A 71,797-nucleotide genomic window follows, 5' to 3' on the forward strand; every position below is an offset into this window, starting at 1 on the left:
GTAGGATTGAGAGAAAGAGAGGAGTGCAGAATTATTCACGTTTGAACTTTTTCCAGTGTAAGAGGCATGTTTTCTTTCACAAATATTCATAGGGAAGTTAGGAGACGGGGCTGGTGTGGGAGAGATGATTCACTTTTGAACTGAAGCATGATGGTGCAATCACGCCCCTAGAGCCAGACATCCTGGAAAGTGAAGTCAAGTGGCCTTAGGAAGCATCCCTATGAACAAAGCTAGTGGAGGTGATGGAATTCCAGTTGAGCCATTTCAAATCCTAAAAGATGATGCTGTGAAAGTGCTCAGTATGCCAGCAAATTTGGAAAACTCAGCAGTGGCCAGGACTCTGCTGGACTCAGGACTGGAAAAGGTCAGTTTTAATTCCAATCCCAAAGAAAGGCAATGCTAAAGAATGCTCAAACTACCACACAATTGTACTCATCGTACACGCTAGCAAAGTAATGCTCAAAATTCTCCAAGCCAGGCTTCAACAGTACATGAACCATGAACTTCCCAATGTTCAAGCTGGATTTAGAAAAGGCAGAGGAACCAGAGATCAAATTGCCAACATCTGTTGGATCATCGAAAAAGCAGAGAGTTTCAGAAAAACATCTACTTCGGCTTTATTGACTATGCCAAAGCCTTTGTGTGGATCACAACAAACCATGGAAAATTCTTCAAGTGATGGAATACCAGACCACCTGACCTGCCTCCTGAGAAATCTGTATGCAGGTCAAGAAGCAACAGTTAGAACTGGACAAGGAACAACAGACTGGTTCTAAATCGGGAAAGGAGTCCATCAAGGCTGTATATTGTCACCCTGCTTATTTAGCTTATATGCAGAGTACATCATGAGAAAAGCTGAGCTGGATAAAGCACAAGCTGGAATCAAGATTGCCGGGAGAAACATCAATAACCTCAGATATGCAGATAACATGACCCTTACGGCAGAAAGTGAAGAACTAAAAAGCCTCTTGATGAAAGTGAAAGAGGAGAGTGAAAACGTTGACTTTAAACTCAACATTCAGAAAACTAAGATCATGGCATCTGGTCCCATCACTTCATGGCAAATAGATGGGGAAGCAATGGAAACGTGAAAAACTTTATTTCTGGGGCTCCAAAATCACTGCAGATGGTGACTGCAGCCATGAAATTAAAAGATGCTTGCTCCTTGGAAGAAAAGCTATGACCAAGCTAGACGGTATGCTAAAAAGCAGAGACATTAATTTGCTGACAAAGGTCCGTCTAGTCAAAGCTATGGTTTTTCCAGTAGTCATGTATGGTAGTAAGAATAGGTCTATACAGAAAGCTGAGCACTGAAGAATTGATGTTTTTCAAATGTGTTGGAGAAGACTCTTGAGAGTCCCTTGGACTGCAAGGAGATGTAACCAGTCCATCCTAAAGGAAATCAGTCCTGAATATTCATTGGAAGGACTGACATTGAAGCCAAAACTCCAATACTTTGACCATCTGCTGTGAAGAACTGACTCATTTGAAAAGACCCTGATGATGGGAAGGATTGAAGGCAGGAGGAGAAAGGGACAACAGAGGATGAGATGGTTGGATGGCATCACTGACTCAATGGACATGAGTCTGAGTAAACTCTGGGAGTTGGTGATGGACAGGGAGGTCTGGCATGCTGCAGTCCATGGGGTCGCAAGGAGTCGGACATGACTGAGTGACTGAACTGAACTGAACTGAACCAATAGATTTGAAAGACTAGGAGAATTATCTACATGATGCGACTCAGAAGATGGTTGAAAATATGAAGATAGAACTCTGCAGGTAAGATGGACTAGGGGTAAAGATCTGGGACTATCTGCATAGAGATGTTAATTGAAACACTAGGATAATTTGAGGCCACCAGAAAGGAAGAATAGAAAATGAAGAGAAACTGAATTGAGGAGAAAATTTGGAACATACTTGTGTTTTAAATGAGACAAAAGAGGAGCCAACTGAGGAGACAGAAGTAAGTTAGAGTTGGGAGGCAAAGTATTCCAGTCACTCCAAAGGGAAGGGAAGAACATTTTCAAGAAAGTAGTGCATAGCTGGATCAAATTCATTAGGAAGATAAGTGAGGCTAGAATCCAAGGGAAGCTATTACTGGGTTCACCAATGAGTTCCTTCTTATTAAGTAAAAATAAAAGGTGCATTTTTAAAATTTTCACCAAGAACTGTATTGAACAGTGTATTCATCATTTTGTTCTACTACCTTCTGCAATTTTTAAGGCAACCTCATAATTTATTCCTGAAACTTTTTATCTTTTTGAGCAAAGGTCTGTTTCAGGTATTTCTTATAGTCTTCCAGGGAATTGAAATGTTTTCCATTAAGAGAATTTTGTAAAGACCCAAGTAAATGGAAATCTGAAGCTGCAATGTCTGGTAAATATGGGGGATGAATCAGAACTTCCCAGCCAAGCTGTGACAATTTTTGCCTAGTCATCAAAGAAACATGCAGTCTTGCATTATCCTGATGGAAGATTTTTCTGTTGACTGATTTTTCTGTTTTCCATTGACTGTTTCTGGATGCTTTTTGTTGAGTGGTACTTTTAGTTGGTCTAAATGAAAGCAATACTATTGGAATTAATCATTTGGTTTTCTGAAAGGACCTCATAATAGAGGACTCCCTTCCAATCCCACCATTTACACAATCTCACCTTCTTTGGATGAAGACCGGCCTTTGGTGTGGTTGGTGGTGGTTCATTTCATTTGCCCAATGATCTCTTCCATTCCACATTACTCTACAGTATCCAGTTTCCATCGTCTGTCACAATTTGTTTTAAAAACAGAATGTTTTTGTATGTGTAAGTAGAGAATCACATGCAGAAATACAGTCAAGCAGGTTTTTTTTTTTTCACTTATGTGGAACCCAAATGTCAAAGTGATTAATATAACCAAGGTGGTGCAAATGATTTTCATTGCTTGATTTGGATATTCTGAGTATGTTGGTTATCTCCCGTGTGGTATAACATTGGTCGTTCTCTATTCATGTCTTGATTTGATTGCTGTCAACTTCAACAAGTCTACCCAACTGTAGAGTATTGTCCATTTAGAAACCTTCAGCCTGAAACTTCACAAACCACTTTTGACACATTCGATCAGTCATAGCACCTTCTCCATACACTGCACAAAACACTTTTTGCATTTCAGTTGCATTACCTCTCCTGAAATAATAAAACATAATATGCCAAAAAGTTTGCTTTTTTCTTCCATCGTCAACATTCAAATGGCCACACAAAAATTCACCCCTTTTGAGTTTTTAAAAAATGCATGATATGAAAACTGTCACAATATGTCTAAGAAAATTGTTTCAAATGAAGTTAAAGACAATAAAGTGCTACTAGAGCTATCTTACGAAAAAAAAACTGATCAAACTTATTGGCCAACCCAACGCATCTGGCAGTTAGAGTGAGCACTTCAGAGTTTGCATATGTGTGGAGGGAGTGTAGGAAGGGAAGTCAGATTTGAATGGACAAGGTATGAGATAAAGGAAATAAAGGTTATTCTCTCAAGAAATTCAGTGGGAAAGGGAGGGAGAACCAAGCTAGACAGCATATTAAGAAGCAGAGACATTACTTTGCCAACAAAGGTCCGTCTAGTCAAAGCTATAGTTTTTCCAGTAGTCATGTATGGATGTGAGAGTTGGACTATAAAGAAAGCTGAGCGCTGAAGAATTGATGCTTTTAAACTGTGGTGTTGGAAAAGACTCTTGAGAGTCCCTTGGATAGCAAGGAGATCCAACCAGTCAATCTTAAAGGAAATCAGTCCTGAATATTCCTTGGAAGGACTGATGCTGAAGCGGAAACTCCAATAGTTTGGCCACCTGATGCGAAGAACTGACTCCTTGAAAAAGACCCTGATGTTGGGAAAGATTGAAGGCAGGAGGAGAAGGGGACGATAGAGGATGAGATGGTTGGATGGCATCACCGACTTGATGACATGAGTTTGAGCAAGCTCCGGGAGTTGGTGATGGACAGGGAAGCCTGGTGTGCTGCAGTCCATGGGGTCACAAAGAGTCGGACATGACTGAGTGACTGAACTGAACTGAACTGAACTGGGAGGAAGGAAAGAGAAAAGACAGAGGTGTCTGACTAGTTTCTTTGTAGATGTCTCACCATTAAGTGGATAACTTGCCCAAATTTTCCAATTACATACCAGTGCTATTTAGGATCTGTTTATAAAGACTTGTGATGTATTGCATTGCCAACAAATAGTTCCTGCTGACCCTGTGGATCAGCAGCATGGACTGGGTTCTGTGGAAGAATATGCAGAAGTGTAAATATAACGACAGCAAGAGACAGTAGGTTGAAAGAAACTACTGTGAAGCAGCAAAGAGCCACACAAAGCACAGAGCCAGAAGTAATCAGCTTGGTTCCGTGACATCATTGACCCCCTGTTCTGTGCTAGCCACTGGGATCTGGTAGAGGGATGACTGTGGAGGGTGAGTATGGCCTCTGCTTCATGGTGGGATGTCTATTAGTAGCTTCCAGCCTGGAATATTGTGGGGTTGGAACAGCAGGGGAGATGTCCCCAACTGGCTGGCTTTTATGAGTCAGAGGGGGAAGAGAAGGCAACCTTCAACCTGTGTGGCACCAGCACAAGGATTGCCTGCCTGTGTGTGCGTGCCCAGTTGGTTCATTCGTGTCCGACTCTTTGCGATTATGGGCTGTAGCCTTCCAGGCTCTTCTGTCCATGGGATTCTCCAGGCAAGAAGACTGGAGTGGGCTGCCATGCCCTCCTCCAGGGGATCTTCCCCACCCAGGGATTGAGCCTGTGTCTCTTATGTCTCCCGCATTAGCAGGCAGCTTCCTTACCACTAGCACCACCTGGGGAGCCTCCCTGTGAGCCAGCGTAATTCCCTCCAACTACAGTGGATGTGGAGGGTTTAAGGGCGAGTAAGATCACAAATGTGATCCTGAGAGCTATTCATCAATCATGGAGGTAGCTACCCCTCCTTAAAGCCTGAAGAAAAAAAAATTTTTTTTTCTGCTTGATTTTTGGTCATTCCACCACTATTTCTCTGAGTTGAAAGCAGAACTATTCTTCTGTGTCATGATCACACCACTGATTAGGAAAAACATTTTCTGCCAAAATTGAAAATAAATACATGTTCCCGATCTCTGATTTTCACATGAAAGTCCCTCTCAAGACCAGACAATGATTGGCTACTCACCTTTCTGTAATAGGAAGGAGGAAGAACTCACCATAGTCATCAGAACCAACCCACTCTTTACCTACAGACTGCAAGGAGGACACAGCAGCCTCCCCAGATGCCCTGTCATCTCGTCATCTTTGTCATGAGACCAAGACTGTGCTTCTGGAAGAATCCATGTGATTCAGAAAAGCTGGTTGAACTTCACCCTTCTTAATACCACTTGATATCTGGCCTTTCTCTTAAAAGCCATTTCATTTTTCATGCTGCTGCTAAGTCGCTTCAGTCGTGTCCGACTCTGTGGGACCCCAGATGGCAGCCCACCAGGCTCGCCCATCCCTGGGATTCTCCAGGCAAGAACACTGGAGTGGGTTGCCATTTCCTTCTCCAATGCATGAAAGTGAAAAGTGAAAGTGAAGTCACTCAATCGTGTCCGACTTCTAGCGACCCCACGGACTGCAGCCCACCAGGCTCCTCTGTCCCTGGGATTTTCCAGGCAAGAGTACTGGAGTGGGGTGCCATTGCCTTCTCCTTAATTAAGCAAAGTAACCTCTAAGATCCCTTCTAAGTTTAAAAGACATTGCAGGGTGGGAGTTAGCCGGTGAACTCTCTTGGGGGAAGGGACACTATTAGCTCACTTATTTCACTAAGGAAAGTCTCAAATACAGGGACATGGGGCTTCCAAAATTCAGGAGAACGTGGTCGTAAGGAAGTGACTGTATAATGTTCGACCACAGGCCCCTGTTTCCTCAGGATAAATGGGAAACAGAGATGCCCACTGAAGGCTGAAGACTGCGGGTCTAGGCAGTAACTGAGTGGACTCACGGGAGTTCTTCCATCTCTGGTATTCCAGAATGACATCCTTGAGCTTAATGCAATATTTTACACATCTTCTTTGGTTAAAAGTTTACCAATAAACCCAAATTTTCTGGAAAGTTCTGAAGGCTTGGAAACTGTGGAATTAGTATGAGATACTCAGTGAAGAGTAGCAAAGAATCCTGTCATCCAATGAGTCTTTAATATCATGGCTGTACTAACTGCTGTTGTCAAGAAAATCACAGGCATCCCTACAAAGGTACTGGGTTAATGAATTTGGAAGAATCCACGGTATGACATTTCTATTCAATATGGATCAGATAACTAACTTTTAGAATTTCTCCGGGGTCACCTGGGGCTTTTAGTGTATAAACTCAAGGGGGTGAATTTAGGAAAAGACCTACTGCCCAGGAGCAAAAACAACACAATCTTCTTAGGCATCTGAGCTTAGTCATCTCAATTCTGGAAAAGGGACCAGCTAGGTAAGCGTGTGTTTCTGGTCTTCAAGTTTTACCTAAAAATTTGTATCAAGTTTTACCTAAAAATTTGTATCAAAAGCAAATGGTGCCATTGTGCTATGGTGATGAGCACCCCAGGGACAGACACAGAAAGGGATTTCTTTTGGCATTGCTGTTTCTGGCAGCTCTGGGCTCATGGCTCAGGGATTCAGGTTGTTGTCAACGAGATTAATCAAAACCATACACTTTGTGAAAAGCAGTCTCTGTTTCTGAGTAGCATCTAGATTCCCTTAGCAGAGGCTGAAGCCAGGAAGAATTCTCACTTTCATTTACAGTGGGGCGTTTCCTGATTCCTTTACTTTTTTTTCTTTCTTCTTTTATGTCCTTTGGCCACCTGATGCGAAGAGCCAAATCCCTGGAAAAAAACCCTGATGCTGGGAAAGACTAGGGGCAGGGAGAGAAGGAGGTGATAGCTGATGAGATGGTTGGATGGCATCATCGACTCAATGCACATGAGTTTGAGCAAACTCCGGGCGATGGTGCAGGACAGGGAAGCCAGGTGCACTGCAGTCCACGGGGTCGCAAAGAGTCGGACACGACTTCGAGACTGAACAACAGCAAAGCCATAGCGTAGAGACTCAGAGCTCTCCCTCACCATATGTTACAGGTTTCTCACGGGCTCTCTCTCCATGCTTTACAGAGAAAGCAGTCACCGCTTCAGACATTACCCCTCCCGTTCCAGACTACCTGCTGACCTTTGTGTTGTTTATTTTCTCCTCCAAATTGGTGCGTGAAGCTTATTTTAATTCAGTTTCACCTGGATACAAATATCAATGGGACTAAAGCCCTATTTCTGGACTTGAGGATGTGGGTCTTTCCCTCCATCCAGATCTAGAACATGAGGGCCAGTGGAGACGAAGCAGGGGACGCTTTGCTCTGATTGAGCTTTCCCTAGCAACTCTCGGGTTTGCTCCGGCCACCTGATCAAGTCTGGAGTTCCAGGGTTTCACCTTGCCACCTATTTCAGCGTGAGCTTGATAAATCCGCATGAATTCTGAGAGATGACCATGTGTCTCAGGTATTCAGTTACTACTAGGGTAAGAGGGGGGAATAATGTTCTTCTTCTCTCAGGGTTGTTAGGAGAATCTCAAGCTAAGATATTGGAAAGTGCCTGACACAGTGCTTCTTAAGAGTTTGGCTTTTGTCAGCTTTGCTTTGAGCTGCTGAAAGCACTCTTTCTCCTGAAAAGTGCCCGAGGATACAAGTTAGAGTGACACATTCTCTTAGTATCATGAGGAACACGATTAATGGGAAATGACTTCAGTTTACTGCATCTTTAGTAATGCTGTGATGCCATCACAAAACAAAAAGCACATGACTACTCGTAAGCCCGTGGTACCTGAAAAAGAAATTGGATTTGACTCAGAAAATCAGGCCGTACAGCTAATCGCTCTGATCCAATAATGCTCCCCTGCAGAATGGCATCATCAGCCCTGGGGCACGGGGATAGGGGAGGAGGACGAGCAGGGAGAGTGAGCCCTCAGGGAGGCAGCTGCCCAGACACTCAAGCCAATGAAAAATTCATGAGGAGATGTTTTATAGCCAATGTCTGATCCCACTGCTGGGTCACAAGCTGGTCGGAGCCAATCAATAGTGTCAATCCTCCCGAAAGGAACTAGCAATTGTACGTTTATGAGAACTGGGAGGTTTCCCAAGCCAAGACCAGTTTCTGGTTACTTGGTATGTGTCACCCTTAAAAATATAGAACTTATTTTGAAAATGGAACCCTAGACCTTTAAGAAATTATACAGAGAGAAGGTGGAGAGGTACTTCTCAAATCTGCGTGGGGGAAATGCTTGAATTTTCTTGTAAGTCAAACTAAGGATTGGTTTTTAAGTTGAAGCTACTTTTTTGGGTTACCATTCTTTGTATACAGTTTCTTTATACTTAGATCTAGAATTCTGAAAATAATACTTTCCCATATGTGTTAAACTCCTTCAAATACAAATGGAAATGTATGAAAATGAAATCATAAAAAGAAAAATAAGTGGAGTCAACTTTATCCTTACACATCAATAAGTTCAAGGTTGTTTTTATTTTAAAACAATTTTAAGGATCATAGAAACTTAACTTCAGTTTGAGGGTTTGCTTTTTACACAGGCAATGGTGTAAAGGCAGAAGTGTAAGTGTGTAGAGACCGCAAGAAGAGTCTTAAAGGTTATATGCTCACAAGTCTACTGAGGATTTCAGGGGAACCACACCACAGTCTGGTTAGATGAGAAACGCTCTAAGAAAAGCAGGGCTTCCAGGTGTGGCTAGATTAGAGCCAGATGCCATGATCTTTTCTGAATGTTGAGCTTTAAGCCAACTTTTTCACTCTCCTCTTTCACTTTCATCAAGAGGCTTTTTAGTTCCTCTTCACTTTCTGCCATAAGGGTGGTGTCATATGCATATCTGAGGTGATTGATATTTCTCCTGGCAATCTTGATTCCAGCTTGTGCTTCTTCCAGCCCAGCATTTCTCATGATGTACTCTGCATATAAGTTAAATAAGCAGGGTGACAATATACAGCCTTGACGTACTCCTTTTCCTATGTGGAACCAGTCTGTTGCTATCACTTCATGGGAAATAGATGGAGAAACAGTGGAAACAGTGTCAGACTTTATTTTTGGGGGCTCCACAATCACTGCAGATGGTGATTGCAGCCATGAAATTAAAAACCGCTTACTCCTTGGAAGGAAAGTTATGACCAACCTAGATAGCATATTAAAAAGCAGAGACATTACTTTGCCAACAAAGGTCCATCTAGTCAAGGCTATGGTTTTTCCAGTAGTCATGTATGGATGTGAGAGTTGGACTGTGAAGAAAGCTGAGTGCTGAAGAATTGATGTTTTGAACTGTGGTGTTGGAGAAGACTCTTGAGAGTCCCTTGGACTGCAATGAGATCCAACCAGTCCATTCTAAAGGAGATCAGTCCTGGGTGTTCTTTGGAAGGACTGATACTAAAGCTGAAACTCCAGTACTTTGGCCACCTCATGCGAAGAGTTGACTCATTGGAAAAGACTCTGATGCTGGGAGGGATTGGGGGCAGGAGGAGAAGGGGACAACAGAGGATGAGATGGTTAGATGGCATCACTGACTCGATGGACGTGAGTCTCAGTGAACTCCGGGAGTTGGTGATGGACAGGGAGGCCTGGCGTGCTGCGATTCATGGGGTCGCAAAGAGTCGGACATGACTGAGTGACTGAACTGAAGTGAACTGAACTGACGTCTTCAAAGCAGATCCCATTGAATACCATCTCGCCTACTCTCACTCACAGGAGCATGAGACATCAAGCGCTCACAAAGGGAAAGTCTTGGAACATCAACCTGTGAAGCAGGAAGGGAGGAGAGGAAGAGGATCAGAATGGGATAAGGAGTTTCCTCTGCTCCCTGGTGATGGTGTCAGGAAAGAAGCTGCGCCCTTGCATCTGTGTAAAGAAAAAATATTTATTTCAATGGCTGTGAAAGTAGCACCACATCATTAGCAATGATGCTAAAGCACACAAAGTAAAAAATAAGAAAATAAAGATCATCCATAATCCTGCCATCCTAAAGTGTCTATTTAACAAGATGGAGTATTTTCCTCTGGGGTGTTATATCTCTCTAGATATAGACATAAAGATATCAGATCAGATCAGTCACTCAGTCGTGTCCCACTCTTGGCAACTCCATGAATTGCAGCACGCCAGGCCTCCCTGTCCATCACCAACTCCCGGAGTTCACTCAGACTCACATCCATCGAGTCAGTGATGCCATCCAGCCATCTCATCCTCTGTCGTTCCCTTCTCCTCTTGCCTCCAAACCCTCCCAGCATCAGAGTCTTTTCCAATGAGTCAACTCTTCGCATGAGGTGGCCAAAGTACTGGAGTTTCAGCTTGTTGGAATTTTACTGTAAAGCGTTTCATATCCTAAGTTTTCAGTGTATGTTTATTTTGTAATCATTTTCACATGTCAGAATTTTCAAATGTGGTATTTTATTGTTCTGTTGTTTAGTTGCTCAGTCATATCTGACTCTTTGCGACTCCATGGACTGTAGCCCGCCAGTCTCCCCTGTCCATGGGATTCTCCAGGCAATAACACTGGAGTGGGTTGTCATTTCCTTTTCTAATTGTTCTGTTAGAAAGTATGTGCCATTCTTCTATTTTTTAATTTGATTTTTTTCTAAATTGGAGTGTAATTGCTTTACAATGTTGTATTAGTTTCTGCTGTGCAACAATGTGACTTAGCTATATGTATACAAAGGAATGATGCTAAAGCTGAAACTCCAGTATTTTGGCCACCTCATGCGAAGAGTTGACTCATTGGAAAAGACTCTGATGCTGGGAGGGATTGGGGGCAGGAGGAGAAGGGGACGACAGAGGATGAGATGGCTGGATGGCATCACTGACTCGACGGACGTGAGTCTGAGTGAACTCCAGGAGTTGGTGATGGACAGAGAGGCCTGGCGTGCTGTGATTCATGGGGTCGCAAAGAGTCGGACACAACTGAGTGACTGAACTGAACTGAACTGAACTGATACATATACCCGCTCCCTGTTGAGCTTCCATTCCACCTACCCCACCCCACCCCTCAGTCATTCTCTATTGACAGATGGGTCATGTACTCTCAAGTCTTAGGAGTTAGTTCCTGCAGGTGTATACAGCCTCCCATCCATGTGCCCTGAGCCCTTACGTTACTGTTTAGTTCCAATACCACCTATGATGAAGCCGGCCCCTTTCCCCACTTACCCTTAATCCCTCCCAGGGAGGCAGAGTGGCAGAGTGGGAAGAGTTTAGGCTTTGGGGACTGCCAACCTGGGCTCCATACCTGGGCTATGACTCAATATTGCTTACCAGTTGTGTGACCTTGGGAAGCTTGTTAACCAAGTTTCAGTCTCCTCCCCTATAAAATGAGAATAACTTTATAGAGTGTTAAGATAATGATCGAATATAAGAGTGTATGTGTCAGTTTCCTCCCCTCTGCCCTTTTTCAGTTATCAAGCTTCTCCCAGAAGCAGCTATAGAGCAGTGTTAAGAGCTTGAGCAAGTAATCTTGGCTCTCTGTGCCTCTACTCCTTCATACGTGTTTTGGGAATAGTGGTACGATCGCTGCAGTTGTAGGTTTTTAGGGAGGATTCAGTCAGGTGATCCACAGGAGGCCCTTGCTGCCTGCACAAGTAGCAGCATAATACATGTTGGTTCTTCTTCTGTTATAATCTCGTAGGACCTGCCAAGAACGTCACTTCATTGTTTTCACCAGAGCATGAGCTAACCTGTGGCGTCAGAGCAGATGTAAGTTGGCCCTGTTAGCTGCCTCTTGGAGTCACTGTCTGGTGAGCCTCCCAACAACCCAGCACCAGGCCTGGGCCCCGCCTCAGTGCAGCCACACCCTGCAGCAGGCTCTGGCCCCAGACACCCCCAGCAATCTCGGCCTGACCAGTACCAGAACCGGGGAGCCTTTGGAGTGAGTGGCCTGAGAGGGAGAGAATACCTTAGCCACAGCTTGGCATGCAGGTATCAGTCAGAGGGAAGAAAGTTGGGCTGTGAGAGAACTTCCTCAGAATTGAGTCAATTTTCAGAAAAAAGGCCCTGAGGGGGAGAGAGCCCCAGGGACAGGCCAACACAACCTTGTCCACATCTTGGGCCTTTCTTGGGGAGGCCTCTCCTTTTTACAGGAAGAAGTGGTAACATTCTTGCCCTGGCACCACCATGCAGGATTATAATGAGAGGAGAGAATTCACCCAGAAACCAGGGTGTGGTAGCCATCTTGGAGGGTGTCTGCCCTGCCCCCACCCGCCCGTTGTACTCCAGCAGAGGGTCTCAAAGCGTGGTCCCTGGATCAGCATCACCTGGGAACACAGGAGGAATGCAAGCTCTTGGTCCCACCCCAGATCTACTCAGTCAGAATCTGCGGGATGGGCTTCCCAGCCATCAGCCTTCTCATACGTGGTTTGTCCCTCAGAATTCAGACCAGTGAAAAGATCAAGTATGGGCACAAATATTTATATATTATTTCAAAGATGTTCATCTCAGTATTATTTATATAGGACAAAACAGAAGAGTGGAACAACCCAAATAGCCAGGAGTATAGGTTGAGCAAATTATGGTATATCCATAAAATGGAATATTATACAGCCACAGAAAATGACATTTTAATAAAACACTTGGTGTCAAGGGGGAAATGGTACCAAATAATGTTAAGTGATAAAAGATGAATATAAAACAGTATGTACCCATATGTGTACAGATTTAAAACAGAATAAACCCATATGTGTGCATAGAAAAAAAATCTAGACGGAAACACAAAATGTTAGCAGTGGTTATCATCTCTGGGTAATAGTACTGGAGAGTGTTTTTATTTTTTATTTTTCTTTTTACTATTCGGTATTTTCAAATATTCCACAATGAACATGTATTACTTTTACAAAAAGGAAAAAAAAAACATAATGACAGTATGTGGACTTGGTTGGTCATTTTACTTCTCCAAGTCTCCGTTTCTTGTACCTCCAACGGCACCTGCGTAGGCTCCCTTCCTCCAAGCCCAGTGGAGAGTGCGATCGTTGGCAGCTTCTCCCCAACAAAATATATTCTCCTGTGATCTCCACTTTCACCATATTGTTTATCACGAATCAAAAGGATCTAAGGGCTGTTTCATTTCTTTCCCATCCTCTGAGAGCCTGACTTTGGGCACAGCAGTGACTAAGATGCCATAACTGGAACAGGCTCGGAGGTGACCAGGCCAGTCTCAAACTGCAAACAGATCTGGCAGAAGAGGACAAGAAGCAGGCCATGAGGGGCCATTAATGTGCAGGGGAAATGGAGAGGGGTTCAGCTGTGCACTAGGGCTGGTCTGAGTTGGCCGCAGGTAGCTCTGCCATGGTGCCCTGAGGACAGAGCGGGCTCTGGCGGCCAGTGATCCTTGGAGGTCTGGCTGTGGGCTGTGGGCAAATTCAGGAAACCAGAAAATAATACCGCAACCCAGCGCAATGCCTGACAGATACGGGATACTCAGTAAACATCTGTTGGGTGGAGGAATAAATGAAACTTCATCATGGTCTCTGGAGAGCAAGACCTTTCATCAGAGGATGCCTTCAGGGCCTGGGGTGGTCTTCAGGGCACAGAAGAGCTTGCAGGGAAAGGGGCTCGGGGAGAGAGCTCAGCTACGTGCAGAGAAATGGGGTCAGTGGGGAAGGCAGGAGCCTTGGAGTCCAACCCAGGTTTGAATCCCACCTCCATCACTAAGTGACGAGGTGATCCAGGGGAGTTTGCCTAACCTTCCTGGCCTCACTTCATCCCTGGCTCCCTGGGGAGGACTCCCACACCTTGAAGGGCTGTTTTCAGATGTTTCCATGAGATGATGGAAAGCCTGTGAAAGACTGTTACAGGTCTGCTCCCGTGGCTGGTGGTAGCCGGAACACAGATTAAAGCGGGAGCTGGGACCGAGGCTAGCGCCGGGCGGGTGGGGCATGCTGCCACTCGCCCAGGAACCAAGGCAGGTCTCCGGCACCGGCATCAGCTCTGGTTGGCAGCGGAGGCCGCAGCCTCTGCACCGCCTGGCTCAGAGGCTGGTCAGTGCAGTCTGGAGAAGGATCCAGCGATGGGCTGGGGGAGACAGAAGCTGGGGAGACAGAAGCTGGCCCAGAGGGGTAACAAGCTGGAGTAAGGTGAGGGTGTGGCCACCCAACAGGATCCTCAAGGCAGAGGGAATAAATTTGGGTTTCTCCCTCTCAAGGGTGCGTTTGGGATCTCATTTACTTGAGGTGACCTGTCTCCGTGAGGAGTTGGTGCAGCTCTTTGCTGGGTGCGCTCAAAGGCTCCTCAGACCTCCCCCGTCGCACACACTGTTTTCAGAATGGCTTCCTAATGGCGTCACAATGACCTGAGGCAACTCATCTTCAGAGATGAGAAGCCCTTACTACACAGGCATGCCTGCTTCTCATACCTTCTGGCTCTTCTTCCTGGAGCTTTCTCGTGGCCAAGCCCTGCCCTCACGCCTCTGGGTTTACCTTCACTTGGAAAGGACACTGTACTCATTGTTACGTAGATAACCCACCACCTGTCATTCCCACCAGCGTCTTGGGCAAGATTTGCTGGCAAAGCACTCTCCGCCCTCTCCTAACTGCCTCTGACATAATCACCTCTGTGTCGGGTCAGCCCGGGGCCACCCCGTGAGCTTACCTGGCGTGGGGATTGCGTCTCACCCTCCATCTGCCCTCTGCAGACCCTAGCACAGGTGTTTGATAGCTGCTGGGTGAAAATAAGGAGGGAGGGGGCATAGCAAACACTGTGGATTGGCTGGCCACATGCCTTTTGTGATCTTCTCCCTTTGTGTTCTTCTACTGAAGAGTTGGAAATAAAATACATACTCAATTTTCCCAGCTACTCTGACAGCTAGGGGTGGCCAAGTGAAACAGTTCAATGAGGTGTAAAGGCAAGTCTTCAAGGAAGACTTTCCCGGCTAAGAGGCACACCTCTCTAAGAGAAAGCCTTTGATCCTTTTGCCCTTCCGTTTTCTTCCTACCTGGAATGAAGACATGATGCCTGGAGGCTCACTAGCCATCTTGCAACCGTGATGCAGCAAGCAACAGTCAGAATGGCCAAGTGACAAAGAATAACGTACCGTGTGGTTCTTGATGGTATTGTTACGGTAAACACGTTGACTGAAACCACCCACCCTGGCCAGGCACCATTGTAACCATTTGCGTGAGTTATTTTACAACAGGAGGTCCTGAGAAGGAACATGGAACTAACAAGCCACCACCAACTGGGAGAGTTCAGGAAACATCAAAAGGAGATGCCAGATGTCCTTCCACCTCCCAGAATCCTCCTCTCTGGCATCCATCTTGGCTAAGCAATGCATGCACCACCACCAGGAAGGACCCTGAGTCAGAAGGATTGGCCAAAGACAACCCAGAAACTAATCCCCTCACCATAAAACCTGAGACTGCGAGCCACGTGGCAGAGCAGTTCTCCTGGGTTCCCTCACCCTCCTGCTCTCCCCTTGGGTGCCCCTTCCCAATTAAGTCTCTTGCTTTGTCAGCACATGTGTCTCCTTGGACAATTCATTTCCACGTGTTCGACAAAAGCCCACTCTTGGGCCCTAAAAGGGGTCCCCCTTCCTGCAATAACAGCATCACTGATGACCATTATTCCCGGGGGGACCAATCTCATGGCTTGTTTGGGACTGAGAAGTATCTAGAAATGCAAGACTTTAGATGCTGAAACAGAAATGGTTCTGGATAAATATGGACTTTGGACACCTATCCTAGTCTATCCGAGCCCTTGTTAGGTAGATGGAATAGGGAAAGGGAGTCTAAAATGGCGATGGCTAAAAGACAAGGAAGGGAAAAGCCTGCAAAAATAGAACAGAGGAAGGTCAAAGGAAGGTCTGAGGACCAGAGTGAGGACTTCTGGTAGAACTGCACTCCTGACTAAGCCCAATTTGCATAGGGCAGGCCCAGGGGGAAGGAAAAAAACAAATAAAAAGAGGAGCCAACAGTCTCTCTCTCTCTCTCCTACGCTCCGGGGCACTCTTCTCTTAGCCTCTGTGGATCAACGTGCCCTCACGCCTCAAAGATGGATTTTCCTGCTAGCTTCTAAATAAAATAGAGCTGTAACACTGATTTGTCTAAGAGCTATAACCGGTCCATTCGAGACCTAAGAGCTATAACACGGACTGTCCAAGACCCGAGAGCTGTGACACGCCGAGGGGGCTTTAACGTCCATCACTCCAAATCTTCGTTGTGACGAGACAAAGGACCGAGGAGCATACACTGGCCTGACACCCTGAACTGCTTATTTCCAGAGATTTCTTATTATACAGTGAGAAAAGTAAGTCCTATTTACCACAGACATTGTAGTCAAGTTTTTCTGTCATTTGAGCGTGTTAGTCACTTGGTCGTGTCCGACTCTGTGACCCCACGGACTGTAGCCCTCCAGGCTCCTCCGTCCGTGAGATTTTCCAGGCAAGCATACTGGAGCGGGTTGCCATTTCCTTCTCCAGGGGATCTTCCTGACCCAGGGATTGAACCTGGGTCTCACAAATTGTGGGCAGACTTTACTGTAGCCACCATTTGTAGTTGAAAGCGTTCCTGTGGATGCACGTAGAAGTTGGTATTTCTAAGATTCAGCAAGCAGAGGTACAGAGCAGCAGGTCATTGAGTGCTCGTGTTACAGCAGGCAGGTAGCTAGGCATGAGCAGAGAAATGGGGCAAGGACCAGATGGCAGGAAGTCAGGCATCTTGTAAACAGCAGGGGTCCGTGGCAGACAAAGGAAAGCAGGCACCTTCAGACCAGCAGGAAACTACACATTCTGGGTGATAAGGGTCTGAGTAGCAGACAAAGAAAGTTGGGGGAAGGAGGCAATCTCCTGTGTCCAAAGTAACCTTTTGTGCACTGTGCTCTCCGTAGATAAGATTAGTCTTACAGATAAGAAATACTCCACCATGCTGGATGCCAGACACTTCTAATCTAAACTAAATGGGGACAAAAATCCCTCCTCCCCTTGGGAAAATGGAGCTGGGATGAAAATCAGGAAAGTCGACCCCCAAACTCCTCCTTCCCCAGTGAATATTCCAGCCCTTCATTTGTTGTTCAGTCGCTCAGTCATGTCCCAGTCTTTGTGACCCTGTGGACTGCAGCACACGAGGCTTCCCTGTCCTTCACCATCTCTCATAGTTTGCTCAAACTCATGTCCATTGAATCAGCGATGCATATCCCTCATACCCGGCTAGCCAAAGAAGCTCAGCAGGGCAGTTCTTCACCTGCCTGCCGCCTGCTCTCCCTCCCTCTGAGAGTGTGCCCTTGCTTAAATAAACTTTCACTTTATTTCCTTAACCTCTCTGCTTTGTCTCCGAATTCTTTTGCATCAAAGGAAAAAACCTCAAATTCAGTGGCAACACTACCTGCCTTCACAGAGCTTATCTCAGTTGAGTTTTACAATGATCTTTCATGGTAGGTTTTGTTATACCCATTTTACAGATGAAAAAATGGAGGCACCTGGTAGCTCAGCTCCCCTGGAGAAGGAACTGGCAACCCACTCCAGTATTCTGGCCTGGAAAATCCCATGGACAGAGAAGCCTGGCAGGCTAGAGTCAATGGGGTTGCAAAGAGTTGGACACGACTGAGCAACTAACACCACCAACAGCAAGAAGTTTAGCCCAACTGGAATCCACGTCCTGTACATTAATGTCATATTCCCTTTTCCCCCATAGCCACTCTAGCTCATTTCCTTTTAACTCAATTTGTGATCACTTGATGTTATTCAGGAGTGGGCAACATTCTTTTTGAATGAATGAAGTCGCTGTGAGATGCAGCATTGCCTTCTCTTTACGGTTTCTGGACAAGTCAAAAAATCCTGGCGATTTGACTTATTTCTCCATCACTACTGTTAGTGGATAAGAGAGAATTGGTTTACATAGATTAAAAGATGTTGTTTAAATTATTATTGAATGATTCAAAAGGTACAAAGGGGAATGTCGTAAAAAGTCTCCTTTCCACCCCTGTTGCTTTATAGATGAATGTTAGACAAGCTTCCGTCAGTTTTAAATTGATGGTTTTCAATGTGGACCATAATGAATAGCCCCTTAAATTTGTATTCAGCTTTAGAAATTACAAAATACTTTCAAAGGCACAGTCTCTCTCTCTCTTTTTTTTTTCTTTCCAGCTGCTTGGGGGAGTTTTCTTTAGATTCCATTCATAGTCACAGCTTTTGGCAGATCTTACTCCCCCCTCATCCCCCCAACCTTACCCACGCCCTTCCCCTTTCCCAGAGACCAAGACTTCCTTCTGGGTCCCTCATACCCTGGCTGGTACTGAGTCTCCTGAGTCCTCTTGGGTACAACCATAGGCTCTTCATATATTCTTTGTATCACTCACTGCACCAGGAACAAGTCTCTCCCAGAAAGATGCTCTGAAGATGCTGTTGATGGGCCCACTGGCTGGCCAACCTACTCTTGCACGTGTGTGGCCTATGAAATACCCTCTTCGATCAGAATATCTGACTCATTTTCTCTGATGGTTTGCATATCTATTTATAGTTTGTCCCTTACTAAAAGTTTTGCCTATGAAGAGTCTATAATATAACGGGAAGATATTATCATATTCATTGAACAATCATAATATATCTATATCTATGTATACCTACATCTATGTGTACCATATAATTAAGACTCTCATTACAAAATCTATGTATAGAGTAATTTCTGGAAATAACTCATTATTTCCTTTCTCTCTTAGCTCAGTTGTACCTCTCCCTCAAGGTTTCTTCATCTCAGTTCAGATGCGCCAGTTTCCCAAGCCAGGTTCCTCAGCGTCCTCGTCCTCCACTCTTTTTGCACCAGCCTCACCACCAGCATAGCTGGCTGCCTGTCAATCCCAGCTCTCAGTGCGTCCTGTCTTCCTCTTTAGCTCTCTCACATCTCCTTGCTTTTCTCCATCCCCTCAGCCACCTCCCTAGTTTAGCCCCCACTGGCTCATACCCAGGTGGCGCTAGTGGTAAAGAACCCACCTGCCAGTGCAGGAGACATAGGAGACCTGGATTCGACCCCTGGATCTGGAAGAGCTCCTGGAGGAGGGCATGTGCGCCTGTCTTTGATCCCTGGCAGGGCAGTGCTTCCTCTTCATGGCCCTGGCAATGTGACATGATGATGTGTTTGTGAGTCTATGTTCTCCACCCCATACGACCCTTGAGGACAGGGTCCAGAATACTCACTCCAGTATCCTTGCCTGGAGAACAAGGATAGAGGACAGAGGAGCCTGGTGGGCTACCGTCCATAGAGTCGCACAGAGTCAGACACGACTAAAGTGACTTACCGCGTTCCACCACACATCTCATGCCCCAATTTTGGTAACATCCTTACAAACAGGCTCCCGCCTTCTCGGTCTCGCTCTACCTTGATCCATTCTCTACATTTCAGTCAGGGTCCTTTTGCTTTAAAAAAGGAAAAAAAAAAAAAACAGTCTTGCAACAACACCCCACTTACAGGTCCACTTGTGTTCCATTATCCTCAGGAAGTTGTTGAATCCCCTTCTCAGCCTGGCTCCGGCTGCTCTGCAGCCCCTCGCTCACCTTTGCAGACACTGCCCATCACCCATGAGCTGTTCCTGAGCCCCTCACCTCCCACACCCACCCTCCCTTACCTCCAGGCCTCACGGGGCTCTTCTGGACGCCAGGCGCCCTCCCCTGCACTGACTCCTGTGGGTCCTTCAGATCTCAGCCTCACCAGCGTTCAATAAATAAGGTTAAGGTGTAAAAAGTCAACCTAGTTAGCTATATAATGATCCTGAGTTTTCCTCATCATGTACATAGTGACCTGGTCACTCCATCAACCATTCATCCATCGAAGAATCATTCATTCTGCTCAGATTTATGAGACATAGTACATCTAGAGGCCCAGGGCAGCCCTGGTTCTAGGTGCCAGCGCACATTTCTCTTTCTGCAGATTGGTTCGTGCAGTCAGTCTGCACTTCCATCTCTCATTTGTCTTTACTCAACGGATGGCCATGAAACAATGAACAGAAGGGAGGCCCTGTCCTCAAGGGTCGTGATGGGGTGGAGAACAGAGACTGACGAACACATCGTCATGTCACATGGCCAGTGCCATGAGGAGGAAAGACTGCCCTGCCGGGAATCAAAGAGGCTCACAGCAGAAGTGAAGCTGAACGGACAGGTGTTGACAGGTAGGGCACCAGAGATCAAGGGACATGGAAGCAGGAAAGGGAGGTTCTTTCCGGAAGAGGAAATAGTTCATACAAGTCTTCAAGATTCACTAAAACCTGGCTATACCAGGACTCAGGGAATGTGCCCAGAATGACCAGGGTGCTGGGAAACATGCACCCCCACATCCTGCCTGCTGCTCGTACCTCCTCCTCCACCAGAAGTAAACTCTTTCCCCTTCCTCCTTCTCCGAGTCCTACCCATTCTCAACCCACTCAAGATCTGCTTCCTTCACAAAGCCTTCCAGGATTATACACTGAACACACAGGTACTTAATTCCATTCTGTTTTTGTACATTGTCATTCAAAGAGTCCATAACAGGTCTCAGCTTCCTACCAAATTGTAAAGTCCTAGAAGACAGGGACTATGATTTATACTTACTTTGAAATTTCTCTGTGTATCTGGGCAAGAAACCTGGGGCTGCTCCACAAATGCTGGTTGAAGCCACCCTGGAGGCCTGGAAAGGCAGTTCCCGTATCCCTAACTTCAAATCATCCCCAGTGAGTCTTTTAATATATCTCTTCCGTCTTCATTCATCATCTGCTATGATATCGGCTTACAGTCTTGTGCTGAGAACAGATTAGATGCCGTTAGCCTGGGTTTATGATTCTCGGAGAAGAGGTAAATAATGATGCTACCAGGAATGTAAGGGGATTCCCACTAGAAGTCTCTAGTTCTAATCAACCTTTGAATTTACTGTTAATTAACATCTCACCCGTGGAAAGTAAAAAATGTCATCTGTGAAGCCCCCTGAACTTGCAGATAGAAGAAGCAGGTCTTTGTTCCATCTCCACCATGTATCAGCCTTATGACGTTGGACAAATCGCCTACACATTTTTTAAACCTCAGTTTCCCCGTCTTTAAAATGGGAATGATAATACCTCACAGGATTACAACTGCTCTCACAGGGCTATTGTAAGGATTAAAGAGGGTCATGAATGTGAACTTGATTGGTACTATGTGAAGTGTCATTTAAAACTCAGGGAGCACTTTTAACTTTATTACAAATGAAAGTTCTCGCCCCTCTGTTTCATTCTCAGCATTCACAATCCAGACACAAGCTCTCCACAGGGAAGTGAACTGTACTGATATTAAGGAGAGAGAGTGTCCTTCGTCTCCCATCTAGGAGATCTACTGCAACCACATTCTTAGACCCCCGTAGATGCTGGGATAGTCGTGTCTGCCTCCCACAGGACTGCAGGTCCTCAGGCAGGCATGCCGCACGCCATGGGAGCTGCCCCACCATGCTCAGACTCCTGAAACACTAGCTCTTTCCAGGGAGAATTCCCTATTGCCAGCTGTCCTCTTCAGAGAGCTCTGCTTACATTTGTCAGCGAAGGTGGTTACAAAATGCAAACAACAAAAGCCGGCCCCAAACCTAAGATCCTAAAAGAGAAAGGGTGAAGGGGACTCTGGAAGGAGAGACAGTCACGTCTACACAACCGGCAAGAATCCAACCAGTTATCAGACTTCATGAGTGCTCAGTTTAGTTCAGTTTAGTTGCTCAGTCGTGTCCGCCTCTTTGCGACCCCATGGACTGCAGCACGCCAGGCCTCCCTGTCCATCACCAACTCCTGGAGTTTACTCAAAAACTCATGTCCACTGAGTGGGTGATGCCATCTAATCATCTCCTCCTCTGTCATCCCCTTCTCCTCCTGTCCTCAATCTTTCCCAGCATCATGGTCTTTTCAAATGAGTCAGCTCTTCGCATCAGGTGGCCAAAGTATTGGAGTTTCAGCTTAAGCATCAGTCCTTCCAATGAACACCTTAGGATGGACTGGTTGGATCTCCTTGCAGTCCAAGGGACTCTCAAAAGTCTTTTCTCCAACACCACAGTTCAAAAGCATCAATTCTTCGGCACAGGGCTTTCTTCAGAGTCCAACTCTCACATCCATACATGACTACTGAAAAAATCATAGCCTTGACTAGACAGACCTTTGTTGGCAAAGTAATGTCTCTGCTTTTGAATATGCTATCTAGGTTGGTCATAACTTTCCTTCCAAGGAGTAAGTGTCTTTTAATTTCATGGCTGCTGTCACCATCTGCAGTGATTTTGGAGCCCCCCAAAAATAAAGTCAGCCACTGTTTCCCCATCTATTTGCCATGAAGTGATGGGACCAGATGCAATGATCTTAGTCTTCTGAATGTTGAGCTTTAAGCCAGCTTTTTCACTCTCCTCCTTCACCTTCATCAAGAGGCTCTTTAGTTCTTCCTCACTTTCTGCCATAAGGGTGGTATCATCTGCATATCTGAGGTGATTGATATTTCTCCCGGCAATCTTGATTCCAGCTTGTGCTTCCTCCAGCCCAGCGTTTCTCATGATGTATTCTGCATATAAGTTACATAAGCAGGGTGACAATATACAGCCTTGACGTACTCCTTTTCCTATTTGGAACAAGTCTGTTGTTCCATGTCCAGTTCTAACTGTTGCTTCCTGACCTGCATATAGGTTTCTCAAGAAGCAGGTCAGGTGGTCTGGTATTCCATCTCTTGAAGAATTTTCCATGGTTTGTTGTGAGCCACACAGTCAAAGGCTTTGGCATAGTCAATAAAGCAGAAATAGATGTTTTTCTGGAAATCTCTTGCTTTTTCCATGATCCAGTGAATGTTGGCAACTTGATCTCTAGTTCCTCTGCCTTTTCTAAAATGAGCATGGACATCTGGAAGTTCATGGTTCACGTATTGCTGAAGCCTGGCTTGGAGAATTTTGAGCATTACTTTACTAGCGTGTAAGATGAGTGCAATTGTGCGGTAGTTTGAGCATTCTTTGGCATTGCCTTTCTTTGGGACTGGAATGAAAACTGACCTTTTCTAGTCCTGTGGCCACTGCTGAGTTTTCCAAATTTGCTGGCATATTGAGTGCAGCACTTTCACAGCATCGTCTTTCAGGATTTCAAATAGCTCAACTGGAATTCCATCACCTCCACTAGCTTTGTTTGTAGTGATGCTTCCTAAGGCCCACTTGCCTTCACATTCCAGGATGTCTGGCTCTACGTGAGTGATCACACCATCGTGATTATCTGGGTGGTGAAGATCTTTTTTGTACAGTTCTTCTGTGTATTGTTGTCACCTCTTCTTAATATCTTCTGCTTCTGTTAGGTCCATACCATTTCTGTCCTTTATTGAGCCCATCTCTGCATGAAATGTTCCCTTGATATCTCTAATTTTCTTGAAGAGATCTCTAGTCTTTCCCATTCTAATATTTTCCTCTATTTCTTTTTGCACTGATCACTGAGGAAGGCTTTCTTATCTCTCTTTGCTATTCTTTGGAACTCTGCATTCAAATGGGTATATCTTTCCTTTTCTCCTGTCCTTTTCACTTCTCTTCTTTTCACAGCTATTTGTAAGGCCTCCTCAGACAGCCATTTTGCTTTTTTGCACTTCTTTTTCTTGGGGATGGTCTTGCTCCCTGTCTGTTGCACAATGTCACGAACCTCCGTCCATAGTTCATCAGATCTATCAAATTTAGTCTATCAGATCTAGTCCCTTAAATCTATTTCTCACTTCCACTGTATAATCATAAAGGATTTGATTTTGGTCATACCTGAATGATCTAGTGGTTTTCCCCACTGTCTTCTTTCTTCATTTTAAGTCTGAATTTTGCAATAAGGAGTTCATGATCTGAGCCACAGTCAGCTCCCAGTCTTGTTTTTGCTGACTGTATAGAGGTTCTCCATCTTTGGCTGCAAAAAATATAATCAATCTGATTTTGGTGTTGGCCATCTGGTGATGTCCATGTGTAGAGTCTTCTCTTGTGTTGTTGGAACAGGGTGTTTGTTATGACCAGTGCGTTTTCTTGGCAAAGCTCTATTAGCCTTTGCCCTGCCTCATTCTGTATACCAAGGCCAAATTTGCCTGTTACTCCAGGTGTTTCTTGACTTCCTACTTTTGCATTCCAGTCCCCTATAATGAAAAGGACATCTTTTTTGGGTGTTAGTTCTATGCTAAGTCACTTGAGTTGTGTCCAACTCTGCGACTCTGTGGACCGTAGCCTGGCAGGCTCCTCTGACCATGGGATTCTCCAGGCAAGAATACTGAAGTGCGTTGCCGTGCCATCCTCCAGAGGATCTTCCCAACCCCCGTGTCTCTTACGTTTCCTGCATTAGCAGGCAGGTTCTTTACCATTGGTGCCACCTGGGAAGCCCGGAAATCAGAGCCCTTGATTCAAAGCCTGTCTCTGCTACAAACGGGCTGCGTGACCTGGAGAAACTCACCCAACCTCTCTGAGTCTCTAAAATTACATCCTGTAAAATGAGTATATTAACGTCTATCTTTTGGTGTTATTTAAGGATTAAGTTTATATGAACTTTACCAAAGGGAGAGTCCCATGTGACTATGAGCCAACCATAAATTTATCTGCCTAAAGGAATTGTTCATAATAGCCCAGATGAATTGTACATCTCTAGACCTCCATGGGGTTGTCCATTAAGAGACTTAAAAAGCGATTCCAAGAATCACCTCAAGGTGTGAGAAGGCATCTCCCGCAGGTGAGGGGTGTGCCATACGAACAGCAGTTGGTTTCCACAGGTACCCGAAGGCCACCCGCCCCCCCCCCCCGCCGCCTTGGTTCCCTACGCACCCCCGTCCCTGAGACGGCCCGGTGGCATCCCCCAAAGCCTAGATGCACTCCAGGCTTTATGGTTCCCAAGGCCCTTCTACTCATTTATTCTCCCAGTAAACCTATTAGGTTAGCAGAACAGGTAAACCTTCCTTCACCCACACATGCTTTTTATGGATGACTTGCCTGAGGCCTGGTCAAGGCTGTGGTGTTTCCAGTGCTCATGTATGGATGTGAGAGTTGGACTGTGAAGAAAGCTGAGCGCCGAAGAATTGATGCTTTTGAACTGTGGTGTTGGAGAAGACTCTTGAGAGTCCCTTGAACTGCAAGGAGATCCAACCAGTCCATTCCAAAGGAGATCAGCCCTGGGTATTCATTGGAAGGACTGATGCTGAAGCTGAAACTCCAGTACTTTGGCCACCTCATGCGAAGAGTTGACTCATTGGAAAAGACCCTGATGCTGGGAGGGATTGGAGGCAGGAGGAGAAGGGGACGACAGAGGATGAGATGGCTGGATGGCATCACCAACTTGATGCACATGACTTTGAGTGAACTCCAGGAGTTGGTGATGGACAGGGAGGCCTGGTGTGCTGTGATTCATGGGGTCGCAAAGAGTCGGACATGACTGAGCGACTGAATTGAACTGAACTGAACTGAACTGCCTGAGGCCACAAAGCTCAGAAAAACTGTTCCTCTGTAGCCTGGAACTACCAGCCTGAAGGGTCAGCTGGGATTTGAACCCAGATTTTTAACATCCTTGCTGCCCACAGCCTGGGCCATGAGCCCAAGCTTAACAAAAGCCCTCTGGGCTGCAGCCTTGTGAGTACACAGACCCTCCTCCCCGACATTGACACAAAACTCCTTGGCAACCCCGGCTAGACCTGGGCACCTGTTTCGACCCACGGGTTTTTATGTTCTTACATTTGTTTCCAAGGGGACCAGTAGGCACTTGCGCTCCCCTCTTTGGTCCCCTCACCCCATGAAATTGGGAGTGCCCTGTTGGCCTCACGCCATGATGAATGGGCTTCCTCGGGCAAGTGGGCAGTGACTGAAGCCTTGCCAGCCTGTGGGCCCTCGTATGCAACAGCACACTCAGATGAGATTAGCCCAACTGTCATAATGCTTGGCAACGGTTCCGGGAGGCAGCAAGGGCCTTTGTTCATGCCACCGTCATGTCATCGGGCTACAGTTCATTTGGCTGCCAGCCTGCTTGGCTTTTTGCATCATCCCCACTCCCTCCTCCCTCAGCTAGTGGTTAGTCCATCATCCCAGATTTTTCAGGGAAGATTCGGGGTGTGTGGGTCAAGTTGCTGTGTCTTTTCCTAAATCAGCCTGGCACTGTCTCGACAATGGACAGATGCTGCGTGGTTTAGGTGGGCGGCTCCTGGGGAACCTCTCCTATTGGTCGGTGCAGAGGAGAAGGACCATGTGTGGCAGAATTTGGCCTGGCACCCAGGCACTTGGGTCTGTCCCAGAAAGTGTTGTATTTGGGGTGGGGGGGAGGTTTCAGCAGTTGTTGCTTCAACCCATTTTAATGAAACACATATTACATGTCTGCACTGTTCTCAGTTCAATTCAGTCACTCAGTCATGCCCGACTCTTTGCGACCCCATGGACTGCAGCACGCCAGGCTTCCCTGTCCATCACCAACTCCCAGAGCTTGCTCAAACTCATGTCCATTGAGCTGGTGATGCCATCCAACCATCTCATCCTCTGTCATCTCCCCCTCCTCCTGCCTTCAATCTTTCCCAGCATCAGGGTCTTTTCCATGAGTCAGTTCTTCGCATCAGGTAGATAAAGTACTGGAGTTTGAGCTTCAGCATCAGTCCTTCCAATGAATATTCAGGACTGATTTCCTTTAGGATTGACTGGTTTGATTTCCTTGCGGTCCAAGGGACTCTCAAGAGTCTTCTCCATCAATTCTAGCACTGTTCTAGACCCTGGGAATAAAGCAGTGAACAATACAGATGAAAGTCCCTGCCTTACGGGGCCAACATTCTGGGGTGGGAAGGGGAGTGAACAGCAGAGCCAGGCAAACAAACCTTAAAATATCTGTTAAAGGATGCTAGAAGAAAATTAAAACAGGCAAGAAGAACCTGGCCACAGGGGATGCTCTTCTCAGCTCCCATATGTGTTCAGCACGCAGTGTGTCCCTTACTGATCCGCCCAGCTCTGCTGGGCTGTGTCTGACTCCCACACCCCGTAGCTGCAGTCGATGGGGGCTGCTAGGATGGAAGAACCTCCTAGAATGGCCTCCTGCTGGCAGGAGTATCCCCCAGGAGCCAGACTCCACCCAGTGCTGCCCTCTCCAACCACCCCAGCCAGGATGTCTTCTTCTCCTGGATTTTTTTTTCTTCCCTCCCCCAAATGTAACCTGGTGAGCAGAGCAAGCTTCGACTTGGTAACACAGATACTGGCTATCTGAACTCAGCCATTCAGACATGCATAATCTAGAGGAGATATAGTGTAGGGACTAGTGGAGAGACTATTGATAACAAACAGATCACAGCCATCTAGAGAGCTGGAGATCCAGCCTATGCAGGGCCAGGGCAGAGCTTTCTGTAAGGGGCAGTCTTGTGTGTTATAGCATGGCCAGCAGCATCCCAGGCCTCAAAAATAGCTACAGAAAAGGAAAGAAATGTTCCCTCTCACCAATCACCCTTCACCTGAGAACCACTAGCTTAACTCAACGTCACTCAACTTAGTGGACCTAGAAGCACCTTTTATCTGGGGAGGACTCTGAACACTGCACAAAATTGGGTTATTCCGAACACTCCGGAAAGCAGTGCATCCAGCTGAAGCCCATGTTCCCTACCACAGGGTTAGGGTCTTGGGATCTGGGCCCCGTATGGCCCTCCGGCCATACCCCACACCACCGCGGTCTCTACAGTTTGCACCAGCCTATATCCACTCTGCATTGAATATCTGGGCCTTTGCTTGGGCAACTCCAACTGTCTGGAACGCCCTCCCCATTGTCCTCGCTGTTGCTGAGTCTAAGCTCGCTCTGCTTGCCACAAGACAAGTCAGTGAATCCGAGGTGCTGGGATCAGGAAGGGACTGTATTCAGGAGCTGGCAGATGGAGAAGATGGCAGACTAGTGCCTCAAAATAACTACCTTGTCAGGGCCTGGTTGCCAGGTTCTTGCATGGATCCGAGATGGGGCTGGGTACAGGGGAAGGTGAGGAAATCAAGTACAAAGACTATTCAGTCCTTGCAAGAGTCGCTTAGAAGGCCAAGCCTCAGGCAGGGGGATGTATCAGCTTCCCCTCCTTACAGTCCTTCACACGTGGGCGGCTCAGGTTATCTCCCTGAGGCGGGCTGTTAGGTATGTTTATAAAAACAAAAAAGGGTGAAGGGCACAGAAGCAGATCCAGTGTAAATTGAAAAGGAACCCTTCCCGGTTTCAGCGCCTGGCTCACTGAGTCCTTCTTCAAGGTGCACTTGGAGGGGCTTCCCTGGTGGCTCAGATGGTAAAGACTGCACTTGGGGGTCACCCCCTGCAGGAAGCCTTCCCTGATATCCAGACAGGACTGAGGACCCATTTTGATCACGAGCTCCCTTTGCACCTGACACTTGGGCCTTCCCTCCTCTGAGAGCAGAGACGGGACCTGAAGCCCTCTAGCCCAACCAGTCCTATAGTGTCGGTAGTTTGGGGTTATGGGCCCACTTCTCCCACTTGACATTCAAGGCAGAGACTCTGTGTTTTCATCTCCAGAAGCTAGCAAAGTGTCTGATAGAGAGTCGATGCTCCATAGACACAAAGCGAATGGACAAGTGAACAGAGCACAGAGATGCATGAGATTCAGAGCTAGCACAAGAGAACACGGGCTTGGAGGAGGGACAGAATCAAGGGGGAATCGTGTTTCTACAACAGAGGAGGGAATGATTAAGCGGCCTGCCCTTCATTCCTCTTCCCTTCAGGCTAAATACTTCAACTGCCTTAACCTTTCATCCCACATCCATCTCATTTCCCAGCCCTCTAATCATCTTTGTCCTTCACATTCCTCGGGGCCTTCCCCATGATTTCCAGGGGCCGCTTTTGCGTTTGATGTGCTATGTTCAGAGCGGCAGGAACGCGAGCCTGGGAGTATCACTTCCACTTAATTAGCGCGGGATTCCACAATTCCCAAACCTCACCACCGCTGGGCCTGTTGGCTGCGGGAGAAGCCCTGCCTCGGGCACCAGCAAATGGTTTTCACAGGGAAGTGAGGAGAGAGAATTGAACTGGTGATTATGCTAACGATTTCCTTTTCTGTGTCAGGACTGCTCCACGGGGAGGCCGGGCTTCTAGGACAGGAGGGTGGGCCACGCCAGGTGCAGGATGCAGAGGAGTGGGTACCAGGCCTGGAGAGGCTCGGTGCTCTGGGCTGGGATGTGGACAGTTCACGCTAGAGGAGGCACCCGAGGGACGTGGTGCCTTGGCGGGGTAACTGCCTTCAGCTGTGACAGACAGGGGCAAAGCGGGGTCCAGGGCCTTCTCAGACTAAAGCCTCTTGGATCCACCACCGTCCTGGGGATCTACGATGGACAGATGGAGGGATAGGCCCAGTGTCACCGGGAGCGGCTAGCAGAGAGATTGCAAACCCAGATCTTGTAACTCCCAGTCCGGAGGGCTTCCGGGACCCCACAGCCCCTTCTTCTGGGTCAGAGACAGAGGAGGCAGTGCTGGGGACAGGAGTCCTTTAGCAGCCTGATGTCTCATGACACAGGCCCAGTGCGTGGCCAGGCATCCCTCAACTCCCAGACCGCCGCCCCCAAGCCAGGCTGTCGACACCTCCCGTTGACAGCGGCCTCGGCCGGTTTGAAGCCGTGCTTTCTGGAGTCCCCCTCATGCTCCTTCCATCCAGCCTGCCTCAGCTCTCCACGCTGCCGCTGCCCAGGGAGCCCTGTGAACCCCGTCAGCTTTCAGTGGCCCAGCAAGTCCCTGCCACGCTGGCTCCTGTTTATCCCAGGGCTGGCTGGTTTTCGTCCATCAGATCATCATCAATCAGTCCATCACTGGTCAGCCGTCAAAGGCCTGTCGAGGGCTGGGCACTGTTCCGGGTGATGGAGATGCAGAGGTGAAGGAGGCAGGGCTCCGCTCTCAGAGGGCTCGCTCCCATCCTCATGGGAAGGCCTGGTCAGTTTACTGCAGAAAGAGGCAGAGGACCTGTGGGCTCCATGACTGCCTTGTTGTTTAATCAAGTCCAGCTCCACCGCAGACACTCCACCGCAGTCCAGCTTCAAGGGGGCAGTCCTGAGGAGGCTGCCTAGCCAATGCCCCCTCTGATGCCCCCCGGGAAGCATGAAAACAGCAGGAGTTGTCCCTCATTCACACTCACATATCCATCCACACACATATCCATCCACACTCCATCCAACCACACATATACACACTCACACATCCATCCACACACACACATCCATACACACTCATGCACACACATCCACATATATACTCACACATCCATACATATCCACACACACATCCACACACACTCATGCACACACATCCACACACACATCCATACACACCCATGCACACACATCCACACACATATCCATACACACTCATGCACACACATCCACACACTCACATCCACACGTACACATCCTTAGATACACATACACACACACACACATACATCCATACACACACATAGACACACACATTCACATACACACACATCCATACACACACAGATCCATACACACACATATTCAAGGATGCTTAGTAAGAGGCCTGGGGGCCCCTGAAGGAACACAAGGCCCACCATTTCTGCCCCTGGTTGCGGGTAGAGGTCATTGAGCCTGATGTGGTTTCCAAAATGGACTGCTCTGGCCGAACTCGGTGCCACACTGATGGGAGGCCCCGGGTGGAGAGATGAGCAGCACAGCAGGACACCCAGGTGCAGGCTGTGGAGTGGGGACTGCACCGGACCTGGCTCACAGGAGCGGGTGCGGGTCAAAGATGCACCCTCAGCGCGGAGGGCACACGGCAAGGGCTCGGTAAACGGCAGCTCCGTTGCCCCCTGCCGCCTCCGCAGGAAGTCTTCCTTCTGCCCTCTCGCGCACACCTCCTTGGCGACTGTCCAGAGCCCCAAGAGTGAGCTGCCTGGGAAGAATGCAGTGACAGAAATACTCGGCCGCGTCCGAGCGTCCCTGCTGGCAGCTGCTCTCGGGTCCTGGGCTGCCCTCCCCCATGAGCTGCTGTGCCCTGTGTTGCCCGCTCTGCCGCGCCCCTAGTGGTGGGCTTGGGGAAGTCACCTGCACTCGCCCAGCCTCAGTTTCCAACCTCTGTTCACTGCGGATAAGAAGACCTCCCTCGAATACCAGTTGCGAGTATTAAGGGAGGAGTGGCCACCTTTCTTCATTCTAAAGAAAGAATGAGGGACTTCCCTGGTGGTCCAGAGGCTAAGACCCTGCACTCCCAACACAGGGGGGCCCCCAGGCTCGATCCCTGGTCAGGGAACAAGATCCCTCATGCTGCGACTAAAGAGTCCGCAGGTCACAGTGAAGATGGAACATCCCGTGAGCGGCAACTAAAGCCGGCACGGTCAGATAAATAAATATAAATACGGGGTGGGGGGTAGAAATTTAAAAAGAAAAAAATGAGAGAACGGAGTGCCAAAGGAGAGAACGGCAGTAAGACAGACGGAGGTGTGGGCTGAGGAAGGCACGTGGCACCTGGCCGGGGTCAGCACAGAACCCTAATCTCCGCAGCCCTTACTGCCTGCTGGCTGTTCTTAAAGCTCTGAACCCAACATGCCTCACCATACCTTCACAAAAGCCTCTTGAGTCAAGTAGTATCCCATTTCACAGATGAGGAAAAGAGAGACCAGAGAGATTAAGGAAGCTGCCTGAGGTCATTGCCCAGCTTGGAACAGACAGAGGGGAGATTCACGCCCCCTCCACTGTGATCCTTCACCTGCAGGGCCTCCCCAGTGCTGCCTGAGGGCCGAGTCACTCCAGCCCTCATCTGTGAAGTAGGTGTGAGCATTCCAGCTCTAAATGGAATGTGTGACATTGACTGGAGGGTCCTCGCCCCTCTCCAGCCCTGAGAGGGAAACACTTTATAAACAGGGGATTACCTATTGGCCCCACTGCCCTGAGCCAGATCTCCGGTCCTGCCAAATTGTTGGAATGGTTCAGTGACAAGTGTGTTCTTAGGAAGAAATTTATGGTGCCTTATTCAGAGTGAGTCACTGAATCCCTGTGGTGAGAGGCACGGGGGAAGGGCCGTCTGCAGACACAGGCTAACTCACCCTGGTCTCAGCTGCCCTGGGGTTGGTGGCCTCCCCAGGCCCCAGCCAGAGGCTGAGTGCTGTCCTGTGAGCTTGTGAGCAGGGGGCAGAGGGAGACAGCCTTCAGCTGGGCAAAGTCAATGCCCCGTGGTGAATCTGTACACGACCCAAAGGGCTCCAGAATTCACTTTCTGCTTGCCACCGAATTTCCTAGGGTATTGTCAAGTCAGGCTCTGGGTCACTCCCTGAGTTCTTTCCAAGGGTCTTGCATAACCCTCCTAGAACTGGATCAGCCAGGGAATATTTCACAGTTTGGGTGAATCCTCTTCTCTGCCTTTGAATTCTAAGAGAGGAGGGTGATTAAAAAATTAAACTTGAGAGCAAGATTTAGCTTAGTGATTGCAGTTCTGTTGGGATTTTTTTTTTTTTTCTTTTAAAGACTACACACAGCCATGTTCATGAGGAAAGTCCCACCCTTAAACGTCAATGTTTTTGGTCGTACATGTGACTGTTAGAAGGACCAGCATGAGAAAACGTCTGTCGAGGAAGAGCTGGTGATCTCCTTAGGCAGATGTCACTGGAGGTCACCAGACAAGGCTGACCTTCCCCTGTCTGCTCCTGGGTGCAGCGTGAGAACTTCTTCGATGCACCCAAACCCACAGCTTAGGATAGAGCACACACGCGGGGCCCAGGATCCATGGTCTGTAGACCCAGCATGGACCTGGTGAAAACCAGCTCACTTCACGGGTGGCCACTAGAGTAGTCATCCACATTTTGCAAACAGCTAAAGGCCAGAATGCAAAAGCAGACCACTGGGCAGCAAAAAGTGGAGTCCATAGGGTTGTTCATCATGAAGCTCACCCCCTCTGCAGAAGGAGAGCCCAGCAGGCCTTTTCAGGTACTGTTGACTCCTACTTTAATCATAATGCTAACATAGTAAACATCTTTCTCTCTCAGTCCAAACCTCACGAGGAGGAGATAAACTGGAAAGACAGAAGAGCCTCTACAGTGAGATGTTCAGTATTTTGAGGGTGAGTGACCCCTCTGAGGATCTAACCTGTGAACGCTCACCCCAGAAAGAGGCTTTCACACCCCGTGCATTCTGTACCAGCCCCTGAGGCTCAATCACAACACCCAGATTAAGAACCCCTGCCAGAGAGACTGGGCAGATCTGTGAACTGACCGCTCGGACCCTGGAGAGCAGACGCAGTGACTTTAACCTGCTGCCAGCAGGTTAAACCTGATGGAACAAACACCCCCGTCCCTGACAGGTGGGGATGGTCCTCCCAGTGGCTGTGTCAGAGCCCAGGTATGCTTGACATGCCCACCTAGGCAGGCAGGGACACACATAAACACTGGCTGAGCACGATGACCGCTATCAAAGGGTTTAGAAATCACGTGTCAGGCGCTCTTCTGGTGCTTTAATACATTGAATCCTCGCAAAAGCCCTGGAAGGTGTTTCTCTAAGAAACACCTTGAACTTAAACTTAACTCAAACTTAAACTTAGACTTAAACTCTTTTCTCAAATTCCATCTCCAGTGGTTAAATAACTAGAAAGGTAATATCTTCCCAGAAAAAAACTGACTCACTGGTACTACTGAACACTTGCTTTGTGTCAAACATTGTGCTAAGAATGGGTTTCCCATGTATTCATTTATTTTACACAAACCACACTTTACAGATGAGGGAATTCGGGTTCAGAAAGACTAAGTGATGTGCCCGAGGTAACAGGGCTGTAAGCAGTGGAACTGGGATCTGATCCAAGTTTCTCCATTGCTAAACCCTTTGAAACTTCACGGCAAATAGATGGGGAAACAGTGTCAGACTTTATTTTTCTGGGCTCCAAAATCACTGCAGATGGTGACTGCAGCCATGAAATTAAAAGACGCTTACTCCTTGGAAGGAAAGTTATGACCAACCTAGACAGCATATTCAAAAGCAGAGACATTACTTTGCCAACAAAGGTCTGTCTAGTCAAGGCTATGGTTTTTCCAGTGGTCATGTATGGATGTGAGAGTTGGACTGTGAAGAAAGCTGAGCACCGAAGAATTGATGCTTTTGAACTGTGGTGTTGGAGAAGACTCTTGAGAGTCCCTTGGACTGCAAGGAGATCCAACCAGTCCATCCTAAAGGAGATCAGTCTTGGGTGTTCACTGGAAGGACTGATGCTTAAGCTGAAACTCCAATACTTGGACCACCTGATGCAAAGAACTGGCTCACTGGAAAAGACCCTGATGCTGGGAAAGATTGAGGGCAGGAGGAGAAGGGGATGACAGAGGATGAGATGGTTGGATGGCATCACCAACTCAATGAATGTGGGTTTGGGTGGACTCCAGGAGTTGGTGATGGACAGGGAGGCCTGGCATGGTGTGGTTCATGGGGTCGCAAAGAGTTGGACACGACTGAGCGACTGAACTGAACTGAAAACCCTTTGATAGCAGTTATTGTGCTCTATGGGGCTCCCAGGAGGACCCCATGACCAAAGGGCAGTGGCCAAGAGGAGTTACCCCACGTCCGAGGTCAGGGGCAGCGGCTGAGAGTGCCAGACTGTGACGGCGCAGGAACGGCTGAGAGGAGAAACCCCAGGTCCTCCCGGCTTCTGCCCCTGACCCCGAACATGAGGTAGCTCCTCTCCGCCGGCTTAGCGCACCTGTCGCAGCTGCCTGCGCTTTAGTGCTCCCGTTGCAGCCGCCGTGAAGAGATACCCCACGCCCAAGGTAAGAGAAATCCAAGTAAGATGGTAGGTGTTGCAAGAGGGCATCAGAGGGCAGACACACTGAAACCATACTCACAGAAAACTAGTCAATCTAATCACACTAGGACCACAGCCTTGACTAACTCAATGAAACTAAGCTATGCCCGTGGGGCAACCCAAGGTGGGCGGGTCATGGTGGAGAGGTCTGACAGAATGTGGTCCACTGGAGAAGGGAATGGCAAACCACTTCAGTATTCTTGCCTTGAGAACCCCATGAACAGTATGAAAAGGCAAAATGATAAGATACTGAAAGAGAAACTCCCCAGGTCAATGGGTGCCCAATATGCTACTGGAGATCAGTGGAGAAATAACTCCAGACAGAATGAAGGGATGGAGCCAAAGCAAAAAGAATACCCAGCTGTGGATGTGACTGGTGATAGAAGCAAGGTCCCATGCTGTAAAGAGCAGTATTGCATAGGAACCTGGAATGTCAGGTCCATGAATCAAGGCAAATTGGAAATAGTCAAACAAGAGATGGCAAGAGTGAATGTCGACATTCTAGGAATCAGTGAACTGAAGTGGACTGGAATGAAGTGGGTGAATTTAACTCAGATGACCATTATATCTACTACTGCGGGCAGGAATCCCTTAGAAGAAATGGAGTGGCCATCATGGTCAACAAAAGAGTCTGAAATGCAGTACTTGGATGCAATCTCAAAAACGACAGAATGATCTCTGTTCGTTTCCAAGGCAAACCATTCAATATCACAGTAAACCAAGTCTATGCCCCAACCAGTAATGCTGAAGAAGCTGAAGTTGAACGGTTCTATGAAGACCTACAAGACCTTTTAGAACTAACACCCAAAAAAGATGTCCTTTTCATTACAGAGGACTGGAATGCAAAAGTAGGAAGTCAAGAAACACCTGGAGTAACAGGCAAATTTGGCCTTGGAATACGGAATGAAGCAGGACAAAGACTAATAGAGTTTTGCCAGGAAAATGCACTGGTCATAACAAACACCCTCTTCCAACAACACAAGAGAAGACTCTATACATGGACATCACCAGATGGTCAACACCGAAATCAGATTGATTATATTCTTTGCAGCCAAAGATGGAGAAGCTCTATACAGTCAGCAAAAACAAGACCAGGAGCTGACTGTGGCTCAGACCATGAACTCCTTATTGCCAAATTCAAACTTAAATTGAAGAAAGTAGGGAAAACCAGTAGACCATTCAGGTATGACCTAAATCAAATCCCTTATGATTATACAGTGGAAGTGAGAAATAGATTTAAGGGCCTAGATCTGATAGATAGAGTGCCTGATGAGCTATGGAATGAGGTTCGTGACATTTTACAGGAGACAGGGATCAAGACCATCCCGATGGAAAAGAAATGCAAAAAAGCAAAACGGCTGTCTGAGGAGGCCTTACAAATAGCTGTGAAAAGAAGAGAAGCGAAAAGGACAGGAGAAAAGGAAAGATATAAACATCTGAATGCAGAGTTCCAAAGAATAGCAAGAAGAAGAGATAAGAAAGCCTTCTTCAGCGATCAATGCGAAGAAATAGAGGAAAACAACAGAATGGGAAAGACTAGAGATCTCTTCAAGAAAATCAGAGATACCAAAGGAACATTTCATGCAAAGATGGGCTTGATAAAGGACAGAAATGGTATGGACCTAACAGAAGCAGAAGATATTAAGAAGAGATGGCAAGAATACACAGAAGAACTGTACAAAAAAGATCTTCACGACCCAGATAATCACAATGGTGTGATCACTGACCTAGAGCCAGACATCCTGGAATGTGAAGTCAAGTGGGCCTTAGAAAGCATCACTATGAACAAAGCTAGTGGAGGTGATAGAATTCCAGTTGAGCTATTTCAAATCCTGAAAGATGATGCTGTGAAAGTGCTGCACTCAATATGCCAGCAAATTTGGAAAACTCAGCAGTGGCCACAGGACTGGAAAAGGTCAGTTTTCATTCCAATCCCAAAGAAAGGCAATGCCAAAGAATGCTCAAACTACCGCACAATTGCACTCATCTCACACGCTAGTAAAGTAATGCTCAAAATTCTCCAAGCCAGGCTTCAGCAATATGTGAACCGTGAACTTCCTGATGTTCAAGCTGGTTTTAGAAAAGGCAGAGGAACCAGAGATCAAATTCCCAACATCCGCTGGATCATGGAAAAAGCAAGAGAGTTCCAGAAAAACATCTATTTCTGCTTTATTGACTATGCCAAAGCCTTTGACTGTGTGGATCACAATAAACTGTGGAAAATTCTGAAAGAGGTGGGAATACCAGACCACCTGATCTGCCTCTTGAGAAATCTGTATGCAGGTCAGGAAGCAACAGTTAGAACTGGACATGGAACAACAGACTGGTTCCAAATAGGAAAAGGAGTACGTCAAGGCTGTATATTGTCACCCTGTTTATTTAACCTATATGCAGAGTACATCATGAGAAACACTGGACTGGAAGAAACACGAGCTAATATCAAGATTGCCGGGAGAAATATCAATAACCTCAGATATGCAGATGATACCACCCTTATGGCAGAAAGTGAAGAGGAATTAAAAAGCCTCTTGATGAAGGTGAAAGTGGAGAGTGAAAAAGTTGGCTTAAAGCTCAACATTCAGAAAACGAAGATCATGGCATCCGGTCCCATCACTTCATGGGAAATAGATGGGAAACAGTGGAAACAGTGTCAGACTTTATTTTTCTGGGCTCCAAAATCACTGCAGATGGTGACTGCAGCCATGAAATTAAAAGACGCTTGCTCCTTGGAAGGAAAGTTACGACCAACCTAGATAGCATATTCAAAAGCAGAGACATTACTTTGCCAACAAAGGTTCGTCTAGTCAAGGCTATGGTTTTTCCTGTGGTCATGTATGGATGTGAGAGTTGGACTGTGAAGAAACCTGAGTGCCGAAGAATTGATGGTTTTGAACTGTGGTGTTGGAGAAGACTCTTGAGAGTCCCTTGGACTGCAAGGAGATCCAACCAGTCCGTTCTAAAGGAGATCAGCCCTAGGATTTCTTTGGAAAGAATGATGCTAAAGCTGAAACTCCAGTACTTTGGCCACCTCCTGTGAAGAGTCGACTCACTGGAAAAGACTCTGATGCTGGGAGGGATTGGGGGCAAGAGGAGAAGGGGACGACAGAGGATGAGATGGCTGGATGGTATCACTGACTCGATGGACGTGAGTCTGAGTGAACTCCAGGAGTTGTTGATGGACAGGGAGGCCTGGCGTGCTGGGATTCATGGGGTCGCAAAGAGTCAGACACGACTGAGCGACTGATCTGATCTGATCTGATGGGGCTCCCAGGTGGAGCTAGTGGTAAAGAATCTGCCTGCCAATGCAGGAGACGTGGGTTCAATCCCTGGGTCGGGAAGATTCCCTGAAGGAGGAAAACAGCAACCCAATCCAGTATTCTGGCCTGGAGAACCCCCATGGACAGAGGAGCCTGGCGGCTACAGTGTGCTGCTGCTGCTGCTAAGTCGCTTCGGTCCTGTCCGACTCTGTGCGATCCCATAGATGGAAGCCAACCAGGCTCCCCCATCCCTGGGATTCTCCAGGCAAGAACACTGGAGTGGGTTGCCATTTCCTTCTCCAATGCATGAAAGTGAAAAGTGAAAGTGAAGTCACTCAGTCGTGTCCCACTCGTAGCGACCCCATGGACTGCAGCCTACCAGACTCCTCCGCCCATGGGATTTTCCAGACGAGAGTACTGGAGTGGGGTGCCATTGCCTTCTCCCGGCTACAGTCTACAGAGTCACAAAGAAGTGAACACGACTGAGCGCATTGCGCCCTACTCCCCTCTCCAGTTTGGGGTTACAGTGCGCATGCTCACACATACCTAGAACGATGGAGGTTTGGTTAGCGAAGTTCCGAAAAGATCTTATGTTTATGTCCAGGACACAGACCCTGGTGGTGTGGGTGATACTTGTATCACTTCCAGTTAAACACAGAAGCTTGATCTCCTGCATTTATTTTTCTCTCCCTCAATCATAGGTTTTTTTCCTCTTGAAAGATGGCTACAACAATTCTTCTTATTCCTGAATACATGTCCCTTTACAATGCAACTTCACCACTCTTCTCATCAAGAGAAAAGGTCTTGAATTTGGGTTGACTTGTTTTGACCAGTAGAATTCGGTGGAATTCTGCCTGACTTCTAAAACGTGGCCTTAGGAGACCTTGCAGCTTCTGCCTTGAATCTTTTGGAACACTGCCCTGAGATCAAGAGGAAGGGGTATGTGTATACATACAGCTGATGCACTTTGTTGTATAGAAAATAACACACCACTGTAAAGCAACCATACGTCAATAATTTTTTTTTAATGAAACTAAAAGAAAGCTCCAGAAAGAGAAAAACCCCTAACAGACAAAGGAGTGGTAATTAGAAGGGTATCAAAATTCTCTCCAGATACACTGAATAGAACATAATAGAAAAATACCTTTAAAACTCTGAAGGAAAATGATTTTCCACCCAGAATTTTATAATCACCCCAATGATCAAACAAATGTGAGGAAAATAAAGATGTTTTTAGACAAGCAACTCTCAAAACCTGGGCTCATCATAAAAGAGGGAGCCATGGCTCCCAGGAACAGGCATGCATCGTGCTCAGTCATGGCTGACTCTTCCCGACCCCATGGACTGCAGCCCACCAGGCTCCTCTGTCCATGCGATTCTCCAGGCAAGAATACTGGAGTGGGTTGTCATTCCCTTCTCCAGGGGATCTTCCCAACCCAGGAATCAAACCTATGTCTCCTGCATCGGTAGGGGGGTTCTTTACTGCTAAGCCACCAGTGAAGCCCAAGGCTCCAGCAAAGGAAAAAACAGAGGGAAGTCTCCGCACCAAGAGCAAGGAGCCAGCCCAGACTGAGCAGTGGAAACTGCACAGGGAAAGGAAGTTTCCAGAGTGAGGTACACAGGGCAAGGACTGGCTATACAGCACTGTTGGGCAGCAGGCAAATTACTGCTAGGGACTGATAGAGCCATTGAAGGAACTGGGGGAAGTTGGTATAAGTAGAAGAAACTGAGAAATGGGAAAGGGGGGGTTATTTATCCTTTCTTTTAAAAATATTTTTATTTACGTATCTGGCTGCGTTGGATCTTAGTTGAGGCATGTGGGACCTAGGTCCCTGACCAGGAAAGGAACCTGGGCCCCCTGCTTTAGGAGCATGGAGTCTTAGCCACTGGGCCACCAGGGAAGTCCTAGATTATTTGTTCTTGAAAAAAAAATGTATTATAAAAGGCATTTAGGTGAACATTTTAATCTAGAGTGAAGAGAAGGAAAAAAGCAGCTACTGAGTTGGGGGGAGGGCGCTTCCCAGGTGGCTCAGCGATAAAGAATCCACTTGGCAATGCAGGAGATGCCAGAGACACAGGTTCAATCCCTGGGTCGGGACGATCCCCTGGAGAAGGAAATGGCTACCCACTCCAGTATTCTTGCCTGGAGAATTCCACGGACAGAGAAGCCTACAGTCCATGGGATCACAAGGAGTCGGACATGACTGAGCACGAAGGTCCCGGGCACCGAGTCGGGGAGCAGGGCATAGCAACAGAGAGGGGCAAGCTATGGACCCCTGGATCCCAGTATACATTTTAGCCCCATTTGACTTTTTAAACTATGGGAATAAGTCACTTTAATAAATATTACTTTTATGCAAAAATAAACAGCTTGGGCTCTAGAGTCCGATTGCCCAGGTTCAGACCTCTGTTTACTCTCTTACTGGTGGCAGGGCTTGGTTCGAGCCACTGGCCTTCCTGTTTCCTTATCTAGTTTGTAAAATTGAGGTAAGGGTTAAACATACTTTCTGCAAAGGGCCTGGCACAGGACATATGCTCAATAAATCACAGCCAGTATGACTTTTAAGACCTCTGAGAAATTCCATGGTAGAGTGAAAGCAAACTCCGCTGCCCCAGATACGGGAGGAATTGAGAAAGCCTGACCAGTATCACCCTTGCATTTGCCAGCAAGTTCTCCAGCTGTTGTAAAGTTGCTCCCACCCCACCCCCTCCCTACCTTAGTCATTAGTGATGCCCTACCTTGCAAAGTGACTTAGGAGGCGCTGGACATGCAGCAGAGAGTGGCTTTTCACATAAAGGCCCAATTCATTTCCAGGGGCCTGCCTGCAGGCTTTCCTTCTGATGCAATCGTCCCACACAAGCTGTCTCCGTGGGAGGGGTCACAAAGCAGCCCCAGGATGGGGCATTGGTGCAGGGCAGGGAGAAGGCAGCTCCAGGCTCGGCTGGGGCAGGGGAGCACACTGCAGGGTCCCGGGCTCAGAGCCCCCCACAGTGATCTGGGGCCCTGCCCAACTAAGGGGGCCTCCAACGAGGGCCTGGGGATGAGGATGCTGACTCCTTGGCCCAAATATATACACACACTTATTTAAACAAGCACATGAATGGGGTAAAGTCCAGAGGAGACAGGTACCCTAACATGTTAACCAGAGTTCTCTCTGAATGGTGGGATTTGAAGTGATTTTCATTTCTTCTTGCTTCTCTATATGTTTCAACTTTGGTAAAAAAAAGATCATACATTCCCTTTGTAGTTTTAATTAATAATGATGATAATAAAGAAGGAGGCGATGAATCCCTGAAAGGGAGTGGGTACACGAGGAGGGAAATTCCATGGCCCCTAAAACTAGGGACCGAGGGCCTTCAGCCAGAGAGACTGGTAACAGTGGAGAAAGTGCCAGTCCTCTGCCAGTCAGTGTTCCAAGAATTCAGAGACCCCCACTTGGCAGAGGTGCCGATGTCGGGGCCGGGGGTGGGGGTGGCAGAAAACAGCTGAAGCTTCAGTAAGCTGCAACGTGTGCCAGGGGCTGTCTATGCTAGAACTCACTGAATCCCCAGAGAGACCTAATGAGAGAGGGATGCTTGTCATCCAAGCTGAGTGTCTCCAGTCAAACAGCATGATTTTCTGTCTCCCATACATGACTCAAGGTTTCCACTTCCTTGGAATTTTGTCTCCATGCCTTCTTTCAAGTTCTTTCCTCTTCCTAAATGCCTTAATGTGTGTGTGTGTGTGTGTGTGTGTGTGCGTGTGCGCGCGCACACGTGCGCACACGTACACACTCAATCACTCAGTTGTGATTGTGATCACTTTGTGACCCCATAAACTGTAGGGACTGGGGGCTCTGAGCCCAGGACCGTGGCAGGCCAGGGGCTTTCAGGGATTCATCACCTCGTTCTTTATTATCATCATTATTAATTAAAACTACAAAGGGAATCTGTAGATCTTTTTACCAAATTTGAAACATATAGATAAGAAAGAAGAAATGAAAATCACTTCAAATCCCACCATTCAGAGACCCCAGGCTCCTCTGTCCATGGGATTTTCCAGGCAAGAATACTGGAGCGGGTTGCCGTTTTCTTTTCCAGAGGATCTTCCTGATCCAGGGATCAAACCAGCATCTCATCTCTTATGTCTCCCGTATAGGCAGGCATATTCTTTACCACTGAGCCACCTGGCAAGCCCATGTTTATATATATAAAATGCTAAACAAAACAGTGTGCAGTGGAAGTGCCTAGCAGAAGTAAAACAAGAGCTCCCCCGCTGGGCTATGTGCAGGCTCACTGAAAAAGGACCCGGGAGCTAGCTGGAGGTGTGTGAAGGTCAGAGTCTGTCTAGGATGCTGAGCCTACGCTCCTCGAGGCCAGAGATCCCCACACTCCAGCTGCTTCCAGAGCTGGTTCTGTTGGATCCTAGAGATCCGAGGAAAAATGCAGACTTGGCCATTACCTCTGGGCAGGCAAGAGAGAAATGTTTTTCAAGTTCCCAAGAGAAAACTGGAGGATGACAGAGATGTCAACTAGGAACCACGCTCCCTTTTCTCAAAATCGTGTATGTCATTGGTATTCCAAGCACTTATTCCCCTGTTAGCATCTATCACAGAGGAAAGTCAAACTTCTCTTTGCCCACAAAAGGAAAACCAGTGGAAGAATAAAGCCAGCCACCACCTCTCTAGCCCAGTGAGGACCTCTGGCCCTCCTCCTTCCCTGGGCAGGGCCTGCAGGCGGCTTGCTGGGGCAGGGCTGACAGCCTCCCCAGGCCCACCCCGCACTGGGAGCAGCTGCCTCAGGCCCCCTGCAGAAGACCTCAGGCCAGTGGCTGCTCAGGCAGGAGCCTGGTTTCCACGTGCATCCTGGACAACAGCTGGGAAAGGGTTTCCTGCTGCGATCCGAGCACAGCTCCATCCTGCATCTTATAAGCACAGGTACCAGAGTGGAGGGCTTCCCAGGTGGCTCAGTGGTAAAGAATCTGCTTGCCAGGCAGGAGTTGCAGCTCCAACCCTGGGTCAGGAAGATCCCCTGGAGAAGGCAATGGCAACCAACTCCAGCATTCTTTGCCTGGAAAATCCCATGGACAGAGGAGCCTGGCTGGCTACAGTCCATGGGCTCGCGAACGAGTCAGACATGACTGAGCAACTAAGCAACAATAAATCAACCTCCAGACACACACTCAATTGCCCACTCAGCTCCTCTACTGGGCCGTGTAATAGGCATCTCTCTCCTCACAGGTCCAAAACTAGTAAGTCCTCGATCTTTTCTCCTCCCGTAGTCTTCTTCACTTGAATTCACGACAGTTCCATCATTGTTCAAGCTGAAAACCTTGGAGTCAGTCCTGACTTCTGTCTCTCTCATACTCGCACCCACTCCATCAGCAAACATGCAGATTCTGACCGCTTCTCCCCATGTCTCCCTCACCCTGCTCCAAGCCCGCATCAGCCCTTGCCTGGTTTGCAGTAGTCTCCTCAATGGCCTCCCTGCCTCCACTCTTGTGCCCTGTAGTCTGTTGTGAACATCCCAGGAGGTAGACTATCCTGTGAAGACAGGGGTCAGGGCAGTGCCCTTCAGCGGGGCCCCATGCTGTCTGGAGCAGTGGTCCATACTACCTCTCCGCCTGCATTCCTAGGGTTCGCTCCCCTTCTCACACCCCTCCAACCACAGGGGCCTCAAACTCACCAGGCATGCTCCCAACCTGAGGGGTTGGGGTTTGCAGCTCCTCGGCCTGGACGCCTTTCCGGGTTTCCACGTGCTCACTACCTCTCCTCCTGGGCACAGCCTCATTCCTGTCTTTGTACAAAAACTTCCTTTTCGGTGAGGCCTTCCCCAGCCTCCTCGCACCACCCTCCTCCAATTTCTGTCCTGTGATCCTTTCTTTTTCTGTATGATACCTATCACCAAACATACTATAATATTTATTTGTTTTATCTTTCATTAACTTTTAAATATTTTTATGTCTTTATTTTTTTTAATAAAGTCTTTATTGAATTTGTTACAATGTTATTTCTGGTCTACGCTTTTGGTCCCAAGGTATGTGGGGTCTTAGCTCCTCGACCAGGGATCGAACTCTCACCTCCTGCATTAGAAGGTGAAGTCTTAACCACTGGACCACCAGGGAAGCCGTATAATCTTTATTTATCTGGTTTACTATTTGTCACCCCTACTGCGTAATCAGTGTTAAAGAATCCGCCTGCAATGTAGTAGACATGGGTTTGATCCCTGGGTTGGGAAGATCCCCTGGAGAAGGAAATGGCAGTGCACTCCAGTATTCTTGTCTGGAGAATCCCGTGGACAGAGGAGCCTGGAGGACTATAGTCCAGGGGATCTTAAAGAGTCAGAGGAGACTGAGCATGACTGAGAACGAATGGGAATTTAAGTCCCTAAGGTTAGAGATTTTTACCAGACACACAGTTAAGTGCTCAACAAATACTTGTCAACTGAGTGAATGAACAGGAATCAATTGTTCTGATGTGTCGGTGTCAGCTTTTGCACTCAGCCAATGAAAGGAAGGGCAAGAAAACACCTTAGACCGTCAAGTTCAGGTCTTCCTTCAGTTGAAGGACACTGAGCTCTAGCAAGGAGGCGGATATTCCAAGCATCACAGCACACTGGCTTTAGAGCTGGGCTGGGAATGGATACCCTCAGCTCTCAAACAGAGCCTGTCCTCTGGCCCTCCTGCCACCCACGGAGGTCACTCCATTCTGACAGCAATTTCCAGTCTCCTGAGCTTTGGTAAAATTAGAACAAGGAACCTACAGAAAACAAAGAAATGAGCTATGGGGCAGGGGTATTTTTAGGCTCGCTGGTTTCTAAGTGCACACATATAGAAAGGTCTACCCATATGGCTATATATAGTGGCTAAATCAGGAAGTCAGTTGAGTGGTGGGTCAGCTTTTCTGGGGGTGGCTGAGTGGGGCTGTTACCACACGATCAGTTTCCAGCCAGAGTGGCCGATTCCAAGGAAACTGAGCCTGCTGAGTCATCTGGAAGCACATACCTCACATGGGGTGCTCAGAAAGACTCTGAGGACTCAGATCCTCCTTTTTCTTCTCCTCAATCAGCCAGAAGTTACCAGTGAAACTCCAAGGCCCACCTGGCATCTTAAGGTCAAAGTCTCCCCAATGCTGGCTTGCTATCTTGGGGGCAGATGGGGATGGAGACTGAGCAGTGACCTGGAGCCTCTGTGTGCCCAGCTGACCACAGAGGCCTCCTGGGCTCTGGTCCCTTTGTCCACCAGGACTTCCTAAGACCTCAGACCAGATATAAAAGATGAGACCTAGATTAGCATAAAGCACTTCCTAGTGGACAAACATTCTGTTCATCACGTATGGATCTCATTTTATACAACAACTTACTAGGGAGATACTCGTAAAATTGTCTACAGTTTAAAAAAAAAATTCTCTCCATTTTACAGTTGGAGAAACTGAGGTAAAGAGTGAGTAAGTGATGTATCACCCAGGTCTCAGCTTAAGTGGTGGAGCCAAGCCATCTAGTCCCACAGCCCTCAGGCTAAGCTGCACTGGCCAGAGGGAGAGCACTTCTGGGGCTTTGAGATTCGTGGCTGATCTCGGTATTGATGCTGCAGATCTTTGACTGGTCTTTGAGCTAAGTGATGAACGTGTAGCAAGCACATCAGTTGCTTATGAAAAGGAATGAGGGTAAGTCTGTTCCTTTTATCTGGGAGAAGCCGAGGGACGAATCCAGAACCTTCATGGAACATGCTGGAAACAGGTTTTATAGTAGCTGTAATGGGAAACCGCTCAGCAGGGTGACATGGTTATGGAAATAGGGGCTAGTGTCCCTCTGCAAGGCTGGAAAAGGACCGAACACCAAAGCTGGGGTAGATCCTTGCCCTCATGTGGCTTATGTTGTAATGGAGGGACACGGACAATGACCACGAACAAATGAGATCACTAAGATGGTTATAAAGGGGCTAACCAAAATAAAACAAGGGAATGGGAAGGGTTATGGGTTGAGCTGTGTTCCCCCAAAAGCTGTTGAAGTCCTAAGGCCCAGAGTATGACCTTATTTGGAGGTAGAGTCTTAATGGAGGTAATTGCGTTAAAAAGAGATCATTAGGGTGGGCTCTAGTCCAATATGACGGGTATCCTTATAAAAGGGAAAATGTGGAGACAGGCACACCAGGAGCATGCCATGTGAAGAGGAAGAGAGCTCAGAGTCAAGAACACCAAAGATGGTCCATCCTTTGGAAGCTCGGAGAAAGCATGGAGCAAGTTCTCCCCAGAGCCCTCAGAAGGAACCGACTCTGCCAGCACCTTGATCTTAGAAGCTTCTAGCCTCCAGAATAGGAGACAGTAAATCTCTGCTGTTTAAGCCACTGGTCTGTGGTGCTTTGTAATGGAAGCCCTAACAAACTAATGGGCTTCCCTGGTGGCTCAGATGGTAAAGTGTACAATAATTACCACCTGCAATAAAACAAGATAATGAAATTGGAGACCTGGGTTCGATCCCCGGGGCCGGAAGATCCCCTAGAGGAGGAAAATGGCAACCCATTCCAGTATTCTTGCCTGGAGAATCCCATGGACAGAGGAGCCTGGTGGGCTACAGTCCATGGGGTCTCAGAGTTGGACAGGACTGAGTGACTAACAGAGAAGGCAATGGCAACCCACTCCAGAACTCTTGCCTGGAAAATCCCATGGACAGGGGAGCCTGGTAGGCTGCAGTCCATGGGGTCGCTAAGAGTCGGACATGACTGAGCGACTTCACTTTCACTTTTCACTTTCATGCATTGGAGAAGGAAATGGCAACCCACTCCAGTGTTCTTGCCTGGAGAATCCCAGGGATGGGGTAGCCTGGTGGGCTGCCGTCTATGGGGTCGCACAGAGTCGGACATGACTGAAGCGACTTAGCAGCAGCAGCAGCAGCAGAGTGACTAAGTTTCACTTTCAACAAGCTTAACACACAAAAAGGATTAATTTAGCTAACAGATCAGTTTAGGTCTATCTGAGGAGGTAACAACTGGGCTGAAGCCTGAATGTTGAGAAGAAAAATCGGCAGAAGACCCACACCCCAGACACGGGAACTAACTCAGCATATCTATGGAAAGGCCCATGTGGCTGGAGCAGGGCAAGCGAGGGCAGAGAGAATAGAACCTTCATGGAACGTGCTGGAAATTGGGGTTTTACACCAACTGCAACGGGAAACCACTCAATGGAGTGACGTGAGACCCGACTTTTCCCTTTAAAAGATCCCTCCGGCTGCTCTGTGGAAAATAAGCTTGAGGATCAGGTAAGGGGAGACCAGTTAGGAGAGCGAGGTTCACGGTCAGAGGAGAAATGAGAACCCCTGGCTGAGAGCACTGGCAGAGGAGAGGGGAGAAGTGCTCTGGTTTGTGATGAACTTTGGGGAACTCTAACAGGACTTGCCAGTCCTGGGGCGAGAGAAAAAGGGACGTATGGAAGACAACCCCTAGGACTTTGGTGTCTAAGCAGCTGAAAAGACCGTGGTGCTTTTTACAGTGGGAGTGGATAGAAGACGGAGTTTCTTGATGAGGAATAGCCAGTCAGCTCCCACCCAAATAAGATTTATAAGATGAGACCAAAGCAAAGATTAATGAGACATGGACCCCCTCCTAGAACTCAGGGTTTGAAGGAGGCAGACACATAAATAAATTGTATGCATACACCACATCCAGCAGCTGGCTATGCACAGTTAGGAGTGACCAGGGAAGTCGGCCAAAGGAGGAAAAGGTTTCTGTTTTACTTTTTCAGGAAAAAGTTTCTGTTTTACTTTTTCAGAATAACTTCAGACTTCTACAAACATTGCCAAAACAGTACAAAGAATCCCCAAATACCCTTCACCTAGTTTCCACACATGTTAACACTATACAAATTAACGGTACAGTCATCCAAACCAGGAAATTAGCATTAGCTACAAACCTCATTCAGATTTCATCAAGTTCCCCATCTGGTCCAGAGCCAATCCAGGATCACTGTAGCACGTGTTTCCTTAGTCTCTCCAGCTGGGACAGCACCTTCACCTACTCGGCCATGGCCTTCGTGCTCTTGAGTGCTAGCCAGCGGTTTTGTAGAGTATGCCTCCATGGGAGTTGGTCTGCTGTGTCCTCAGGCTGTGCATTTTTTTTCCAAATTTATTTATTTTTTATTTTTGGTTGCGCTGGATCTTTTTGCTGCACGGGCTTTTCTCTAGTTGTGGCGAGTGGGGTCCACTCTCTAGTTGCGATGTGCGGGCTTCTCATTGCAGTGGCTTCTCTTGTCTGCCCTAGGGCTCACAGACTTCAGGAGTGGCAGCATTCAGGCTCAGCAGTTGTGGCACATGGGCTCAGTTGCTGCGAGGCACGTGGGATCTTCCCAGACCAGGGATCAAACCCGTATCTCCTGCATTAGCAGGCAAAATTCTTTACCACCGAGCCACCAGGGAAGCCCCGGGTTGTGCATTTTGACAAGAACACCACAAAAGTGATGCTGTGCGCTTCTCAGCACATCCTATCAGGCAGCACACGAGGCCAGTAAGCTGTTACTTGTTGATTCTGATCACCCGAGTCGGGTGGGGTCTGCAGGTTTTTCCACTGTAAAGTTATTCTTTTCCCCGTTGAGTTAATAGGTATCTCATGGGGAACTACTTTGAGATGATGTAAACATCCTGTTTCTCATCTTATTTTCACCCGCAAATGTTTGTTTCCGCTGATGAGTCTTGCTTAAAACAATCACGACCGTGGGTGTCTGCCAAGGGTGGTTTTCTATTTCCTTCACGCCTTCGAATATTCAACAGTCAGAATTTTTTCTGTAAGAAGGCTCTCCCTTTTCCCTTATTTGTTTACTCAAATATTTACTGTATCATTACAGACGTATTATTTCCTATTTTTTCCTCTTATTCTATAAGTTATAATCTATTGTGATCATTTTTGTTGTTGCTCAATCTCAAGTTTGGGAGTCAGGAGCACCTCCAAGTTGGCTTCTGTGTTCAAGAGGAAAATTTTGGAGCAAAACTTAGGACAAAGTTATGACAGGGAGGCAGAGGGAGAAGGGAGAGGAGAGGCTTCCCAGCCTGGAGGGCAGCCGTGGGCCCTACACCCAGTCCTCTCTAAGGATGCTGGCCAGACTCTGAGCTGGCTGTTCCTGACCACGAGGGCCAGGAAGATGCAGCCACATGCCTTGGTCAGGGGGAACAACCTCCACTGAAGGTGCCCTGCCTCTAGCAGGACCTCCCCAGGGACCGACCAGCAGGCTGCAGCTCTTGGGCTGTTAAGGCATCTGCCTGGATCTGCTCCAGAGGAGCCGTCCACCATGTGCACTGACACCACCCTCCCAGCAGCCACTTCCTGCCCGATGCTGCTTTGTCAGAAAAGCCATCACCCAGAGCTCTGGGGATCCCCATTACTCAGCCCGTGACTGAAGAATGTTCCCTTGATCTCCCTACCTGAAGGGATTGTATCCGGGGAGGTGGTTTGACCCTCAGAGCTATGGAGTGACGAAACCCCTCGGCCTGGAGACCATCTAAGCGAGACTGGCTATCGTTTGGACTGGTTTGCTGTTGTTTTTTTCAACCCAGGGCCTCGGTAAAGTCTTGCAGGGATGCCCAATAGGTAAAGTAGGTGGGAGCGGGCAAAGGGGTTGGGGGGGTGGCAGTTGGATTTCCATCAGTCTGGTCCAAGCCCCTGTTGACAGAGATGGAGCTAGGCCCCAAAGGGAAATGGTTTATCTAAGGTCACAGGGGCAGTGGGTGGCTAGGCAGGACCAGGACTCAGTGTCCGGAATCCTTGTGTCCTCCTCACCGCTGCACATTCCCAATCCACTGGTTTCTTGTTTATCGATGACTGATGAGGCCACAGCCTGGGTTTCCTTGTCCGTTTCCCTTGTTATCACAGCAGGCAAAGAGATAGAGACCAGTCTTCCAGGCCCTTCTGTGGCAGGGCCTCTTGGCAGGTGAGACTCACTGACCCTTCAGCCCCAGGGAAGAGGAGCTGTCCTGGGTGGTTTAGCAAGTCAAGGCCAAACTCACCTGTTAGTTTCTCCTGGCTGGAGGCCCATGACCTCACCCAGATCTATTGCCAAAGGGCTAGAATCTGGGTACCATTTCTTCCTTCCGTCCCTTCTCTTCCTTCAGGATGGGAAGCATCCTTTTTCCCTCTTTTAAATTTCAAATTAAAAGCTTTAAGATAGGTTAAACATTCACATGACTCAAAATTCAAAAACTACAAACATCATACTGCAAGAAGTCTCCTTTCCAATTCTGCCCTTTGGACTTCCCCGCCCCAGGGCAGTCACTGTGGTTCATCTCTTGTGCAACCTTCCAGAGACCTTTGTCAGGTTAACAAACTTTTTCTCCAAAAGATGAGATAGTAAAATAGTAAAATATCTTTGGCTTTGCAGGTCATAGGGCCTCTTTCAACTCTGCCATCGGTGGGAAAGCAGACACAGATGACACAGAAATGAATAAACGTGGCTGCGTTCCAATGAAGCTTCATTTAGGGACCCTGAAATTTGAATATCATGTAATTTTCACATATCACAAAATATTCTCCATTTTTCCCAAACATTTAGAAAAGTGTAAACCACGTTACCTCACACGCAATACAAAAATGTAGTATTTCAATGTTCAGATAAACCGTAACGTATTCAAACGCTATCCTGTTGGTGGACTTCCAGCCTAGTTCCAGGCCTTTGCTATTACAGAAAATACTGCAGTGTAGACACCTGCCCATACATCATGCCACATACAGGTGACGTCTCTGTAGGATACATCTGGGGACAAGCTTGATCAAATCTGAACAGGCTTTCTACTCCTCCCAGGCACCTCCATCCCTTTCCTCCTCTCTTTAAAGTCTTCATCTTGCTCCCTGAGTACTAATCAGTTAACATCACATATACTCAGAGCTTCACAAGCTCGAACCCTGGCATGTTTCTGCAGTGATGCTCTAACCACTTGGCCCTGCCCCAGGCCAGTCCCTGCTGTAGTTCTCACCTGAACTTTGGACTCCTAGTGGGATCCTGACTTGACTCTGTCACTGCTCCAGCCCTTCCTCAGGGAGCCCCGGAGGATGCATCAAAGTCACCAGTCTATTTCTGATGACTTCTCATTGGCTTCTCCAAGGGAAGCCAGCGTTCACTGTGCAAGAAAAGCCACAACCCTTAGAGGGGCATTTAACACCGCCACCCCACCCATGGTTTGACCCTTCCTGTGACAGCTTCCCTAGTAGTTCAAATGGTAAAGAATCTGCCTGCAATGCAGGAGACCTGGCTTGGGAAGATCCCCTGGAGAAGGGCATGGCAACCCACTCCAGTATTCCTGCCTGGAGAATCCAGGGGGTTGCAAAGAGTCAAACATGACTGAACGACTAAGCACTGCACCACACGACAGCTTAGCGCCTGAGAGTAGACCTTGGAGCCAAACTGGGCTCAATCCTGGCTCTTCTCAGAGGTCTGACTTTGAGCAAACAAACTTGTCCATGGTGAAAGCTCAGTTTTCTGACCAGTGAAATGGGCAGAGCAATAGTCCTCACCTTCGAGGATGGTTGTGAATTAATCCACAGAAAGCACTTAGAACCGTGGCTGGCACATACCACACACAGTGTGTGCTGTGTCATTGCCTTATTTTTAAACTCAGTCATAGCTTTCTCTCCCACACTCAGCACCCACGTTTCGCCTCCTCAGGCTCCCGGCTCTGTAGCCCTACTAGACTGTGGCCATTTGAACTCACCCCACGCCCCGTGACCTTTCTGGCTTTTATCCCTGCTGCTCCTTCCGGCTGGGCAAGCCCTCCCCTCCCTGCTCCCCATTGAAATGCTATCCATTTTCCAAAGCCCAGCTCAAAGGCATTTTCCTTTCAAGGCCTCGGTCTCCTCCTGTCTTGTATTTCCCCTTCCTTCTCAGCTTGTATGATTGCCTTTCCACAGCCTCCTGCATTTGTGTGAGAATCGTATATGCTTTTGCCATCCCTCAAACTCGACTGCCAACTACCTGAGGGCAAAGCTAGGATCTTATTCATCTCCTAGTTCCCTGTAGCACTTAGCACAGAAACTTGCATGTGGGAGTATACAAATGCCTTTAAATTTAATTGCAAACTTGAACTCATTGGGGATGCAGAATGTGGACATATGAAGAAATACTTATGCTGCCCAACGTAGGACTCATTACTTCTCCATGGTCTAGAAGTCACATTCATATAATCAGTGGGCACCAAGTTTTCCCCAAACCCCACAGGCAGGTTGGAGACCTGCAGGCTTCTGCTGATTCATTCCCTGTCATTCTGCCTTTGATTAAACAGATTCTACAGTCCTGCAAGGGCTTTCCTGGTGGCTCAGTGGTGAAGAATCTGCCTGCCAATGCTGGAGATGCAGGTTTCATTTTTGGTCCGGAAGATCCCCTGGAAGAGGAAATGGCAACCTACTCCAGTATTCCTGCCTGGGAAATCCCATGAACAGAGGAGCCTGGCCGGACTGTTGTCCCTGGGGTCACAAAAGAGTGGGACACGACTTACTAACTGACCAACAACAACTAAACAACAGTCCTGCGAACAGTGTTTGCTTTGCAATCAGCATCCAACTGTCTTTCATTCCTCCCATAAGATAAGGACCAGATGAAAGAGAACCCAGCTGCGTGCAGGATCTCAGTAGCTTTGGGGTGCAGACACCCGACATGAATCAGGAACTTTCTACTCCTCACGTAACGGGGCTCCAAACAATCTAGATTGGTAGCCTACTTTGCTTATAACCAAAAATCTCTCTGAATACAGTTGTGACCGTGTGTGTGACTGGAGCTCAAAGAGAGCAAGGTCACCAAGCCACATATCTATGGAGACCATGTTGGGTTACAGGTAATAGAAATCCTAAATACCTGGCTTCTTCTGCCCTCATGTAACATAAATCCTGATGTCTTGAGGACCATGCCCTCCATGGCCCAGGCTCCTTCTGCTCTTCTGCTCTGCCATGAGATGTGACTTCCATCTTCAAGGTTGCCCTATGGTCATAACGTGATCACTGTGGCTCCAGATATCACTCCCGCCAGACAAGAGAAAGGAGAAAGCGGGCGAGGGGCAAGTGGCACAGTTGAGCCAACTTCCTTTAGAGCTTTCTCAGAGCCCCTTCAAGCGACTTTCACTCATTGGACTGCCAAAAAGTTCTTTTTTTTTTTTTTTTTTGGTAAGATGGCAGGTAACATTTAGTTGTCTTTAACGTCATTCGGAACAATTTCGTTACACTATATTGTGATAGCTTTCATATTAGCATGCATTTTTAAAAAATCAACACTGGTCAATTTTTGTGTAGCCATTTTAATACTGAAGACGGAAGAAAAGCAACATTTTTGGCATATTATCTTTATTACTTCAAGAAAGGTAAAAATGCAATGGAAATGCAAAAAATGTGTTCAGTGTATGGAGAATGTACTGTAACTCATCAAAAGTGTCAAAAGTGATTTGCAAAGTTTCGTGCTGAAGTTTTCTTGCTGGATGATGCTCCACAGTCTGGTAGACCCGCTGGAGTTGATAGTGATCAAATCGAGGCATTAGTTGAAAACAGTCAACCGCAATACACCACGAGGGAGATAGCCAACATACTCAGAATATCCAAATCAAGCACTGAAAACCATTTACACCAGCTTGGTTATGTTAATTGCTTTAATATTTGGAGTCAACATAAGCGAAAAAAAGCTTCTTAATTGTGTCTCCATATACAATTCTCTACTCAAATGTAACAAAAACATTCCATTTTTAAAACAAATTGTGATGGGCGATGAAAAGTGGATACTGTATAATACTGTGGAATAGAAGAGATCATGAGGCAAGTGAAATGAATCACTACCAACCACACTAAAGTCTGGTCTTCATCCAGTGAAGGTGATGTTGTGTATATGGTGGGATTGGAAGGAGTCCTCTATTATGAGCTCCTCCTGGGAAACCAAATGATTGATTCCAACAAGTACCACTCCCGACCAGACCAACTGAAAGCAGCACTCGATGACAAGCGTTCAGGATTAGTCAACAGAAAACAATCTTCCACCAGGATAACACAAGGCCGCATGTTTCTTTGATGACCAGGCAAAAACTGTTGCAGCTTGGCTGGGAAGTTCTGATTCATCCCCTGTATTTACCAGCCATTGTACCCTCGGATATTACATTTATTTTGGTCTTTACAAAATTCTCTTAATGGAAAAAATTTCAATCCCTTGGAAGATTGTAAAAGGCACCTAGGAACAGTTTGTTGATCAAAAAACGATAAAACGTTTGGGGAAGATAGAATTATGAAACTGCCTGAAAAATGGCAGAATGTAGTGGAACAAAATGGTGAATACATTGTTCAATAAAGTTCTTGGTGAAAAAGAAAAAAAAATGTGTATTTTATTTTTACTTTAAAACTGAAGGAAGTTTTTGGCCAACCCAATACCTCTCTTGGCCATACCTGTGTCCCATGCACACCATCACTTCAAAACGTAGTTTCTTAGCTGGGAAATGTAGTTTCTTAGCTCAGCACTTTGCTCCCCCAAATAAACTTTGGGGTTTTGTTAGTAATGAAAAAGGGGGGAGTAGAGATGGGGTTGGGAGTTAGCTCTCTCTGCCAAAATTGGGACAATCGAGGAAGACTTCCTGGAAGAAAGGGGCCACAGTCGGATCCAATAAGAGCTCACCTCATGCCAGGCACTTCAAGTACAGGTGGGGGAGGGGAGGCTTCTGTTATCTTCCTGTGGGAGGGAGCAGTTCCAGTTTCCCTTTTAGAGATAAGGAAAATGAAAGCTAAAGCTGTTCAATAGCTCACCCAGGGTCATGGAAATGGCAGTTCCGATTCAAAATCCAGAATCGGCCTGGCTCCCTTGTCCCTGCAGGCTCCGTGCCTATGTGAGAGGAAGGAAAGAAGGGGGTTCAGGGATGGGGAGGCTCTCGGTGTTTTTCCAGAACAGCACTCTGACAACGTTAGGAGGAAAAGGGAGTGGAGAGGCCCAGATTGCTCCAAGTGGGTATTTCCAAACATAGGGGTTATCTTACTTATCTATGGGCTAATTGCCAGAATAGTTGAATCAGTTTTACACTTAAAAAAAAGAAAAGCATTAGCATGAAATAAAAATCAAAAATGAAATGGCAAACTGAGGAGACACGTGGGAAATGAGAGCACCTTTCGATGGGATCTCAGAGACAGGGTCAGGGAGAGGGTGGGAGGACCAACAGGGCGGGGGTGGGGTCTCTGCTCTCACCAAGTCCCTTCTGCCACCTGCCAGGACCTGGGGAGGTGAGTCCTGGCAACGTTCTTGCCTGGGGCTGGCGGCCAGCAGTGACAGGCAGGGTGCCTTCCTCCTGGGGCCTCGTTCCTGTCCCCCGAGTCCCCTACGAGGCTCAACAAGTGGAAAGGGAACTCGACTCCCTCCTCTTCCACAGAGATGTCTCTAGACCAGGGAAAGCCTAGGGCCTCGGGTTTCACCCCAGATTTGGGCCCCTGGTGTTAGAGCCTGCGGGGGTTGGGGGTGGGGGAGCCCAGGCAGTGGCTGTTCTCGAGCGCCCCCTCTGGGCAGGACCTGAGACTGCACACAGGGTGAAGAAGTCAGATGTGTCTGGGGCTCCTTAGGAGCTGGGTGGCCTGAAGCAAATTACTTGACTTCTCTGACTCTCACCTTCTGCATCTGAGAACCAAAATAATCCTACCTTGCGGGACTTAAGGGAGGAAAAAGACAAGGTGTTGTATCAATACATAGCCTTGTATCAACACGCATGTAACCTACTAATTTCATTAATGTAATTGTTATTATTGCTGCCTAAAACCTGAAATACAGAAAGAGGGACAGGTTGATGGGGGTGGCAGGGGAGGCTGGAGATGATCAATTACCGCCCTTTCAAAGAGAAGATAGTTCCCATCTCTTGCCTTAGTGAATGCATAGAAGGGCTGAAAATGCGGGGGAAAAAAAAAAAATCCCAACACTATATGAATTAATCAGTAAACAGGGGCCTGGTAAGCCCCCATGATGTGCTCAGCATAGTTCTAAGTTCTCTGACAAATGTATAAAAAGTAGAGTGAAAACTCAGCTAATCCAATCATCGAGAAGTTGTGGAAGGTGAATTTTCTGGACACCTGAAAATTTACCAGCCCCACACACTTCAAGCACTTTTATATTTTAAAAAAATGTTAAATACTTTTGATGAGAATATGTTTTAAGCGCACTATGCTCATCTCTGGCTTCCTAGAGAGTATTGAATACATTGTGTGTTCCCTTGTCCTGTGATATGATGGCCCTGGATCCATGGGATCATAGAAAAAGCAAGAGAAGTCCAGAAAAACATCTACTTCTGCTTTATTGACTATGGCAAAGCCTTTGACTGTGTGGATCACAACAAACTGTGGAAATTTTTCCAAGAGATGGGAATACCAGACCACCTTACCTGCATCCTGAGAAATCTGTATGCAGGTCAAGAAGCAACAGTTAGAACCATACATGGAACAATAGACTGGTTCCAGACTGAGAACGGAGTACATCAAGACTGTATATTGTCACCCTGTTTATTTAACTTATACGCAGAGGACATCATGCGAAATGCCGGGCTGGAATCAAGATTGCCAGGAGAAATATCATTAACCTCAGATATGCAGATGACACCACTCTTATGGCAGAAAGTAAAGAGGAACTAAAGAGCCTCTTGATGAAGGTGAAAGAGGAGAGTGAAAAACCTGGCTTAAAACCCAACATTCAAACAACTAAAATCATGGTATCCAGTCCCATCACTTCATGGTAAATAGATGGGGAAGCATTGCAAACAGTGACAGGCTTTATTTTCTTGGGCTCCAAAATCACTGCAGACGGTGACCGCAGCCATGAAATTAAAAGATGCTTGCTCCTTGGAAGTAAAGTTATGATCAACCTAGACAGCATATTAAAAAGCAGAGACATTACTTTGCCCACAAAGGTCTGTCTAGTCAAAGTTATGGTTTTTCCAGTAGTCATGCATGGATATGAGAGTCGGACCATAAAAAAAGCTGAGCACTGAAGAATTGATGTTTTTGAACTGTGGTGTTGGAGAAAACTCTTAAAAGTCCCTTGGACTGCAAGGAAATCAAACCAGTCAATCCTAAAGGAAATCAGCCCTGGATATTTACTGGAAAGACTGATGCTGAAGCTCCAATACTTTGCCCACCTGATGCAAAGAAGTGACTCCCTGGAAAAGACCCTGATGTTGGGAAAGATTGAAGGCAGAAGAAGAAGGGGACAACAGAGGATGAGATAGTTGGATGGCATCACCGACTCGATGGACGTGAGTTTGAACAAGCTCTAGGAGTTGGTGATGGACAGAGAGGCCTGGTGTGCCGCAGTCCATGGGGTTGCAAAGAGTCAGACACAACTGAGTGACTAAACTGAACTGAACTGCAGACTGTGGAGTAAGGGTGGCTGTTTATTTCACCCTCATGGTTCCTGGACACCACTGTATTTTCACACCTGCATTTATACTTTTTCTAGGATTCTGTCACTGTCAGGCTTTCGTGTGCTGATTTTCCCTTCTCTTTTTGAGCCTCCCTCTAGCGCTTTCACTTTACTGCTTTTAATCTCCTCTAAGCTTGGAGACCAGGCACAAATGGTTCATCTTTCACAGCTCATCTCAGTCCAGGTATGGGGAATATTACAATTTATCAAATACCTACTATGGGGCCTAGATAGCCACCCAGGTGGCTTAGTGGTAAAGAATCCACCAATGCAGGAGACACAGGAGAGGCAGGTTCAATCCCTGGGTCAAGAAGACCCCCTGGAGGATGGAAACCCACTCCAGTATTCTTGCCTGGAAAATTCCATGGACAGAGGAGCGTGGTCTCAATGAGTTGAACACGACCTAATGACTGAGCACCACGTGCCGAGCATTTTACCAGCTGTTTTGCAGCCCTTATTTCATTTTTCACAACAGCCCTGTGAGTTGGACATTTTTATCTCCATTTTATAGATGTGTGGACTAGAGCTCAGAGAATGTAAGCAACTTGCCCAAGGTCACACAGCGGCCGGTGAGTGGCCAGGTTAGAATTCAGATGCAGTGTGTCCGACGCAGGGACCATCCAAACAGTTCCTGCCGAGCGTCATGGCACAACGTCTGTGCTAAGTCACATGCTGTTGCCTGTCCCTTGTTACTTTGTTGGGCTATGAGAGCTTTGTCTTCCTAAGTAGAACGTGAGCCCCTTGAGGGCAGTGACCTGGCTGCCCACTTACATACTGCCCAAACCATTGCCTAGTGCCAGGATCCAGGTGGTCAACAGTTGCTTTGCAAAGAGCAGGAGCCCGGAAGACAGGGGACAAGAGAAGGAAGCAGGCAGTTGCCCCTTGGCACCCAATCTCTCATACCTCCCTACGGCCTAAGAAATTCAACTTGCCCCTGGCATTCACTCAGCATCTGTGGGCCACTCTGGGGTGGGAGGGAGGAGAGGCTGTCCAGGCCGCTGGCGTCTCCCTGGGGGCGGACCGACTGACAACACGGAGGCTGAGCCGGGGTGAGACCCCACAGGGAGGGGGCCGTCCAGTAGGGAAGGCGGCGGTTGGGTCCAGGGTTTCTGTTAAAGAAATTCTAGAGCAGGTGCCTCTGAGGAAACTCCTTCTTACACAGCTTCTTTCCTGAAAGGAGAGTGAGCCAAGTGAGGGAACCCAGTTTTCCAGCCCGAGCAAACCAGGCCAGCACCCCAGCAGGGCCTGATTTTGCTAAGTAATGCTGGCTCTGAATCTTCGCTTCTATGACTCGAACCTGGAGGTGGAAAAACAGCCCCATCACATGACTTACGGATTTCGCCCTGACAGGACACTTTCTGTTTGTGTTTTGGTTCTCTGGCGGTGGCTCTGAGCTCAGAGGGGAGCCCCTCCCCACCCCGCCCATGTGACCGGGGCCGTGGGCCGTGTCACGTGACCACAGCTGCCCCGCGAGCCAAGCATTTCTCCAGGTGACATCATGGCCTTGCTGATTGCCCAGGTGTTTCAGGGCCTCCCGGGGCTGACACGGAATTTGCATCACTTCTGATGCTTGGCTCCCGATTTGTTTGTCTTTGGTTAATGGTAAATCTGGATTGGGGTCGAGGGAAGTTGTTGAGACGACCAGACGGTAAACACGTCTCACAAAAGCCTGGCAGCACCGGAACGTCCAGCCCCCCTGCCCCTCCCCCACACTGGGAGTCATCACGGGTCTTCCCGGCCCTGCCTGAGGCCCAGAGATTGTGACTGGGACACTGCGGCACCGTCCTGGGACTTACTGCAGTTTGGGGACCTCTGTGCACCAGCCTCCAAGACCCAGGGCCAGGCATTTCTGAGCCCTAAGCTTTTCCATGGCTCTTTCCTCACTTCCCTCTGGGTTTCTCTCCTCTCTGCTCAGGCCTTTTACCTGGAACCCCCCTCCCACTAACCTTGGGCAATCCATGAGCAATCCCTTCAGACCAGCGGAGGGCCAGGGCTGAGAGACTCTGCAGAGACCCCCTCCCCTCATTACCTTATTGAGGAGGAGACCCAGGCTGGAGGATTTCTTAATCTGTTTTTCTCATCCACCCATTTCCAGCAACTTTCACCTCACTGGCCTCAGTTTACCCATCTGCTGAGGAGTGGGAAACAAGCCCCATTCTTCCAAACAGAAAATGAAGACCGGGACGAGCTGGGTTTGCAAGAGGGCATGTTACCCCATCACTCCAGAGGTTCTCAAACTTGAATGTGCATCCGAACCCCCAGAGGGCTTGAAAACAGAGAGCTGTTCCTCCCCTCTACCCCAGGGATTCTGAGTCAGTAGGTAGGTCTGGGATGAGATCAGAAAATTTGCACATTTTTAGGCAAAGCTGATGCAGCTGGTTCAGAGACCACACTTTGAGAAGCACTGCTCTAAATCTCCAGAACTCATCCAAAAGAGAGGCTGTATATGTGGAGGGGCTTCCCTGGTGGCTCAGACGGTAAAGAATCTGCCTGCAAGGCAGGAGACCCGAGTGCAATCCCTGGGTTGGGAAGATCCCCTGGAGAAGGAAATGGCAACCCACTCCAGTATTCTTGCCTGGGAAATCCCATGGACAGAGGAGCCTGGTAGACTACAGTCCATGGGATCGCAAAGAGTTGGAAACAGCTGAGTAACACATACATGTGTGGGAGCCTCTCAAACTGTCTGAGGAAGCTGGCAGCTTGAAAGCAGCCATGATAGGAGTATTCACACCTCGAAAATCAGTAAATGCTACAGACCAGAGCTTTTTTTTTTTTTTTTGACATGGATCTGGTTTATAAACATTTACCGGGGCACCACTGGGTAAGAGGGCAGTCTTTCTCCTCCTCTTTGCTCCAAGACTGGCATGCTGTGACTCAGGAACAGAACAGGAAAACTCAATTAGAATTCTTTGTGCCTCCCTTTCGTTTTCTGTAAATTGGAAATAACAGCATCTATCTCAGTGGGTCATAAGAATGAAGCAAGAAAATAACTATGAATCACTTAGCAAAGTACTCAGCGTAGAGTAAGTGCTCAAAAACATTAGCTATTATTATTGTTACAATCCTTTGGATTATAGAGAATCTGTCCTTTGTCCCTACAAGATTATACAGTTCTATATAACTGTACACCCGGGAGGGGTGGAAACCGTGCCATTCGGGACTTCACAGACTTGTGGCCTGCTGGCACACGGTCCTCCTTCTCTGGGGACCCCCCCTCCACTGCACACGGTGAGCCCCACCCAGCCCCTGGCTTTGTACATGCAACACCCTGGGCCGCAGCTGCTTACAGCAGAAGCGCTCTTTCCTGGGAACTTGGATCTGGACCCCAGAGCTGGCCCATAACTCACCACCTCAAGGTCAGTGGGGCAAGCAGGCTGTGCCTGCAGCCAAAGGGCCTGAGAAGGGCCGCAGAGAGGAGGGTGGAGCAGGCGGGAGGAGGCAGGGACGGGAGTGAGGTGGGGAAAGGGTCCTGGGGACGCCCGCTTCTGAACCAGGGCTCCTCTGCAAGTTGTCTCATCTTGCCCTGAGCCTGTATCCTCTCAGCTAAGGTCCATGGTCCTGTATCCTCTCAGCCAGGGTCCACTGTAGCTTAAATCAGATCAAGGTTGCTTCTGTCAGTTGGACCTGAGAGTCCCAACTTCTCCCCTCACTGCTGTCTCTGTACGCCTGCACCTGTACCAGCACAGGCATGGGGCTCAGCGCCAGCTCGGCCCTGCCCACCGCCGGCCCTGGGCAGAGCTCAAGGCCTCTCTTCTTCCATCTACTGAACCTGGGTGGCAGCAAGCCTCCTTCTGCATTTTCCCCACTGTGTGAATAGAAATGAATATTCCAAGCATCACCTAGTCAGTCGGATCACCTGCTCATCCCCTGCTTAAGACCCTTCTGCACCTTCCGGGGCTCGTTCAGCCACCTTTCCTGCCCTGGAGCCACTGCCTGCGTCTCCCAGTCCCACCTCCGCTCTCACCCCTGGACACTGAGTGATAAGACCCACTGGCAGTTCCCTAAGACCTTCGTGCTCTCTCTGACCTCCCTCTGTGTAACACAGAATTTCCCCAAGGCTGCAGCCAACTGCCACCGTTCTTCAAGCCCCCTGCCCCTCTGATGCCGCTTCCCCTGGGCCATCTTTCCCCAGTGCGACCCTGTCTGCCCACCCCGCCCTGGACCGCTCAGCCTTGTTCACCTCCCTAGCATCACAGCCCTCGCAATGCGCTGCTGGTGTGCCCACCTCCTCCGCCACCATGCGAGTTCCCAAGTGCAGAGGCCAGGGGCTGGCCCCCGGTGTCCCCAGCTTCCACACTGTACGTGCTCAGCAGGTATTTCAGTTCATGTGGTGACTGGAGAAAAGTGGGCTCCAGAAACTCAGGGGCCATCACCGTCGTCCATGGCGACCCTCCAGAAAAGCAAGTTTTCCAGAGGGGAGGAGAGCAGAGGAAGAGGGGAAGGCAGCCCTGAAATGGGCCAGGCAGAGACCACTGAGGAATCTGCCTGTGAGGCAATCAGATAGAGAGCTCTCTCTCCTGGAAGAGAAGCTGCAGGTTGCAGAAAAGGAAATCGGCAGGAAGGAGACAACGTGAAGAGTAGGGGATAGAAGCATCTGGAGGGGACAGAGGAGCTCGAGCCCTGGGCCCTGGACTCCCCTTCCTAGACCCTGGGCTCACACCATGAGTGCTCCCTGGAGGCTTGGGCCCCAGCACTCGCGGACTTGCTGGTGGCTCCGCCACAGGATGGACACATGTCTAACTTGAAGGAAATCCCCTGTAACCTAACCTAAAGGAAGCTGCTGGCAAGTTGCTGCAAATACAGTTCTCCAGGGGCTCTCTTGCCAACCTACTCGGCCTGCTACGTATGCTGCGTGTGCGCCAAGTCGCTTCAGTCATATCCGACTCTGTGCCACCCTATGGACTGTCACCCGCCAGGCTGAAAATTCTGTCCGTGAAATTTTCCAGGCAAGAATACTGGAGTAGGTTGCCATTTCTTCCTCCAGGGAATTTTCCCGGCCAGGGATCAAACCTGTGTTTCTTACATCTCCAGCATTGGCAGGCAGGTTCTTTGCCACTAACTCCACCTTGGACTTCCCTGGTGGCTCAGACAGTAGAGTCTGCCTGCAATGAGGGAGACCTGGGTTCGATCCCAACACGGGAACATCCCCTGCAGAAGGGAATGGCTACCCACTCCAGTATTCTTGCCTGGAGAATCCCATGGACAGAGGAGCTTGGTAGGCTATAATCCATGGGGTCACAAAGAGTCAGACACGACTGAGTGACTTGTATCTCACTTCTCATCTCAGCTTGCTAAAGCCCCTCTCTAAAGCCAGCCCCACTTGAAGGCCCTGGAGAAGGAATGGTCACAGTGCCCAGTGCCAGGCAGGACATCACAAGGCCCTTGGCTTCGCCCCCTGGCTCCAGGCAGGCTCCTCTGTGAGGCCAGCCAGAGGGCCGGGTGGCTCACCTCCCTTGGGCATGGGTCCCATCACAGCATTGCTCCAGTCACAGACGTCATTCCCCAGTGACCGCAAAGGCAAGCTACAATTTCTCCCACAGTGTGGAAACCCTAGTCTCTCTAACCCCTGGGGAAGCTCTCCCAACCAGCTGGACTGAATGCTGAAGTTGGGTCGTTAGTCCATTAAATTCCCAGCCCAGGAAGTCTATGGTGTGAGGCTTCCGTGTAATCTGTGATCTATTCTCAGGGCTGCCCAAGATTTTTTATCAGTTAGACATTAGGACTTTAATAGATGATTCTACTGAAGTTGGGTATACAAGAAGCTACCAGAGTTTAGAGAAAGCCTACACTGGCCTGCCATCTCCAGCAACTTAAGAACTAGTTTTACTGTTGAGAGCTTATCGTCTAGGTGGGCAAAGAAAATGGATGTGCATTAAATAAAATTGTGGAGGACAATTAAACATTAACTGGTGTGGTGCGTGCTGATTGCAACAGGAGTGTAATGTAGCTCACAGAGCCAGTTCTTCGTCAGAGACTTCACGGAGTAGGGAGACCAGAGCCGGGCCTGCAGTGGGGAGGATTCGGTTCAGTGGAAAAGAGCAGGGAGGTGCTCTGAGAAGGGGAATTGCAGCCATAATTGCCTGTCGAGTATGCAGGAGAGGAGGCCTGGATCAACCAGAAACTATACTTTAAAGACAGGAATATAAGTTTCGAGACAGGGTCAGGGGTGTGTGTATCAGGAGGCAGAAGTGGGGGCAATTAGGAGGCACTTGTGTGCCCAGCTCCAGGAATTTGGGCTGATGGAAATGATGGAAGGAAGGCACGGTGAGGGAGGCAGAGGACTGAGGGGCCGGGAGGGAGCTGAGGAAATTTCCAGCCATCTCTGGCCACCAGCAGGCATGGGAGGCTGACTGGAAGCCTGAGGGAATCCTGCTGTGGTGGCAGGCACCCCAGCAGCCCTACTGATCTGGGAGGCAGACAGGTCACCCGCTGCCCTGTGTGGCCTGTCACAGGCCCCCGGGAGCCACTGCGGGGCTGTGCACAGGGAATGGCAAGTTTCAGCACTTCCACAAGCATTCTGAGGAGGGCTGCTAGGTGCAGAGCACCTCCAGGGAACAGAGACAAGTGAGGTGGGCTTCCTGCCCTCCAGGGACCCCGTGCAGGGGAAGAAAACAGGATGTGGTGAACAGCAGTGAAGGAAGGCCCGGTGGGCTGCGTTCAGGGGCTGTGGGGGAAGCAGGGAGTTCAGTCCTGACTGGAGAAGTCATCTCCAAGGAGGGGCTGGGATGTGCACACCTGAGAGAGTGAATAAGAGGCATTCGCTGCCTGGTGGAGAAGACAGGCAAGGGGACAGACAGGGAGGGAGAGATTCCGGTCAGAGAGCAAAGGGCGGTCAGGCAAGGGGGTGCAGACCTTCCAACCTTCCCACAGGAGGGTCCGGCGGCCTTGTGAGGGCAGCTGGAGATGGGACGGGGGGTCGAGGCAGATGCTGGGCCAGGTTGGGGGAAAGAAGGCTGGTGGGCACCCGGCTGGAGCCAGATGCCAGGGCATGAAGGGGAGCCGCGGGCCCGCAGATGAGAATGCAAACAGGAACCCCTGCTCCCAGTGTGGAACACGCTCCAATTCTGTGGGTGCACGGGGTGGGCGTGGTGAACTCTGCCCCGGACCTGGGGTGCAGGGGGGCTGGAAAGATATGTGGGCTGGGCTGGGCGCCTTGGGGAGGCATGCGGGTTCCCTGGGTTGAGGAAGAGGGGCTTTCAGGCTGAGGAGTCAGCATGACACAGGGGTCGAAGCTGGAAAAGAGCCAGGCACGGGCAACAGCAGGGTGGTGTAGCCGGAGCTGTGGCCTGTGTGTGAGAGAGAGACAGACAGATACAGAGACCACAGACAGAAACAGAGAGGGAGGGAAGGGAAGAGGCAGGGAAAGACAGCGAGCTTGGAGGTGAGGCCAAAAAGAAAGACTGGGGGCCACTGGGAGGCCTTCACCCACCCTCCCAGGGGACCCGGGCATCACTCTTAGGCAGTGAGGAGACCACGCAGTGCGTGAAGAGCTGAGTGTTAGAAAGTGGATTCTGACCCCTGCCTGGAGGAGAGTGGAGGGAGACAGAGCCAGGAGGCAGGAAGACGTGAGGAGGCTGGGGCACTCCCAACTAAGAGAAGGGGACTTCCCTGGTGGTACAGTGGATAAGAATCTGCCTGCCCACCCAGGGGACACAGGTTCGATCCCTGGTCTGGGAAGATGCCTTGGAGCAACTAAAGCAACTAAAGCTGCAACGGCTCCAGAAGTTGCATCTACTGCAGCCCGCTCGCCCTGGAGCCCGCGCTCCGCAGTAAGAGAAACCAACGCAGCTAGAAGCCCTCACACCAGCCAGAGAGCAACCCCTGCTCGCCACGACTAGAGAAAGCCCGCGGGCAGGAATGCAGCCCCAGTGCAACCAAAGACAAATACGTTTTAAAATAGAAATATAAGAAGGTCTGTGGGGAGGGCAGGGTTCGAGTTCTGTCTCGGCCATTTTGAGTCTGAATTTTGTGGGGCGATGGTCAACAAGAGGCTGAAAACGCTGGAAATTAGGGCAGAGGTCAAGCCCCTGAGGAACACAGACTCCAAGCCCAAATGGGACGAAGAAAACCTATAGGGGTTTCTACAGCGGTCATGTGCAGGGTGGCCCTGGGGCAGGAAAGGGGATGCCCTCGGGAGAGACTCAGGAGGAAGGAAGGTCATTGGTGAGGACACAGAATGTCGCTGAACCTGGAAAAATGCCGGTGTTTTAGTGTCGGAGACGTGAGGAGGGGTGGGTGTGGATACTGCTGAGTCTTGGGGTGGGGGAGGGACACTGTGGGCAGGATTTCTGAGCCATGCGCCCCATGTTAAGTGCCGGATGCTCACGAAAAGGCAGAGAGGAAGGGCGGGGAGGCTGAGCCTCTGTGGGGCACCCAGCCCCCTGCCCCCGCTGTCACCATGACCCCGTGTGTGACCGAGTGTGTGAGGGTCACACTCAGCGGGTCCTGCTGGGGACTCAGGACTCTGGTTCTCATTACCGAACCCCCTCCCCCACCACGGAAGCCCCTTTCGCTCGCTGTTTCCTGGTGATTCCTGGAAATAACCAGGAATAATGCGGGCTGGGATCTGGCAGGACTTCCAGGTGCGTGTCCTGCTGCCCGCAGGCCGGGAGGTCTCTGAGCAGGGGGACCTATGTCTCCCCTCTTCCTTCCTCTTCCCTGTCTGGGACAGGCCCACGTATGCCAGCGTGGCAGGCGGGCAGGCCAGGTGACACTCCGTCTCTCCGGTGGGCAGGGGGTGTCCCAGATCCCATTTCTTCCCGGCAGGAATTGGGGCTCGACCTCACGGTCATGCAGACCTGTGACTGCCGCAGACTTCCTGGTTGGACACGGCCCTCGGTCCAGGCGGCCCTGTAGCTCCCTGCTGCCTGTTTACCTAATCTGCTCCAAACAGATGAGATTCCCTGGGGGGGGTTCGAGGTGAAGGGACAGGAAAGGGTTGTTTTCATCCAGACCCGCTCAGCCCACCTGTCTCAGAGTCTCTTGCATTATCAAATGTTTTCTGGTTCCTATGGCAACTGAATCCACACCACCCGGATTTGTTATTGTTCCAGGGGAAAAAAAGGGAAGGGCCACAGTGAGGTCTGACGTCCGTGTGCCGTCCATCAGCCAGGGAGCTGAGTCACTGCCACGGTCTGGTGAGTCCACGGAGTCACCTCCCTGTGGTCTGAGGCGCCCGCTGGCCTTCTGGCTTTGGCAAGAGGCTGGTCCCCCATCTGCATGTGTCAGCAAGCGTGGGTAACTGGGCACCCTGGCGTGCTGAGTCCTGCCTTGGGCACCGCGGTGACTAGCCGGGGTAGAGAGAGGGAATTTACTGAACAAGGAAGAGTCCTGCCTTCCACGGTGAGAGCTCGTGGGGCTGGGGACACATTCCCTGTTCTTATAGAGCACATGTGTGTATTTACAGTTTCTAGGGCCACCCAGGAGTTGATTTACATCACAACCTTAGCCGAGTTGCCTGGTTGCTCCATGCCTCAGTCTCCTTTACCAGATGGGGAAGCAGGTTCTTGCTCATGAGTTGATAGGGGAGAGAAATGAGACAGCTTCAAGTCCTGCAGGACTTAAAGTCCTCCAGGATCCCCTGGTGGCTCAGGTGGTAAGGAATCTGCCCGCAGTGCGGGAGACCCAGGTTCTATCCCTGGGTCTGGAAGATCCAGGAAGATCCTGTGTCAGGAAGATCCCCTGGAGAAGGCAATGGCAACCCACTCCAGTATTCTTGCCTGGAGAATGCCATGGATGGAGGAGCCTGGTGGGCTGCAGTCCATGGGGTCGCAAAGAGTCGGTCACGACCGAGTGACTTCACTTTCACTTTCAAAGTCCCCCAGACCAGCCTAGTTTCCACAAAGGAATCGAGAAACGTGCACTTTTCCTACTGCTAGTCGGCCAGATGCTGGCCGCACATCTCAGAACCACCTGGAGGGCGAGGCAGAGAAAGCACCCCGACTCCCTGAAAACAGGTACCAGCTCCCTCCCATCAGGCAGCCATGGGTGCAGCCGCCTCCATTCACCCCCACCAAGGACTGGAATGAGCAGCTTCACTAGCTTAGACCCAGAAGGGAACAGAGCAAGAAAGTGAGCGGGTGAGCCAGAGGGGATGGGTCAGCAAGGGTGTGGGGACAAAGGGGGAGCCAAGAGGCAGGCACCCCAGAGAGACAGTGCTCTGGGCACCCAGACTCGCTCTGGTCTTCGAAGAATGCCCTTGCTCTGAGGCCGTGCTGGCCAGGAGCCTTCTGATGACAGCCTGGCCTTCTGGATAGAATTTCCCTCCAGAGAAAAGGTGTCGATGGGTGAACATGGCTCTCGGGCCCCCCTGGATGGTTGTGTCCTCACTGGGAGAGGCTGAATCAGGACATCGGTCATATTTATCTATGCTCGTCGTGGCATGCAGGTCAGCCCTGAGCCCCGTCACCTCTCAATGTCTCACCAGCACAGATTTCTAGCTTACAAAGTGGAAATTCAGCCCTTGGAATGGGATGACCACAGAAAGGAACTACTACCCGAGAGGCATGCAGCCTTCCCCCCGGGGAGTCCCATGGGACACCCACTCTGCAGAGTCATCTGACGGCCCCCCCTTCCTTGGCATATTCTACGCTGACCTCTGCCAGGTGCCACAGCCAGGCCAGCTGACAGCTGCCTCCCCTGGGCTGGCCCTACGCAAGGCTTTCCAAACTGGGGAGCAAGACCATAAATGAGTCATGGAATGAATTGAGTGGGTGAGATGAGCATCCTTAATAATTAGCCAGAATTGGGTCACATGGGTCAGAATGCCTCATGAGGAGTCAGGGTGAGTGTTATTAAATGATTATTGTGTATATGTGTGTTGTATGTATGAACACACATGTGCTACAGGGATACAGCAATAGAAAGATGGCACATTCTGACTGGGTCACTTGTGGGCACTTAATAAAGGAACAATTTATAAAGACGTGGGTAGGATGTAGGGAAGTCACAAGAGCTAATGTAGGGCCAGATCTAAGAGTTGTGGGGCTTGGTTATCACCCTCAGACTTGAAGGCATCACCCTCAGGCTTTAAGGCAGAGGTGGTTCCAGGACTTGGAGACAGAGAGTGGTGTGGCGAAGGCTCAGACAGGAGCTGTGGTCACTGGCCCAGGGAGAAGGCCAGCCAGCCTGCGGCAGTCGATGGGGAATGAATACTTAGCCTCACTGCCCTGCCTCCTTCCCAGCTCCTGCTGGGCGGTCCACCAGCTGGACCCAGCAAAGCCTGAGGGCCAGCAGCCGCGGACCCGGCCCACGTGTGGAAGAGGCCAGGACACAGGGCATGCACAGGGTGCGGTGTAAAACGCACAGCACCTCTGACTCTGAGTCTCAGGGAATGAAGTCTCAAAGACCCTGGAAGCATCACTTGCAGGAAGAGGTGAGAGGTTTCTGAATAGCCCCAGGTCCGGGCTTAGGTAGCAGCTAAGACCCATGAGAAAGGAGTTGCCCTATTCTTCCCTGCCACACCTGCCCCCCAAACTCCGAACGTGCCAGGTTGGAGATGCCCAGCAGTGGGGCTGAGCACAGCGTCTGCAGGCTGGGGCAAAGGTCACGGGGGAGGAAGGGCGGGCGAGAGGAATGGTGGGGAGAGAGGAACAGAGGGCCCTGTGGCCAGGACACCCACGCCCGGCAGTGGCCTCAGCCCCTCAAGGCCAAAGGGCAGAGTTCTATTTCTGGCTCCCGTGGGAGCAGGAGACAATGGTCGTCTTGCTTTCCACAGGCCTGCGGTCGGCTCGCTGCTCCTCAGCTCCATGTGGTTGTTCTGGACTCACACAAAACCGCCTCTGAGCCTCATTTCCACAGGCCACACCGCTGGGGGTGTCACACGCCGACCCACACGGTGGGGTCACATGCTGGGGACTTCACGCTGTCATTGCCAAGTGTGACCAGACTCCAAGGCTGAGTCTCCTGACCTCTAGCCCATCCTCCAGGAGCCCGCCTGACACCTACCTTTGGGTACCTGGTTCCCAGAAGACAGACTCTTCCGGAAAGAAAATAGTTTCCTCTAATGATTTTTTTTTTTTTTTTAATGACAACACTGTCTATAATAACAGAGAACTCTCACCTCGCCCTTGCTGTTTCCTTAGGCAATAGAAAGCCACTCTGCCTTCCCAGACCTGGGTCCCTCCCGGCTTACTCATCAACACACGGAGCTAAGGTGTTTACTTGAGAGTTAATAAGGTAGAGAGCATTTTGCCCTTTGAACAGTCCTCCTCCTTCAGAATTTCATTTCCCTCATCCATGTTCAAGGATGGACCGGAGTCTCAGGAACACAGTGAAGGTGGTGCCTACCCAAACCAGCAAGATCTTGGGCCAGACCCTAGTGTGAGATCCTGAAAACACCTCCCCAAGGAAATGGCTTGCCAATGTCATCCTTGTAAGTCAACCAAACAGAAAGTGGTTGCTTGACATCAGTCTTAACCGAGTCATTGTTAAACCATAAGTTAGAGGAAAAGGAAGGAAAGTCCAAGAGGATCAGGGTTTTCCCAACATGACGCTCATCAGTTTGGACCATGACCTGTAGAAAGCAGTGGGCCAGTGGCAGTGCCTGATTAGCATCCCTTTCAAGTTCAGTTCAGTCACTCGTCATGTCCGACTCTTTGCGACCCCATGGACTACAGCACACCAGGCCTCCCTGTCCATCACCAACTCCTGGAACTTGCTCAAACTCATGTCCACTGAGTCGATGAGGCCGTCCAACCATCTCATCCTCTGTCATCCCCTTCTCTTCCTGCCCTCAATCTTTCCCAGCATCAGGGTCTTTTCTAATGAGTCAGTTCTTCACATCAGGTGGCCAAAGTACTGGAGCTTCATCTTCAGCATCAGTCCTTCCAATGAACACCCAGGACTGATCTCCTTTAGGATGGACTGGTTGGATCTCCTTGCAGTCCAAGGGACTCTCAAGAGTCTTCTCCAACACCACCATTCAAAAGCATCAGTTCTTCAGTGCTCAGCTTTCTTTATGATCTAACACTCATATCCATACATGACTACTGGAAAAACCATAGCTTTGACTAGATGGGCTTTTGTTGGCAAAGTAACATTTCTGCTCTTTAATAAGCATCCCTTTACTGTGTCTCTTTATTCTTCACGGCTCTGCCATGGTCCCCGTGGTGCTAACTCCCTCTACGTGTCCTGCGCTTCCAACCACAGGTGGTCAGTGGTTGACTCTCTCCCTCAATAACTTGAGAGCACAGCTCTGTCTTATTTACCTCATGTTGTCCCACTGGCTATACCAGAGTTTGAAAAACTCTCCATGAAATATGTCTGGGGTGAAAGAATGCATTAAACATTCATTACAGCTTAGTTTAATGGTGTGGGAAAAAAATTAAAGAGTTAGCTGTGGCTTTCTAAACTTATTTTTTAGCATTGAATACTTTGATTCCAAAACAAAAAATCCAACCTAAGCCCCCCAAAATAAAAGCAAATCAGGATACCCAAATAACTTGTCCAGGTCTAACAAATAGAGATGACAGATATACAGTTAAGATTGAAATTCAGAAAAATAAATAACTTCAAAAGGATAAGTATATCCCAAATATTGCATGGGGCATACTTACACTAAAAAAATTTTTTTTCGTTTGTTGTTTGTCTGATGTTCAGACTTAACGGGGTGCCGTGGTTGTGACTGGTGGTCCTCCACTCAGGCCCGTGCATACCCAAGGGCGCCCTGGGGCTGTGCAGGCTGGTTGAGGACCCCTGTGTCAGGAAACACTGTCTTTCTCTCACGCTACTGTCCTTCTCCCACGTCCGGAGCTCCTCTCCCTCTGAGCAGGGCCGACGTCTCCTTCCCAGCCCCTCTGTCTGCAGTCCAGGTGTCTCTGTGGCCCTGGGCTGTGACAAAAGAGTGCTCTAAAAGTGGGCTCGGTTTCCTGAAGCGTCAGAGTGCTGTCAGAATCATCAGAGAGGCACATAGTGCTGGTGACACACAGCGAAGCCAGTTCACACGACCGTTCCGAGCCCAACAGAGATTTCTGCACACCTGGTTTTCACCCAGATCCTGACTTGCCCTGAGACCCTGCCACCTGTTCCGGGAAGGTACACGATGGAGCTGGGGTGGTTCCACTTCCCACTTCTTGCCCCCGGCCAGCTCCTTCCTCGGTGAACAGAGGGGCCACCATGTTGAAACCTATCACCCCGGCTCTGCCAGGTGGACACTGGTGGCCTCTGGGAGCCCAGAGCAGAGCTGATCAGGGGAATTGTGCACCTCCCTCTCTTCAGCAACCCCTTTCCTAAAAAAAAAACAAAACGGAGTGAAGGGGCTCCTGCAGAGTCACGTGAACTCCTGAATGCCTTCCAGAACTCTCTCTCTCTGGAGAGGGAATAGGAGGACCTCAAGGGATGCCGCCTGCTGAATTTTGCCTGCCCACCTTGAGCCCTCTTCTCAGGAAGCTGGTCCAGTGAGTGGCCTTGGTGCGGGGCAGACAGTCCTCCAGCCCTGGTGTGACCCAGATTCGGCCCAAGGGATGCTCTGACTTGGGGCCTTGACCCT

The 71,797-nt window shown here is 48.8% G+C and overlaps 1 long non-coding RNA gene across 2 annotated transcripts; it reads right to left on the reverse strand.

Moving 5' to 3' along the window:
- Positions 1-6,230: 6,230 nt before the first annotated feature.
- On the reverse strand, positions 6,231-49,247 carry LOC133228135 (uncharacterized). Of its 2 annotated transcripts, XR_009730086.1 has the most exons (5): positions 47,833-49,247; positions 23,702-23,840; positions 20,539-20,726; positions 19,254-19,371; positions 6,231-9,789 (listed from the first exon to the last, which is right to left on the reverse strand). It is a non-coding gene; the product is annotated as an uncharacterized LOC133228135 (long non-coding RNA). The 2 variants fall into 2 exon arrangements; XR_009730085.1 differs by lacking the exon at positions 6,231-9,789 and having other exon boundaries at positions 12,949-19,371; positions 47,833-49,246.
- Between the last annotated feature and the right edge of the window lie 22,550 nt (positions 49,248-71,797).

Source organism: Bos javanicus, chromosome 16 (assembly GCF_032452875.1).
Source record: "Bos javanicus breed banteng chromosome 16, ARS-OSU_banteng_1.0, whole genome shotgun sequence".
Classification (NCBI taxonomy): domain Eukaryota; kingdom Metazoa; phylum Chordata; class Mammalia; order Artiodactyla; family Bovidae; genus Bos; species Bos javanicus.